The 72,089-nt window shown below is 45.4% G+C and overlaps 1 protein-coding gene across 1 annotated transcript; it reads right to left on the bottom strand.

Annotated features, from left to right (window-relative positions):
* Window positions 1–23,579: 23,579 nt before the first annotated feature.
* APOB (apolipoprotein B) lies at window positions 23,580–60,319 on the bottom strand (the record flags this gene model as incomplete). Its single annotated transcript, XM_081100512.1, has 29 exons — window positions 23,580–25,232; window positions 26,094–26,274; window positions 26,376–26,490; window positions 26,870–34,390; window positions 34,899–35,272; window positions 36,769–36,905; window positions 37,395–37,582; window positions 37,706–37,881; window positions 38,458–38,668; window positions 40,937–41,058; window positions 42,175–42,342; window positions 43,174–43,388; window positions 43,852–44,019; window positions 44,886–45,077; window positions 46,466–46,642; window positions 47,161–47,398; window positions 47,662–47,873; window positions 48,596–48,742; window positions 48,847–48,964; window positions 49,183–49,410; window positions 50,157–50,376; window positions 51,569–51,654; window positions 52,319–52,443; window positions 53,953–54,108; window positions 54,928–55,081; window positions 57,139–57,284; window positions 58,661–58,776; window positions 59,836–59,874; window positions 60,253–60,319. 29 exons carry the CDS (start codon window positions 60,317–60,319, stop codon window positions 23,580–23,582), a joined length of 13,650 nt encoding a protein of 4,549 aa, XP_080956638.1.
* Window positions 60,320–72,089: the final 11,770 nt, after the last annotated feature.

Here is a 72,089-nt window from a genome sequence, read left to right as displayed (position 1 = left end):
TTTGTCTCTCATCGATATTTCTACCTCTCTATCCGCCCCCCTTCAAATTAATAAAAACACACAAAAAACTAAAATGGTAAAAATTGTGATCAGGAGCCTCAACAATGAAGTCTGGGAACAGACCTGAAGGGAGCATGAATTTGCTGTCCTCACAGAGGCCATGTTCAGAGCACCTTGTATTCTGAGTACCATTGAGAACACATATTCAGCACCTACCACCTCCTTGGGGCAAGGCTCAGGGTCTGTGGCTGTGTTGGAGGAAGACTCAAGGGCATGGCTGCTCTCTTCCGTTGTGAGGACCATAGTGACTCCAGGCTCTTTCTAGTCAAGTCCCTGTGAGTCCACCATGAAGACCCCGAGCAGGCGGTGAGTGTACAGGAGAGTGAACCTTCTCTCAGATCGAGGCTCGTCCTCAGAGGGAAGCCATAGCTCCAAAGCCTTCCCCTCCACCCACCTGTCAGGGACGTCATTGCCTAGCCCTGGGAGAACCTTCCACCAGGGCCACCGCACCTCACAGTGGCTCTGAGCAGACACCTAACAGGTGTCTTCACGGACTCAGGCTCCCCCACCCCCGGAGAAGCAGGCTAGCCTGTGAGTCCCCACTGTGTCTCCTTCAGGATGAAGCCAGGGGAGTGGGCTCAGCCTTGACTCACTTTCCTGAGTCTTGGCGATGAAGGAGCGTCCTGGGAGCACACGTAAGGGGACAGCTTAACTGTCGAGGCCGTTTTTGTGCGCAACTTCATCTCGACTAGAGAACCCACTCCTGGACCTGGCCTTGCTCGGGGCTCTGGCTCTCAGAGTAGGAACTCGGAAAGTGCCCAGAGCTGGTGCTGGGGATGCCATTTGGTGGTCTGGGACTTGCTGATTGCTTTCTCTGTCACAAAGCCTTTGATTTCCACCGGCTCATGTGTACACATGTGGGTATTCCTGGTGGCCTGACCATTGAGCATAATTAAAAGAAATGATTGGCTTTCTCTTGATGCAAACATCTGGTTTTACTTGAAACAAGATGACTTAGCTGTTTCAGAAACATTCTTGTAACCCTGGATTCACATTTTCTTCTTAAAATATATATTTTCTCTGTTCGGGCAGCATGTTAATGTAAACACTCCGGGTAACTGACAACCGACAGTTTCAGAAGTATGTGGGGCTCCAAGCACCGGAGGAACCGCAAGAATGATTGCGTTTTTGATTTGATCACTGGAAATCTGTTTCAACAGTCACTCTGATTTAAACAATTACTCTGATTTATACTCCAAACGCTGTAATTTGCAGAAAATGTAACCATGTGAGGACATTTTTGTAGAGTATGTCTTGGCAACTTTGTTTTGTTGTGATGTCATTCCCTTTGGCCTCAGGGAGCATTGAGGGACCCGGAGAAGAAAAACAGGGTTCTCTCCGATGGGCTTCCCTGACCGCCAGGGGAAATGTTGTCAAATCTTACCAGCCCCCAGGGCCAGCTCTGCAGGGCTAAGAATGACATCCAGGAGAGAAACAAGACCCAAAGTTTCCTGGAGATCAAAGAATTAAGGACCAGGAGAGGGGTGGCTGGTTGAATCATCACCTCGCTGTCTATAGTTAAGAAGGGCAGTGGGCATCCTGCTCTGGTACCATGGTCATTCTTTAAAGCCCAAGTTGGCGAAGTTGGAAGACTGATAGAGAGCATCCGGTTTAATCCCTTCATAGCCTGGAAAGGAAGATCCAGAGAGGTAAGAACGCTGCCCAGGTTCTAGAGCAAGGGCCAAAGCCAAGGCCAGGGCCAGGGGCCTGGGTTTCTGATTTACTGCGAGATTAAAAGGTAGGCATGGACTTCAAGTTGTTCCCATTTTATGTACAGAGAATATGTCTCAATAAAATGAGAATACGAAGTCATAAATCAAAAGTAGGCAATCCATGTTTTGCAGGGTGCAGCTGAAGGGCACTAGTGTTCAATATTAGCTATTTATACCTCCCACTCCCCTACCCGCAGCTCCCCATCCAATGAACCCAGTTGGGTCAGTGCTGCTGGACATAATGTTGGAGGGCAGGTCTGTGTGCCCTGGCTGTGTCTTCTGCCTTGGTGATAGCTCAACTGCCACAGGCATTGAAGGGTGCTTCTTACACAAGCTAGCACTATGCCCGTGGTTTCTCAATTAAGTTTACTTTGGTGTGGTTGCTGCCATGTTGGTCCAAAAGTGGACTCTGAAGAGAAATGAACCCAGAGTCCCAGTTGGGAAATAGGATAAAAGACCCATCCTTCTGTTTTTCCCCTCCAGTTGTCCAGTATATAGGGTATCCCCCAAAACTATTCACACACTTTGGATAATTATAAAGGCAGTGTTTATTAAAATATATTTCATTTTCAAAATTGAGCTATCAGCTGTTAACGTGTGTATACGTTTTTGGGGGACACCCTGTATTGGAGCCTCCCTTCTCACCTTTGTGTGTTCCCCTTCCTCCTAATCCCTCAGAATGGGAAAGGTTAGACTTCTATCTTTTCCTTCATCGACATGGTACCTGCCTCAGCCAATCTCTTGGCCAGTCTTCACTACAGAAAAAATTCTATATTCTGTCTTCAATCGATGGGTGGCTTCCTCTCAAATTTATACTCACCTCTGCCCTGGATCTCTACCCAGAACTCCAGATTTGCATATCTGATTGCCTTCTTCACACTTGGATATCTAAAAAAAAATCTTAACATTAACATAGTCAATCCCAGAAATATTTGTCTGTGCTGCACCCCCTCCCCAACATCTATCTTGGTGAACAGCACTGCTGTCAACTCAGTTGCCCAGGCCAAACTTTTAAGTCATCTTGACTCTTCTTTCTCTCACACCCAACAGCCAATCCATCAACAAATTCCATTGGCTGTATCTTCAAAGTAGATCTTGGACCCCAAACATTTCACACCATCTCCACTGTTACTATAGGCATCTGAGCTGCCATCTCTGTCCCTTGGACCATAGCTACAGCCTCCTAACTGGGAATCCTGCTTCAATAGTGTCTCCATGGAACAGAAGTTCTCCTCTGGGGGTGATTTTGTCCCTCAGTGGACATGTGGCAATCTTGGAAAACATTATTGGGTTGTTTCTACTGGGAGAGGTGTGCTTTGGCATATAGTGGATAGAAGCTAAGAATGCTGCTAAAAATTCTAGCAGACACAGGACAATCCAGAACAAAGAATGGCCTGTCCCAAAATGTTCATAGACCAAGGTTGAGAAACACTGCCATAGACTGATTCTCCTAACACAGTAGTCAGAATGATCTTTCTAAAGTATAAATTAGATCATATCACTCCCGTAATAAAAACCAGATTGCTTTCTGGTGCAATAAGGATAGAATTTGAATTATTCTAGTCTTCACCCACCCAACCCAAATCCATTGAACCGACTCTCTGTAAACCTCTCCTATTTCCTAGTTCTCCATTCTGCTAATTCACAACAATCAGGCAGCAGTTATCCTTTGTCTTTCTCTCCAGTTTTCTAAACTTGTTTCTGTCTCAGAACTTTGGCCTTGCTGTTACTTGTGCTTGGAAAAGTGTTCTCTAGACCTCTGCTCGGCTGTTAACTACTGACTCGGGTCTCAGATGAAATGTCACCACGTCAGTGAGTCTTTCCTGACCTCCATAAGTAACACAGGACCTTCTGAACACCCAGGTAACTAACACACACACACACACACACACACACACACACACACACACACACACCACATTACCCAACTTTATCTTCTTCATAGCACTGCCAATCCCTAATATTGTCCTTTGTTTATTTGACCTCTCCCGCTTTCCTCTAAGTTTCTGGAGGATAACACAATTCTTCTGGAATAGGGCAGAGAAGGGGCTCAGTAAATACTGCCCCCCCCCCTCCCACTGTCTGCTTGATGGTCAATGCGGTGAATAGAAGCTGGAGTGATTTAGATCATCCTTTCTTCTCTTGTCAGTGCTCACTTTTAGACCTATTGTCTTACTGTGAAATCGTATTTCAATAATATGAGCTGAATATTAACTCTTTCTCTATGCATTCCTGTTATAAGAATATTAGCCACCCCACCCCAATCCACCCCACCCCACCCACCCAACCCAAATCCAACCCATATACACATTCGCAGGTCATCTACAGGGAAAATCAAAAGAAAAAAATTAATGATTATTTTTCACAATATTCCTGTTACAAATATACACAAAGCGTTCAACTTACTATAAAAAAAAAACACCCTCTTCTTTAAAAATCCCCCACTTCTTTCAGGAGGCAGACTCCATCCTCCCTTTACTTCTCCTGGTGGGAAACAGGACATGCCCTAGCTGGTTGGCCTGTTTACGCTGGCCCCAGTAACTGAGCACTGGTCAGCTAGCCTTTCCCTGTAGCACAATCATTGCCTAAGGCTGTTTCTACATTGGTGAGAAGAATTTGTCTCCTTGCAAATTAGCAGAGAAGGATAATTGCAAAACTTCTGGATTTTCAGGAGCCATTTCAAAAAACAGGCTCCCCTTCGCCAGGAGAGAGCCAGAGATTTCACCAACATAGTAGGTGAGTTTGTAGGAGTGTGCCTCTTGGGCATGAGTGTGCATTGTGGTCAGTGGGTATGCACAGGTCTCTGTGTGTACATCAGATGTGTATCTATGCCTGTGCCACCCCAGAGGTCAAAGGTCAAGAGTGGGAGAGGATATGTTGTGTATTAACCCAGGAAGGGTGATGAGATGAGCACAGTCTCATTTCAATGAACTAATAGCAAATTTGGGTAGGTGGCAGCTCTTTGTAGCTTTAAAAAAATCCTAATTTGCAAACGATCTGGGTTTACTAGTACATCCATTTATTGGTTTGTTTTGGTAAAGTTATTTAATTCTTCTGGGCCTCAGCTTTCTTATCTGTTCATTGTAGCTGATAATTCATTTCTGATGGTCCAAAAAGTACCAGAGGCTCAGTCTCTGCCATGATAAGACACTCCTCCTTGCCCTCACCTTGCTTGCTAAGAAGCGTCTGCTGTCCTTGCCTGATAGCTCAGGGGTCTTTATGACTCACATTGGGGTGTGGGTAAAGGGAAAGCATTGGAGCTTACAGCATTTCCATTGTAAGTGGCAGGTGCTGAGAGCAAGGATGGAGCCAGAGGTGGAAAGGGAGCAGGAGATGGAGCCTCTGCAGCTTGGGTGGGAGAAGTTTTCTTTCTTTTTTAAAAATAATTTTTTTTTTATTGATTTGAGAGAGGAAGAGAAGGGGGGGAGGGAGGGAGGGAGGGAGGGAGGGAGAGAGAGAGAGAGAGAGAGAGAGAGAGAGAGAGAGACATCAACATCAATGATGAGAGAGAATCATTGATTGGCTGCCTCCTGCAAGCCCCCCACTGGGGATTAAGCCTGCAACCCGGGCATGTGCCCAGACTGGGAATTGAACCAGAATCTCCTGGTTCATAGGTCGATGCTCAACCATTGGGCCACCCCGGCTAGGCCAGTTTTCTTGCCAATTAGGGATGAGGGTGAGAGAGGACTTGGGGCACCTGTCAAGCAGGTCACCCAAACACACACACCAGTTCTCATCATTTTTTCTCTCATCTTTCTGTTTGTCTTGTCCCACCCCTTGTTCTGTGCCAGGGACTACTCTGTGCCAGGGCACAGCCACCTTCTCAGTTGGGAAAACCTTGACTTTAAGGGGCAGTGTCTTCTGTTGTGCGTGCATTTCTGCTTCACATTTGGGTTTTGGCAGAGGGCTTAATGTGCTGGGAACCTGTAACTCTAGCACAGGACACTCTCATAAGGGTCCAAGGACTAGTCACTGTGTGGTCAGCGCCTTCTCACACATGCAGAGAGAAGGGGCACAAGAGACACAGAAAGGAGTGGGAACGGAGAGCTGGAGAGATCCAGGTTTGGGTTTCTAGGGCTTTCTTGTGCCTCGCTGGATTTCCGGAAGGCCTACCTATGTTTCTGCCCTTTGATGTCACAAGAGCCCTCGTTACTTTCCAGTGTGCCCTCTTTTGACTTACGTGTTTCAGTGGTGTTTTCATTATAGCAATCTTGGGTGCTGGCGGCGTCAATGTTTAGGCTATGCCTCCGTTCTCAACATAAAGTCTGGCGCAGGGGAGCTATGCATACATAGAAAAAGCCTGTTTGCTTTGGGAGCCCCACAAGGGCTCTACTCATGCAAAGGTCATTGAAGTCAGGCTAGAAGCTGAGTTCATAGTTGGGAAAGCCCTAGTTTCAAGGCCAATTCAGAGGCAAGAGGGTAACCACAGGGAAGTAGTCCGAGAAGCATCTTGGAGGAAACAGGAGGGCAAGTCTACAACTATAAAGAAGAACATGAGAGTGACAGGGGAAGATGTGACTTTGGGTGGTGGGAACATGGTGCAATGTACAGATCTTGTAACATAGAAACCCACGTCTGAAACCTATATGTTCATACTGACCAGTTACCCTAATACATTTAATAAAAAAAATAAAAGTAAATAAAAACAAAGAGGAGCATGTGAGCCCCAGGCCCAAGGAAGGGGAGGCGGGGAGAGCTTTAGGAGCTTAAAATCCCAGCAACTTTCCAGGATAGAAACCTCAGGCCAAAAGTCACCAGGATGGTTCTCTAGAGCCTGGCTAGTCCCCAAGACCAAGGACACTTGGCGAAAAGACAAGCCTACAACCTCCCACAGATGGTCCTGGGGAACTTTGTCCTGTACCTGAAGAATCCAGTTTAACTCAGAAAACATGTTCAGGGCTGCAGGGATACCCTAGAAGACAAAAGATACCCTTCTTCTCCCACAGAGACTCCACAATGGCACAACGAGAAGCTGCTTGTCCCATGGAAAAGCTGTTGTATTCAGGCAACAATAGTGAGGACAGAACAGATGTCAGCCCTCCTACCAGCCTGGCAGTTCTTGGGCGGCCAGCTCAGAAGTGCCTGCGCACACACAAGCCCATCTCCTCCCTGGCTTGGGCCCTGGAGGTATAGAGGAAGCAGGGAAAGAAACCACGGCTGGAAATGCCCGCCAGTGGTAATGGTTATACCTGGAGGGTGAAAACGAGTCATTAACTGAGGTCCATGGCACATTCCGTGTGTTACTATTTTATATTTGTGTTTGAAAGTCATTACTCTGGGCTGTGACAGAGAGGTCTGTTCAAGATAGAATTTCTGCTCTGCCTGAATAACTAGCTTTTTGGCTGTGGAAGTGGCACATTGTCAATGGTCTGTATTTTGGCCTTCACATTGCATTTCCTTCCCCAGTGTGAGGCAGTAACCAGCCACATACTTCCTCTCAGCCTGCTCCACGGCTCATCAGAAACATTCCTGTCCTTACACCAGAGCCATGACAATCCTGTTGGGGCAGAGACCTGAGACTCGAGCCCCTGCACTTTCCTGGCCCGTCAGAAGCCCCACCTGTAGAACATGGCCCCCAAACTTTCTGGAAGAAGAACGGAAAGGAATTCGGATTTGTTGAGAATCTTTGAATCACTGTGACCCAAATAAATGCTTGTTGTTATGGTGACAAGTTTCAACCAGGATCCTCTGGGCATGTGATGGCCAGCAGGGGATGGACACAGAGTCCATAGGCATAACCTCTAGCAATTAAGACCACGGCCTTTGGAGTTAGTCTTGGGTTCAGATCCCTGCTGCATCGCCTGCTAACTGTGTGTCTTTGGGTAATTTGCTTCACCTCACTGAGCCTCAGTTCTCTCTCTTGAAAAATGGGGATAATATCACCGTCAGAGGGTTGCAGTGAGGATTAGATGAGAAAACACAGGCAAATGCTTCTCTCAATGACTGCTACCTGAAAAGCATTAGCTTCGTTAGTGTCAGTGTTACTGGTGCTGCGTTTGCACTCTGCCTGAGTTTTATAGGCTGCTGCAGGCAGCACAACGAGGCGGGGGAAGCTCACTACACGCTTTAAATAGCATCCAGGAAGGATCTTCCCCTTTTTGGAGATGCCAGCCAAGGAACGTCTTATTTCCAGCCAACCAGCTTGTTTGTCCAGCTACAGAGCGCGGCCTCGTTATCTGAGACAGAGGCCCCCAGCCCCATTTTTCATATTTACTTCTCAAGAAGTCCAGCCAGAGGAGGAAATTAAGTTGTGGCTTGGTTGCAGCCCAAGATGCAGACGTGTTTCCTCTCCGATAGGCGCATCTGCCCTTCCAGTGGCCCCGTGAAACAGGCAGGAACTGAGACTCACTTACGGTCACCGGAGGAACTGATACCCTTTGAAAGAGGGTTGAGAGTAATGCAGATGTCACGTGATATCGGCTGTGCACAGCAGAGAAGGAACACACCAATTAACGGATGGAATGTGGAGCATCCAGAGAACTGCGGGGGCCCTGAGAGGCCAGGGAAAGCAGCAGAGGGCGTCCCCGCGTGGCCAGGACTCCGCTGCGGGTGCCGAGTCTAGTCTAGCGGCTTCGACGGGCTCTGGCTCATCCTCCCAAGTTCTCTGGATCCTTATTTTCTTTCTAGGTGGGTACATCGCTCTTTGAACTAGTAAGTGTCTACATCAGACCCCAAACACCAAGCCCGGTAACCCCCTCCCCCTTTGGGAATCTGGAGTCCCTACTCAGGTGTGGCTTTGTCTCATGCTGCCTCAGTGGCAGGTGTGCCTGGATCTGCCTTGCTTGTTGAATTACCAGCTCAGGTGAGGACACTAAGTCTTACCCAGCTTTGAATCCCGAGGGACACCCTTCTCTTTGGCACATGAGGCAGGAGTAGCTTTTCAGTGGGCGTCTACTGCGCCACGTGAAGGATCTTTGCGAAAGTGTGCAGTCATCGGCTAGCAATGTCTACCTTAAACAAGGGCACACTCAGCGTAGGCTCATCAGGGACAAGTGCCCAGGAAGTGATTTAGAAATATCTTCAACGCGAATTGCCAAGTGAAGAGTGAAGAGAACAGGTGGGGGATGTGCCTCCCTGGAGGTCGCACAGGCAGCGTGTTGTAGGGGCTAGAGAGCTATCGTTTGATCTGAAACTCTGAAGTCTTCCTCCGAGTACCATTTGCTCTTGCCCTGGACTTCGAGCCTGGGGGCTGTGAGAAATCGCTAGCAACAGTGGGAGAGAGACTCTGATAAAGGCCAAAGCTCCTTCTCCAGCTCCTGTTTGATCTGCTCTCAAACAGGAGCATCTGGAGCCAGCCTGCAGAAGAGACTCAGCTGAAAAGAGGCAGACTAGCCCAGGGGGACCAGAACTTGACGCACGTTTCAGCTGGGGATTGCTAGTCACATGTCTTCTCCATCCAGAAACCATTTGTTGATCAATGAGGGTGCTTTTTTTTTTTTTTTTTTTTTTTTTTTTTTTTGGTATGTGCACTCACATCTGGAAATGATCTGTCCCCCAAAACTGATGCTCAGGAAGGTGATTAAAAAATTCTGATTGTGCCCAAATGAGTATGGAAATGTTTAATAAGGAGCCAGGGGCTAGGGGTGCCTGTGAGGCTCATTTCTGAGTCCTCCTGGCCTGGGCTTCACTTGAGGCAAAGGGACCAGGGGATTAGGGAGGTGCCGGTGTCGTCTGTTTCACAGTCTGCGTGGGCAAGCACTCGCCTGCTCCCCTGCTCACTCTTCACCTGGCTTGATTCGAAAACACATCACTAGCCTCCTTTCCCAGGGTGGAGGGAGGGCAGACAGGAGAGCGTGGCTGGTACAGTGTTGGCATCTCCCAGAAACATGTGGATCCTGTGGCCTGGGGGTTACCATCCATTCTCATCCTCGGAGTGTTTATGGTGACCTGAGGTCCGTTTGAGCCTGAAATCCCATATGACTTGCTCAGGGTCATAGAACTGGCCAGCTGGCTCAGGGATGGTTGGCTGGACCTCTGCCCAGGAGAGGTGGAAATGGTAACGATCACCAAGGCGAGTCGAAGCAGCATTTTGCTCTTGTCTTTTCCATCCCGCTCTGCTCCTGTTGAGGATGGGGAGGAAGCAGGGGTGCAGCCCTGTCCAGCATGCTGCCGGCAAGGCTTTCTCCCACTGGCCTTGCCTGAGGCCCGCTAGTGTCCAGCTGGTTGTCAGGGGCAGGGACCCCCCTGAATTGCAAGGTTGAGTGGTGAGGTCTGGGGAGAAGATCCTCAACCTAGAGAGGATTTGGGGTCCGAGATCAGCCCCAGGTCTGCTGCTCCACACGAGACCTCCCTCCAGTGGGGAATGCACAGTCAGCTTCATACGCAGGGTGTGGGCAGCACTCTGTAAATTCCTGTCTTGGGCTGAGCGTTTTTGGCACATTGTGAGCTTTAGCTCAGTTTTGCAGGTTGGCTTAGAGCCCGTCATGGGCCTTCCCTGCACCTCAAGGTTGTGTATAAAACAGCAGCCTCCCCGGGTTGGGGACCGCCATTGTGCAGATGTTGCCTCCTCTCCCTGGAGTGGCTGCAGGGGGCAGAGGAGGCTGGGGTGAGCATCGGGGGGGATTCAAGTCAGCTCCTTGGAAGCAGGAGCGATCTACCCAGCAAACTGGCTGCCTGCCTTGACCCCTTCAGCTGATGTGGACCTGGGGGGAGGTGGCACAAGGAGAGAGGGGATGGACAGGACACGTGGGGGTGCAGGAAAGGGTCTGAAACAAAGACCTTGCCTTGTTGAACTGATGCTGCCAAAGGCAAATGCAAATGGGGTTACTACTCTGTGCCTGGTCCTGAGCTGGGGGTGAAGATGTTGTGGGATGACCCTTGCAAGCAGGGAAAGGCGCAGGTCTCTTTCAGGCTATACGCAGGCAGGTGGCCCCAGTCGGGAGTGGCTTGGTCCTGTGGCAGCAGCCCTGGTGAGGACTCCAGAGCACGGAAATTTAGCTGGAAATGTCTTCAAGTAGTCCTGTTGGTCTTGGCAGGCAGGCCCTGTGGGTTCCATTCATCAGGGTCACCTCTGAAATTCCCCAGGCCCTCTCCCTGGAATGAAACAGAGACAGCATGTGTGTGCCTGGAAGCATGTGCCCCCAGCAGCCAGGGCCCAGGCCGGTGGGAGTTCTTTGCGAGAAGTGGGTTTTATTTTAGCTTAAATGAGATATTCCCCGGAGAAACCCAAGCCTGTGGCCTGTGCTAAGGGGATGCCTTCTCCTGCAGGGACCACGATTGCTGCTGCACCCACCAGACTCAGACTTTGCAGGCCTGGCCGGGGAGAGTAGATACCTCTGGGAGTTACCCTGGTAAAAGCCCAAGCTGGGAGGGACATAAGTGTTCTGAGACCCAAATACCTCAAAGAACAGATTTGCGTTTGTTTTGTTTTCTCCTAGAAGAGTATCTGGCATGTAGCAGATGCTCATTAAATGTTTGTTGACGGAAAGAGTAGAGCCCCCCTCCACTTCTGGGCCTGGATCAGCACCGTGGCACTGGCTGGAGTAGGAGGCAGGGAGCTGAGGGAGCCGTATTTGCGCTCAGGCCTGGGGGTGTCAGCTGATGGGCCTAGGAGTTCATCTGAGAGTAAAGTCCTGTGATGCACGCCTGTGGGGATTTCCATAACTGTTCCAGAAAGGCCGCGCGTGGTGAGTGCAGGTCTCTGTGAATCTGCGTGCGCACGCCCATGCATAGTGTCTTTATACAGGTGGTAAAAGGTGAGCTGAGGCACAGTAAACATTTTAAGAGTTTATTTGAGCCTGTGAAGAGCTTGTGGAAGTAGCTATGTACCAATTGGTCCAGATGCATTTCAGAATTTTAATAGCCTTCCTTGTGCCCGTGGAGAGAACAGAAGTTCTGCTATCACTGATAATGAACTTGGGTATGTAATTAGGAAAACATGTCTGGCTAAGGCGAGTTAGCGTTTCAGTAAAGGGAGTCCCAGGATCGGACTGGCCGGTAGAAAGGGCACTCTGTTGGCTCTAGACAAGTTGCATAACCCCCCTGTAAACCTGGGCTGGCCTGCCTCACCTTGTGCCAAGTTGGTGTAAAGACGAGACGGGATTACATCCATGCAGTGTGCCTGGCACAGGGAAGTTGTTAACATTGGTGCCATCATTTGTATTGTACAAATGGCATACTGTATGTTTCCTAGCATGGTTTTGGCGATCACATGGAGCTAGATTTAAGCCTCGTTTGCTGTTTATAAGTTGTAAAGGGAAGCGGCTCCACCTCTCTGAGCCTCAGTTTCCCGATTTGTAAAATACAGAAGGGTTTGCTCTAATACTATTAACACTGCCTTGCACCCAGGAAGTAATCTATGCATGAGTCCCTCCCATTATTATTATTCCTGATGATGATGGTAACAGGAGGGACCCCTCCGCAGTCTAACAGAACGTGAAGGCCTTTAGAAATCACGTGGTTAGATTGTTTCACTGTACAGATGGGACTGCAGGGGTCTGAAGATGTGCGACATGGGACTGACTTCAGGTCGCCGCCCTGGCCTTGTGGCCTGAGGGACCCGCTGGCTCCCGAGGGAGCTGGAATTCTATCCAGGAGTCTGGGCCCTGGAGTCTGTTGTTTCTGTGTCCCCTGTTGAAGGATGGGGCTGAGGGACAGAGCTGTCTTTTCCCTTTGGGGAGATCTGGGCTGAACACTGGAAACAGTAAGCACGGACATCTTCTCCCGGAAAGAGGGAAGCCTGGGCCGCAGCGGGCTGGGCAGCTAGGAGCGGGAGCTCACCCTGCATTCCACGGCGGCCACGCGCAGTCGCTTAGGAGCCTCTGGGGAGCATCATTAATCATGGTGTGGCCCCTCCTGGGGACCAGCCCCACCTCGCCCTGCTTCTCCTCTCTCACTTGCTGGATTCTCACCCAGAAAGGGAGCCTGACTTTCCCTTGGAGGGTGGGCTTCTGGAACCCCCCGAAGTTGTGTAGTTGGGACCAATTATGCCCCTGCCAGGGACCTGGGCCAGGTGAGCTCAGGGGGGATGAGATGTGTGAGGCCCAGGCCTGCCAGGGGAGTGCACAGGCCACAGGGCCAGGAGGAGAGGGCTGATGGCTCAGAGGAACGGGGGTCCCTGGGGAAAGGGAAACTGGGTCAGAGAAGGCTTCCCAGAGATGGAGGACTCTGGGAGGGGGCATGTCACTGGGGAAGGGGAAGAGTGGGGTTGGGGGCTGCTGGCAAAGCCATTTTATGAACCCCTTCCTCATGTGTGCGCATCTCAAGGTGCTGGCCACAGAGACCCTGTGCAGGCTCCTTTATTCACCCCGTGTGCTCGCACCACCCTGGCCCTCTGTGACCCCATGGGGCAGGCCCCAAAGCACATGGGAGGCACTTGAAGGAACCAAAGAACTAAGGACGAGTAAACAGGAGGTCCCCTGCCTGCTCTTGGTGCCCCAGCAGAGCACCTGCAGCAGAAGGTCTGGCCAAGCCCCAGGACAGGTGTGGCCTTGACCTTACCCAGGTGTGTTCCTCCGCAGCCCTCACAGTCTCAGGTTCCTTTCTGGGGCCTGGTCTGCGGCCATGGGAGCCCTCAGCACCCCCCCCCACCAGGCAGGACTAGGGGAGATACAGGGCAGTGGTATGGGGGTGCCTGCCCAACAGGTGCCCCTCACTCTTCAACTACCCCGTCCTCACTTTGGCTTAAAGTGACCTCAAAGCAGACACTGGTATTCCCTGGGAGCCAGACTGTGGAATGAAGGAGTCTTCTCCCCCTTCCCCAAGGGGCCCCTCTCCCCTTCCTCTCTAGGATGGGTGCATGTCTCAGGGGTTTGCATATCCTGAAGAATTTTAAGTTTGATTTTCTATCTGTGGGCAGCTGGGAAAGCCGGTGGCAAGTTTATGTCCCAGGGCCGTGGGCTCCTTCCTCCCTGGCCCCTGAGCTGGGCCCAGCCTGGTGGGGGCACAGGAGGAAGGTGGCAAGATCCTGCGGGGTCCATGGGCTTGAAACCTAATCTCTCTTGGGGCTGTTTTATATCCTCACCCCCAGCTTTGTATTTTGTTCAGATCACATTATACGTTAGCACTGAATTCAACAGCCATAGAAAATGTGCTCTTTTTTTTTTCTTGTTTTGACCTAAGATCATGTTGGTGCCAATTTCCTTTAAAATAATTCATTACCTGTAGGCCACTGGCGTGAAATCCCAGCGGAGCCCCGCGGGACCCTCTGTCTGTAATCCCGTGGCCTCCCCTCGCGCGCCCTCCCCTCGGGGAACCTTGGCCCCTGTGTTTAGACACTAATGTTTTTTCTCACACATTCATTGTGTGGCTTTCCTTAATTTGGTGTCCTGCCGGGCGCCCGCGGGAGGCCACTCAAACATTATGTCAGGGATCTCAAAACCGAACCCCAGCGCTTTCTTCTGCCAGCGGCCGGAGCAGATGTGTGGCACACTTTATTAACTCAAGGACCCACGAGTTGAAAATTTCATTAGTTTGAGGGGAGGGCTAAGTCCCATCCAGAGACCTGGTCTGGGCAGATTCTTTGTGTCAACCTGACCCCTAGCAAAACGGATTATTGTTCTAAGTGAGACAAGTGACCTAATGTTCTGCCTGTTACGCACACATGGTCTGTAACCTTTTAAAATATGAGTGTGGGAAAACAGCGCATTCTGCCACATCCCTGACCGCAAATTCCTGACAGGTGGCAGCCGGGCGCTTAGCAACAGCAGAAGGAGCCCGGAATTACCCAGGGGCCACGGTGGTTTCCCTTGGCCAGATACAGGCCGGGTCAGGGAAGGCCTGTTGTGGGGAAGGAGCCCACAGAAGCAGCGCCTGGGCCCCAGTGCTGCCCCGGGGCAGGCCGGGGTATGTCCTCAGCCAGGTGGTGAGCTAGGAAGGGTGCAGGAGCAACCACCTCCGCACCCTGTCGGGTGGGTCCTGGCTTTCCAGCAGCTTTGGGGGGGGGGGCGGGGGGCGGGCGTGACAGAACCCTGGAGGGATACAGGGGAGCACTGGCTTGGTTGTTGTGTAGAGTTCACCAAGGCTCCATGCCAGGGACTGGGTGCAACCAGATCTCTACTGGGAACACTTGGCACAAGCCACCTGCTCACCTGCTTACCTGGGCACCTGCCCTCCCCACTGTGGCCTCCTGCTTTGCCTGTCAGGTACACATGGGCTGTAACCTTTGGAAACAGCACGCTCTGCCTCCTCCCTGACCACTGATTCCTGTCCCGTGGCAGTGGCTCCATGGGCAGAGGAAGGCCATGCTCTGCTGAGTTTGGCACCTCCCAAGGCTGCCTCAGCGAGGCCCTGAGCTGGGCCTGTGCAGGAGACAGAGGTGCCCCAGCTGTGGCCTGAGGTGTGCCCTGGTTGGGGATGAGAGGGTGGGTAAAGGACCAGGTCAGGCAGGACAGTCACCGTGTGGGTGTGGGTGTGGGTGGAGGAGGAAAGTGGCTCTGACTTGGGGAGGCCCTCAGGGGAAAGGGATTGAGCAAAGCTCAAAGAGGCCAGGGAATGGGCTAAGGAGGAGCCCTGGGAATGAAGGGGACATGGTGTGGGCTGGAGTTTTGGGGGTGCTAAGAGGTGGCTATCATCACCCATTATTCGCTCTGGACTGTCTGTGTTTGTGGCTCAGACACAGGGTAGCGCCTGGGCTGAGAGACCTTTCCACCTAAGAGGGCTCAGGCAGCCGTATGGTGGCACCGAGGTCTCCAGTGGGGCCTGCAGTGGTCCACCCTTTGATATCCCAGACCTGTGTTTGCATAGAATGCCCGAGACCCAGGGGCGCTGTCCCCGCCTGGGCTCGCCTCTCCCCAGAGTCCCCGTGACCTGGCCTCCCGGAGAGCTGTGGAGAGGGCTGCCCGGGCCCCTACCTTCTGACAGACACAAAGCAGAGCTGGCTGTAAAAACTTAATTAAGTGAAATATTTTAACAAGAAATTCCAAGAACAGAATGCCCTGCTTGCAGGCAAGCCCTCTGAAATCAAAGCTGACGGGAAGTGTGTTCTTTTTTTAAAATATATTTTATTGATTATTTACAGAGAGGAAGGGAGAGGGATAGAGAGTTAGAAACATCGATGAGAGAGAAACATCGATCAGCTGCCTCTTGCACACCTCCTACTGGGGATGTGCCTGCAACCAAGGCACAGGCCCTTGGCCAGAATCGAACCTGGGACCCTTCAGTCCGTAGGCTGACGCTCTATCCACTGAGCCAAACCGGCCAGGGCGGGAAGTGTGTTCTGTCCAATCAGAGAATCAAGGTCGTGCAGAGAGCTAGCCTGTGCTGGGCAGGTGGGTAGGCCAGGCTGGGCAGAGCCGGGTGGGGTGGGGTCAGGGCTCCAGGAAAGGACTCCGGACCTTCCTTCACCCACGCAACATACCTTTCTGAGCATGGCTGTGTGCGGGCAGTATGCGAGGCTGCGTGTGCAATGCCTCCCGCAGCCACCAGGAGCTCCTGTGCACCTGTGAGAGGGAGAGATGACCCAATGAAGAAACAGGCTCAGGGACACGTGACTTCCCTAGACTAAGGTTACAGGCCTGACTGAGGCAGAGCTGAGATCAGAACCCAGTCCCTCTGGCCCCCAAGTCCAGCCTCGCCTTAACCTAACCTGCCCTTTCCACCACAAAGAAATTATTGGCTGGCCTGAGGCAGGGCTACCTCCAGGGCTAGGCGGGGCATACCTTCTTTGGGGGAGCACAACCAAATCCTGTTTTCATGGGGGCTGAGTGGGGAAGGGAAACTCATACCCTCTCTGAGAGGGCCTGCAGACTAGATGGTCCAGGCTGATGGTGCTGAGGTGACCAGCCCGAGTCAGGCATCGCGGGAGCAGCAGACCTGATGGAGAACAGTGGGGCTCCACTGTGCTCAGACAGATGGCCAAGGCTGACAGAGCTCAGGAGAGGGCTGGCAAGTCTTAGAAGGCTTCCTAGAGGAGGTGGGACTTGAGAAGACACCAAATATTCCGTAGAGAGTCTGGGGAGGGAGTCCCAGGCATGGGGAGGGGGTTCAGCAAAACCTGGAGGTGGGTGAGAAAGCATGGTGTAGAGCCAAGGAGGCAGGAGGAACCCAATGTCAGGTGTGAGTGGAAACTTTACTGACTTACTACCCAAGGAAACCCCATGCTCAAGTATGTGTCAGCTATAATGAGGTGACAGGAAACATCTCCTGTCCCCATGTCAGTCTAGGGCTTCTGTGAGGAAAATGTATCGCATATTCTATCAAAGAGAAAACCACGGGCCCCAAATGGTGTCCATGATACCAAACCTAGACAATACCTGACCTCATTGCAATTTCAACCTCTCCCAGAAATATAATCTTAATCAACTAAATAGTCTGAAATTTTCTGGTCAAGGGCCAGTAAGGTAACCCGTCAGTGGGTGGGGGTGGGCCCTCTCCATCCCCCCCTCACCATCCCCTCCATAGGAAGAGGGGGCGATCTGCGTGATAGAAACCTTGCATTCTCCTCTCCAAAAGATGTCCTGGCCTAAACATAATCCTTTGCTTTCTTTTGCTAATATCTTGCCCACCTTTCTTTCAATAAAAACTCCATTTTGTACAGCCTCTGGGAGGGCCCTTCTAGTGGCTGGATGGGATGTTGCTCAGTGATTCATGGCTCTGTGGGGGAGCTCTCTTGAGTAGTGGCCCCAGCTAAGAAATGGCCGGCTGCCCACTGGACCAGATGAAGGACTCCTGGAAGGCCAGGTTTCCACTGGGGTCTCCCAGCATTCAATGGGTGTTTCCAGAAGAGAGCAGTATTTGACTCAGTAGACTGAGTCAAGCAGATGGTCCTCACCAATATAAGTAGGCATCGCCCAATCTGTTGAGGCCTACATAGAACAAAAGGTGGAGGAAGGGAGAACTGGCCTCTCCTTGAGCTGCACATCCATCTCCTGCCCTTGGACTTTGGTACTCTTGGTTCTCGGGCCTTTGGGCTAGACTTACACCATTGGCTTTCAGATTCTTAGGTTTTCAAGGGCAAAATACCACCCTGTTTTCCTGGTTCTCCCGGTTGCAGATAGCAGATAGTAAAATTCCTCAGCCTCCATTTCCTAGACAATTCCTATAATAAATCTCTTATCACTGTCTCTATCTTTTCAGTTCCATTTTTCTGAAGAACTCTAATACATCCATCTTTCCCCTGCCTCTCTCCACCAGATGTAATTTATCCTGAATTTTAAGTTTATTATTCCCCTTCTTTAAAACTATCATCCTAGAAAGCAAATTATTTGGTTTTAAGTTTAGTCTAATTTTTTAAAAAGTGTATCGTGTTGTGTTTTATTTTCTGGGACTTATCTTTTTACTCCATATCACACTGAAGTAATGTGTGTATTTCACAGTTGTGTGTAATTGTAATTATCCTTCATTCATTTTAACTTCTGTCAACATGATACAATCAATTTATCCACTCTGTGTGCAGGCACTTGACAGACCTGATTTCATTTAATCTTCATTACAGTCCTGTAACACAAGAGGGAACCACCTCCTACTCCTGTTCAGAGTGCCTCAACCTATCCTTCTTTCATGATCCCCATTTTAAAGATGAAACTAAGGATTAGAAAGATTAGGTACCTTCATGAGCTTACAGAGTTCACCAATAGTGACACTTAAATTTGGCCTCAGAGTTTAGGCCTTCTTTTGAAAAGAGAGACATATTGGCTGCCCCAGGCTTCTCGATCTCAGTTCAGTAGAGCTGCACGCAGTACTCCAATCTCTCCCTACTGTTTTCCCTCATAATTTCCCAATGCATCATGGGGCCAGCTAGCCCAGCCCCAGGACAAGGGCCTTAAGACTTCTGGAGTTATCTTGGGCCCACTGCTCTACAGGGACCTACATGCCAACCTAGTTGGGTCTCACAGATGGATGAGAAGGAATGGGGAGTCTACTTGGGCAACATGAGAAATGGTGGTGGAGCTGAGCTGTTGCTGAGCTGCCCTTTCCTCAGGTCAGACTCTAGTATAGAGGCTAAACTCTGGGGGCCTCTGCTCAGTGTGGCTTTTGGTACAGTTGTAGCCCTAGATATAGCTTTAAAACCAGGATGGGACACAGGTCACCAGCTTATAAACCAGACCAACTCCAAGGCTTGAGTTATTCTTCTCACCCAAAACCAGGTGTCCATGGTGCCAGTCAAGGGATACAATTGATACCATGGTCAGAGCTTAGCACCTAGTACCCAGTATCACTGACCTGAAGCACTGCTCAGACCTGAGGTAGGTGTGAGTCCGTTTGTACAGGAGAAGAAGGGCAGGGCTCCTCGTAAAACATGTGTACCTACTCCACCAACTTTTATGAGGCCCTGGAATGTTATTTGTGGTTGACCACTCAACCATCCCACCAACAAATGGATTTCTCTGAAGGGAGCTGTAGCTGACCTCTTACTGTGAAACAATAAGACAAGGAGATGAGCTAAGAGGTAGGGTCTGTTTCTGCACATTTATCTCTGGTTATTAGACACTTTTAGAGGGAACATCTGTTTTCCACTCTGGCTCCCATATTTCAGGCCCCATTTGAGGTCCAGCTTGGTCCCTTCTCTGACTGAATGGGGACTAAGTCATAAATTAGAGCCACAAGAGGGACCTGGAATATGAAGCCAGATAGGGCTTTGCTCATCTCACCAAAAAGGGCAATTGGGCTCCTCAGCTGACCAGCCTTCAAGTGAAAAGCAAAGAAAATGGAGGTAGTTTTGAATGCACCTGGTGGTGCCCACTCCCAACTGACCCCTTTATTACAAGGCATGTTCTGGGGACAGCGCAACTAGTCTGGGCAGGATGTGGGAGTCAAATCAAAGCACACAGCTCGAAAGTTCTTCCAACATTCTATGAAGCTGGGCTAGGTTCCATTATTTCATTTGTCCTTTGGTTTTAAACTTTGGATATTTGTTTTACAGGAGGAATATCTGTGTTTATAGCAGGACTTTCCATGTTATCGCACAGTATGTTCTTAGGAGATGTACACGTTGGCTGACTCTCAGGACAATTGGCCAATTAATAACTGTACAAGAGGAAAAAGTTGTTTTCTTGTTTAGTTTGTAAAGGTACTCATAAGAACATCAAATCAATACAGTAATTGGTTAAATATTTCTTTGCGTGTTTTTTTAGTATTTTTTAGAAAACAGATATTTTATTTTTAAAAATTTGAATAATGTATTTTATTGAATCCATCATATCCAAAATATCATTTTTTCTTTATTAATTAAGGTATTACATATGTGTCCTTATCCCCCCATTACCTTCTTCACCCCCCACTCATACCCTCACTCCCCTGGTGTCTATGTCCATTGGTTAGGCTTATATGCATGCATACAAGTCCTTTGGTTGATCTCTCCCCCTTACCCCCACCCTCCCCTACCTTCCCTTTGAGGTTTGATGGTTTGATTGATGCTTCTCTGTGTCTGGATCTGTTTTTGTTCATCAGTTTATATTGTTCATTATATTCCATATATGAGTGAGATCATGTGATATTTATCTTTCTCTGACCGGCTTATTTCACTTAGCATAATGCTCTCCAGTTCCATTCATGGTGTTGCAAATGGTAAAAATTCCTTCTTTTTTACTGCAGCATAGTATTCCATTGTGTAGATGTACCACAGTTTTCTAATCCACTCATCTGCTGATGGGCACTTAGGCTGTTTCCAAATCTTAGCTATGGTGAATTGTGCTGCTATGAACATAGAGATGCATATGTCCTTTCTGATTGGTGTTTCTGGTTTCTTGGGATATATTCCTAGAAGTGGGATCACTGGGTCAAATGGGAGTTCCAATTTTAGTTTTTTTTTTTTAGGAAACTCCACACTGTTCTCTACAGTGGCTGCACCAGTCTGCATTCCCAGTGAAAATATGCCTTTGGATATTGTTTCTTTAGCCCACATTTCCAATTTAGTAGTCTGCTAGATATTTCTGCTTGGATATACCACTGAAACTTGAAACTCACCATGTGACATCACAGTCCCGTTTTTGGTCTGAGAGTCTCTGAGTCCCTGCCTTACACTAAAAATATCCCTCTCCCCAACATACCCCTCCTGTTTCTATTGGTGCCCACAGCTCTTCAAGTTATGCAGCTTCAAAATTTCATAACTCTGAAGTCTGCTCTATTCAATGTTCACCCTTGCTCTTCTTATCTCTCCCATTCTAGGCTCCAAAGACTTACCAAGGCAGCTCTACTTCTGGCAGCTTTTGAACTTGTCCCTTCTATTCTGAACAATCAGCCCTTGTGCCTTCATGATGCTTCTTATATCCAAACCCTCCTCACCATTCCCAGCATCTATGACTTGGTCAAAATGCTCAGCATCTTCTCCTTGGGCCCTGGCATAGTCTCATATCAAGATTCATTCATTTATAGTTCACTCTGCATGAGTTGCCATTTCAGTTTTTTATAAATCACAACTCATATCACCCTCCCACTCAAAAACTTTCATTGGATTCTCTCTCTCTCTCTCTCTCTCTCTCTCTCTCTCTCTCTCTCTCTCTCTTAGTAAAGAGAGTAAGATCTGATAAAAATGGCACTTTGCTTCTCTACATTAAAAGTTACAAACCTTTTCACATCTGATGTTCATGAACGGCCCTTAAAGGCAGGCAGGATAGATATTATTCTCATTTTATAGATACAAAAACTGAGTCTCACAGAGGGGAACTAGGTTGCCCAAAGCTATAAGCATGTAAAGAATGTAGCCATTAATTGGACTCAGAGGAGTATCCTGATGCATGGGTCAAAGACCAGGGAAGAGATCAAGTGAAGCCCCAGTCATCCCAAGGACCCCTTTGTCTTCCCACGTTATTGAGTGTGATGAAGATATTCTAAGCCAGCCGGGAGCACCTCATAACGGGTTATCAGTCAGGGACTTGGGAAGGTGGTGCTGTGTAATTACATGATCATTTTAAATTTGTGTCATTCTTTTTTCCTTTCAGCCCCAGATACACATAGCATCATATGAGCACCAGGAACCTTGGACTCCTCCTTGCCCTTCAAATTAAGTCATAACTCCAGGCCTCCTTTCAATTTGAACATTCAGTAGATTCTGGCTGCTCATAGCTCATCAAGAAACTCTGGCGCCCTGACCGGTTTGGCTCAGCGGATAGAGCGTCGGCCTGCAGACTAAAGGGTCCCAGGTTCGATTCTGGTCAAGGGCATGTACCTTGGTTTGTGCACATCCCCAGTGGGGAGTGTGCAGGAGGCAGCTGATCGATGTTTCTCTCTCATCGATGTTTCTAGCTCTCTATCCCTCTCCCTTCCTCTCTGTAAAAAACCAATAAAATATATTTTAAAAAAAAAAGAAACTCTGGGATCTGGACCTAATTTCCCCCCTTTTCTCACACTTGGAACTGACTCCTTATATATTCATTCATTCATTCATTCATTCACTTATACATCTATCCATTGATTCATTATCCAATAGACTTTTCTTGAGCACCAGATCCATGCACTGCCATGGATCCCACTTCCTAGGATGCTTTCTGGTTCTTCAGTTCCAGGCCGAAGTTCCCAATGGGCTAACGTGTTTTCTTTCCTAGGTAACAGGTGTGCATTTTTTAAAAATATATTTTGTTGATTTTTTACAGAGAGGAAGGGAGAGGGATAGAGAGTTAGAAATATCGATGAGAGAGAAACATCGATCAGCTGCCTCCTGGACACCACCCACTGGGGGCGTGCCCGCAACCAAGGCACATGCCCCTGACCAGAATCGAACCTGGGACCCTTCAGTCCGCAGACCGACGCTCTATCCACTGAGCCAAACCAGTTAGGGCACATGTGTGCATTTTAACAATGGGCTTCACCAAGAGAATATGAAGGCTTTATGAAAGAATGGTGGAGGTGGAAGGCATTTTTGGATACGAAGGGCCTTCTCCAAACAGACCTCATGTAAGACTTGGGGGTGATCTCTAACTTCCTAAGCTACACAGCCTTCCTTTGTTCTTCAGCGCCACGGAAAGGAAAGCCATGTTTAGTTTTCCCAGTGATATTAGTGAAAGTTGTGTTGCATAGGCTCTTTGCCTCTTTCCCTTACTAAAGCTCAGCTCGGATGTTCTGAAGGGACCTCTCCAATGTTTACAATCAGAGATTGAAGTAAGTGGATGTGGCAAGAGAAATCCCCAGGCCTTAATTACACTTGGGATTGTTAGATATCACACTTGGAAAAATAAGAACATTCAAGAGAATAAATATGTGCAGATCCCAGGAATGTGAGGAATTCATATCCCCCTGCCTTCTCTTCTACCCTTACTTTGCATTCAATGGATCCTGGCTGAGAGAGACTTCTGGGAGACCTCTGGGGTTGGTTTATCTCAGAGCCTAGCAGAGAGCCTGGCCTGGCCTGGCAGAGGCAGAGGGTTGGTGAGCAAGGGTGTGGGTACATGAGGACAAATGACCTGCTCCTCCGGATCAAATTATGTGACAAACTTTGCAAATTGCTTTTCCTTCCTACTTGGCAAATACAATCCCTGAGATCAGTTAAAGTGGCAAAATATTTCCTTTCACAGATTCTCCCTTTTCCCTTTGTTGCTCTAAATACAGTGTGTTCTTCTGGGGGTTTTGAAATATCAGACAAGTGAATCAAAACCCTCATTTTGCTTTCAAGAGGAATGAACCATATGAGAGAGATGATACATAATAAAGAATTCATTTATTTGTTCTCCCTCCCCTCCCCCAAGTTTAACAAAATAATTCGGATACTGATTTCCTTTAACTTGCAAAAAAAAAAAAAAATGTTTCCCAGAGTTCAGAGACCTTCAGAGACCTGCCACCAGCGTCAGTGCAGGTCCAGTTCCCACGTGCTTCTGCTCACAGTCAGCTCCAGGACCAGCTCAGCATATAATTACATCAATGCATACAGCTTGATTTTTTTCTACTATAGGAAACTTAATTGGAATAGAAGAATAAATGAGAATTGCTTTACACAAATTAGAAGGTGATAGTTAATTCTCCTGGAGCAATCTTTACATAACGGCTCAAGTCATAGACTGTGGTCGATTGCAGCTGTTTTAGTAAGTTAGTGATATACATCAGAAACATGTGGTATGCTTGAATGGACAGGTCAATCAATCTTGGGGACTCAGCAATGAGGTTTTCATAGTAATGAAAGAGTCGGCCTGAAAAATTCTGTAGGATATATTTGAACTGCTGGTGGTAATCAGAAATGATTTCCTTCATTGCAGCGGTCCAGCTTTTAATTATTTCCTGAGCGCGGGTATAAAGCTCCACAATCTTCTCTTTCCCTTTTCCGTCGGCATCGACAAGAATGCTAAGGTATTTCTGGATTGCTTGCTGCACTAATTGCTCAGCCTCACTTGAGAGCTGGGAAGCAATGCCAGCAGCATTGACAATGTATTTGGAATGGAAGTCCTTCAGGGCATGTACTAACTTCTTGACCAGGTTGATTACCTTTTCTTCAAATTCATAATATTTCAGTGTCCAGCTGACCACACTTGAATCAAGATATTCTTTGCGAAGAGCCTTTATGTACTGATGGAGCTGCTCTAACTCTTCAGACGCTTCTTGAAATTTGTTTTGAACAAGTTCGTGTAACTTATCGAAGTCAAGGTCTAGGTTCTTTTTCAGGAATTGAGAAACATATTGAATACAACTGTCGAAGATGAGCTTGATCTCGTGTTTGATGTTCTTAATGATAACAGTAAGTCTCTTCATCTTTAAGTGGTTAACTTCTTCTCTTATGTATTCGAAAACACCTTCTAAATATCTCTGGAGATCACCTAGTATTACTGTAGTTTTGTTTGATTTGAGGGCATTCAATGCCCTTTGGACCATTTGTGAGAAAGAGTTCAACCGTTTCCCATACTCCAAGGTTACATTTGTTAGTTGAAGACTTCTTGAATCAAAAGGAAATTTAATCTTTAGGTCCTTGATTAATTCGGATTTCTCCATCAGGTCTTGGACATAGGAAAACAGTATTTCTAACCCATTATGGATATTTGAATGTACCTGCAGCAGTATCTTCCCTACTCCCCTCATGACCAAAGTAGAGAGTTCATCTGCAGTGTTCGTGCTGGCTCTTCCTGGGAGCTGGAATCTTGTGAGCTGCAGGTAATCAATGAACCAGGCAATCACGTGCCTGACTATTGTTTCACATTCCCTAGTAATATTTATTAGGATGTTAAGCACCTTATTTTGGAGTCTCTGGAGATCGATGTGGCCTTTCTGGTCCAACAGATCCTTGTACAGAATCGGGACCTTGTCATTCCACAGCTGGTAGGTTCTAGCAGCGCCTCTGGCCACCCTCTTGAATTCGAGTGCCTTGTCCACTTTGTCAATCAGAATCAGCGCTCCTTGGTAGGTCTCCTCAGCCTTGTTCTGCAGACCTCTTCTCAGTTTTAAAGAGGCCTCTCTCAGATTAAGTCCTGTGTACTCCTGGTGGCACTTGTTGACATAGTTATAAAGGGCCCCTGTTGCCTTGGGCACGTTGTCTTTTAGAGAACTGAGCAATTGAGACACTGCTTCCTTTTCCCAGTTAACTTTGATCTGAAATTTCTCATTAGATTGAGAGTACGGGTGCCTATACTCAATTTTGAATATGCTGAGGTTTTTATCTGGAGATGACTAAAACGAGAAAAAAAAAAAAGGATAAAAAGAACATGTTTTCAATTATCCTGATTACATAATATACTACACTAAAACTTCATTAGCAGTTGAAAGTAAAGATCAGAGAGTCTTTCACATTCTCAAGGGAATTTATCTTTCTTATGTCGGTTCATGTGTTTGTCTTATGGTTAAACAAGTCTACTGTTGTTAATTCCTCTTTATCACGCGCCTCAGAAAGGATAAAATTATGCATGGCATTTATACACAGTAACACTTAACATTAAGGCCTTCCCAGGACTGAAGATCAGAGGAGGAGCAGGGGGAGGAGAGAAAGGGGAGAAAGAGACTCCTCTATACCAACATGAAAAGACTAATTCAGAGAAAAAAAAGTAGTAGCAAAAAAGGTTAATGTCCAGAGCCCATCCAGCAGAGATCTAGCATCGGGAGCCATTCATTTTTCCAAGCCTATGACAAACTTTAGTCTTAGAATCTCATAGCTTCTTCTTATCTACGAAATTGAATGGCATCTTTGACTTGACCCCAGAGAGCTTGCAAAGTACAATGAGACCAATCTGGGATATCTCATCTGAAAATTCTCCAGAAGCCACTGTCTGGAAATGTATGCAGCATATTTGCTCATGCCTCAGGTGGTGAGCCATAACCCTCCTCTTTCTATATTTGCCCAATAGTAGTAAAATAACTGGTGAAATGATGTCATAGGTCTGTCTAATAATTAGAATCAATAAAAGACTCATTGTAATATTTCCAGACCTGCTCATTGCTGTGTTTCACCTAATCTGGGAAAGCCCTGAGAAAACACTTTGTACTGAAGTATATTTATCTGCCCCAAATCTCTACTCCCCATTAGGTGGGACTCACCTGAGGGCGGTAGTAGAAATTGTATGTTATGGTAGTATTATCAGATCCCAAGTCCAAGACCACTGTGCCTATGGCTGGAGAGGCTGCTGAGTAGAAGACGTTTTCATGTGCATGGCAGTGTATATGGACATCAGTGAATACGGGGCTGGTGATGTCCAGGCGGACCTCTACTTTCCAGTGCCTGCAAGCAGAAAAGCAGATGAGCCATCATGAAAGGGGTACAAAGGTGGCAAAAATCACAATGATCTGAAAAGGAATTAAGTTTCAATAAAAGTTCTATACGGATATTCTTGTAATTTGGCATCTTCTTTATATTCCACGCTGATGTCACGGTGTGTAAATGTTCCTTTAGCCTCATAGACAAACATGCCATCTTGAATCTTGTATGTTCCAATACCTGTAAAGGAGAGATTTTTCATTTGATTAATAACTGTAGGACACAGACATTTTCACTGTGAAAAACAGGATAAATCTATCTTAACTCAAATGGTAAATACACCCCCCCCACACACATATTTGAAACATGCAGCCACATTTTAAAAATATAGGAGACATTATCAGTCTTAAGTCATTACAGAAAATTCTATTTTCTTTGAACATGTTCTTCTTAAATGTCAGCAGGTTTCTACAGGATGCTACATGTCGGTATAGACGAATCTCTTCTTTTAAATTTGCCTCTAGTCATATATAAATACATCATTATTGATTCACAACTCCCCCTGAAAACATATAACTTATAGAATCCTTATATAGGAGGAGTCGGGACATTTCCTTACCTTTAAGGTCATATTCCAGGAACTGTATAATTGAGCTACAGGTGGAATCCAGGTATGCTTCAACATGATCTTCTTTGTTTTTCAAGCCAGCATTCCAAGTAGCATTATACAAGGGAGAGGCCACTCCAAAACGTGCCGTCAGTGCTCCAAAGGAAGGGATGTAAATCCCAGAAGGTATAAAGAACTTAATGGAAGGAATCGCAATAGTCTGATCAGGCACAGTGATGTTTGGCAACCTGAAGTCTGCAATCTTGCTGGCCATCTCATTTAGATCCAAAACAGTAGCACCAACAGAAATACTGTTTGGGTACGTAAACTGGGGCATGGTTAACTGAAATCCAGGCACAGTTATCTCAAAAAAGGGAACTGAGGAGTCTTCTGGTCCAGAATACTTGGTTAACACATCAACTTCGGGGAATTTCACTTTGGGTAGAGCTGGTACATTGAGGGAAAATGGTGAAGTACTTAGCTTCTTGTAGATCTTAATTTCACTGAAGTCAAGTGTGTAGGATGGAACCTGGAGATCTGTAAATGGGACTTGGAATGCAGGTGTGAGAAGAACCGAGTTCAGATTATTTAGCCTCAGTCCAGGAATAACAAATTTATCAGCCAATTCTTGCACAGGGACAGAGAAAGTATAGCCCTTGGGGTTTTTGGTGTATACAAGGGCTGTTGAAGCATGGAAATACTGTTTCCTATCCTTACTGGTGGTTACATCCAGCTTAAAGAATTCCCATAAAGTCTTGTCATAAACAGGTAGGGCAATGCTGTCGAGGAACTTCAGGTACCCTTCTAAGGAACCTGCAATGTCAAGGCGTGTCTCGTCTTGGTCATTGGAGAGTTGTACGTCATTCTGGAGAGAGAAGGAGTGAACCTGGACCTCACCTTTCCAGCTGGCCTTCTGGTTCTCAGGGTTGACATTCAGGGACATTTCCTGACCAAGGTGATTGAGATCAAGGAAGGAACTGAGCTGACTTGCGTGGACCTGAGCAAGGGCTGACATTTTCCATGGGGAGAGTTCCAGGGTGGCTTTGCCTGAATGCTCTCCAGATGTTAAGGGGTATAGTAGCTGAAAGTGGTTTTTGGTGTTGTGTTCCCAGGTGGCATAAATGCGTTGGAGAGAGGCTTCTCCAGCAAAGCTTTCTTTTACTTCAAGGTTCCAGAGTCTATCAACTTTGGAAGCCCCTTGTAGCTTCACTGAAGACCGAGTCCCCTTGGAATTTAAATAAGTGCTGACCTCACTGGCAATCATTCCTGAATATTCCCGTAAAAGGACTGAACCCTTGATATCTCCTTTGTTAGATAATTCAATGGAAAAGTAAGAAGTGAGGCTTTCTAAGCTGAATTTGTGGTTGACTGTCCCTGTAGCAGTAGAGTACAGTTTGGTGGAATTGAAATCATACTTTAATTCAATGGAAGAAGAGACAGTAGGTTTTGACTTGGTATTGCCATTCAGTTCCTGCTTGAAATTCATCCTCAGAATTGGAATTTGAACGTTTGCTGTTGTTGTCACTGAAGCTTCCATGGTTTTCTTGGTTAAGCTAATGGTACTATCATGATTGCCTTCCACATATTTGTTACTCAGAGACAAAGCTGTGGCTAACTTCAACCCTCTTTTCCTTGTCAAACTCGAGGAGCCCTCTAATTTGTACTGCAGTGCATCAATAACTGAAGAGGAGGAAGAAAGGAAGTGAGCAACAATATCTGATTGGTTATAAAGTCCAACATTTGTATTCAGTGTAATGACACTTGATTTAAAGGAAAAATCATAGGTAATATTGCCCATGGCTGGAATTAAAATGTTTGGGATACTTAATACCTTCAATTCTGGAAGAGAAAACTTGAGAAAATTCCTAGGGACATTAAGGGCTGGCAGCTCTAGAGATGGCAGGACTATTGCATAGGAGGGCACATAGAAGCCAGAATCTGGGGTGGTGAGGTTGGGGGTGCTGATCTCAAAGCCGAATGTCCACATCTTTGCTGTGAATGGAGATAGTTCTGTGTTGACTACTGGAATAGTATATCCAGGAATTTGAAGGGTCATGGGTTCCTTGTTCAGAGATTTTTCAACCATATACTTATTAAGCTTATTTTTTGCTTCATTATAGGATTTGGTAAAAAGATTTAATGCCTTGCCTCTGACTTTCTCAAAATGCCTGTTGAAGGAATTGATGTTCTGATTGATAAACACATAAAATACGTCCAAAGGAATTGGGATGGAATGTTTGTCTTTGTTTTTCTTATACTGAGCCTTTACACTTAAATCAAATGATTGCTTTGTTGTTTTCAAGAATTCCTTCAAGCCCGTTTTTTCCCATAAGGAGAAATCTTTCACCTGGGGAATTTTGAATCCTGTATAAGGTAGAGTCATTTCAGGAATTGTTAAAGGACTGTTTAGGAAATCCAGGTTGGCTTCTCCACTTATTCCTATATGGGCGTCGGTGCTGTTCTCATTGTTTCCAGCAGAGAAATTTTGATTGTACTTATACTGATTGAACCTGGCACCGGCTTGCCAACTTGCTTGCTGGGCATTGGGGCTCAGGAACAGTGCATAATTATTCAGGAAGTCTATTTTCCCTGTCAATTTTAATGGAAAAATAACTTTCAGATTTCCTTCATTGTTTGTGGATGCAGTAATCTCAAATGGAATTGCTGAAAAGAAAAGAGAATTTTTCAAATTTCCACTAACTTTTCCACTTAATTGAGCATCATGGTTGCCAGTTACCTCTACCTTCCTTTCACTAAGCTGTGCTGTGCCTTTAGCAGTAAGAATACTGTGGCCCACATGCTGGGATTCAACTTGTGACTGGACTTCCAATTGATAATGGTTGAGAAAGCCAGATTCATAAGCCAAGGTTTGGTTTACTCTCAGGTGTTTGCTATTGATCTTATTAGAAAATTCAAAGGAAGTGAGGAGTCCTCTCATAGTCAAGCTAATTTGTGATTCACGTGTTCCCTCATCTGAGAATTTGGGGCAGGCCAATTTCCATGATGCTCTCCCAGAAGAAGTCCATGCTATCTTTTCAGAGTCCCACAGGGTCTTGATTTCATCGTGTAGGTCAGCCTGACTGGAGAAGTCCAATTTGGGGATGTTCAATTTGTGAAAGTACTTTGTGTTACTGTCCAGGGTAATCTGATTGTTTATCTTGATTAGCACACCATTACTAAGCTCCATTGTATTTTTTTCTGTTTGCAAACCTGCCACTGTGTTTGATTTCCCCTCAAAAGTATTTTCAAAAAATAGCACTTCGCTCTTATGCTCTGTGTTCAGGTACTTGCTGGAGAAACTCACGGATTCCTTCAGAACAAGTGGTTTCATCTTAGGGTACGAAAGTTGTGCATTTGCTTGAAGATCAAATTTGAGAACTTCGAATTTGGAGTGTCCTTTGGCAGTGATGGAAGCCGTAACCCCTGCCTCATTCACGGATGTCGTTACATTGTGAATGTCAGCATTCGCATCTAACGTGAAAAGGGGAGATTGGATTTTCAAAACGCTATGCAGCTTGCCGAAAGTAGGTACTTCAATTGTCTGTGAGATTTGGGGAAGCTGGAATTCTGGTATGTGAAGGTCAGGAATTTGAAAAGCTTTAAGGTCAAGCTTTGGGATTACGAATTCTGGAATTGTGATTTCTGATACATGGAAGTCTGGCAGAGTGATTCTAGCAAGAATGGTGTCCGTGTCCATCAGATCCTTCAGGTATACTTCTGGAACTGGCCACTGCAGTTCACTGTTCAGCATCTGGTCAATGATTCTGATGATCTTTGCTTTTATTTCTACCAAGTCAATTGTGAAGGAAGGAATGTGGAAGGTGTTGAGGACAGTAAATTCTGGTGTGGAAAACCTGGATGGGACTTTTATGTCTTCTAACTTTTTGAAATTTATCTGAACTGATGGAACCTTCAAATCTGTCAGGGGAACTATGAACTCAGGAGTCTGATACGTAGCTTCCTGAAGGGCCCGGAGACTGACTTCAAAGGAAGGTATGGTCACAAAGATGGTTTGGATTTCAGGAACAATGAACCCTTGTTCTGCCAATGCTTTTAGATTTTCAGCCCAGTCTTGCATAGAGTACTCTTCTGCAAAGTCAGTGAGGTTTTTAACAGCAAGACTCCACAAGTCAGAAATATAAGTAACAATTGTGTTGTAAATTTGACCTACTAGGGGCAAGTATTGCTGAAGGTTCTGTTGAAGGTCCATCTGATACATTTGGTCTCGTATATCTTCTAGGGTCTCCTGGAATTTGGCTTTCATGTGATTTAAAGATGGTGACCTTAAAGCCTCCTGTAACCAACCAATGAATAAAGTTATTTTGGTGCTGTTTAGGTTTTTCAGATGGACAGAGACCGCAGTCTTGATGTCCTTCACAAATAGTTTTAGTGCTTCAGCTTTCTGTGGAAGGTCCAGAGCCTGGATTTCCTCATTGATTCTCTGAGTCACCTCACGGATTTTGTTATTGGTCTCATCTATGAACTGGTGGTAATCAAATGATCTTAATTTATTTATAAACATGTCAAGGAATCTGTTTACTTCTTCAATGAAATTTTTAAAAGACAATGCTTTAAGCTGAGTGACAGCATCATCAATAAACCCAACCAATTTCTCAAAGTGGTCTTTTATCCCAACTTGTTTTAAGACATTGCCCAACTTCTGAAGAGTCTCCTTCAACTTATATTTTTGGGCCAACTGTACTGATTTATCCATTAAAATCTGGATGTGCTGCTCTATTTTATACCTATTAATTAGCTTGTGAACCATGGTTCTAAAAGCATTGATTTTCTCGGTTACTTTAAAATCTTCAATTAGCTTTCCAACATAGTTTTTGACACGTTCAATCACTTGCTTTATTTTTTGAAATGAAATTGCAGCCCTCAACTGATCTAAAAGCACTCTGACATCAATAGCTTCAATCTGTTGTTTTAACTTTTCTGCAAGGTGCTGCATGTCAAAATTCTGAATTTGTGTCTTGAGCTGTTGCAATTTTTCATCAGTCATATTTTGAATCCAAGACACTGTATTACTTCCCACTTTGTTAAAATCAATCTTTTCAATAAATAAATGTAAAGAATGGATTACGTTTACTAAAGTTACACGGATACGATAATGTTCATCAAGAATGTTCAATTTTTCAATGATTTGATCAATAATCTTAGCAATAGCTGCTTTAACATCATAATTATCTTTAATATACTGATCAACTTGTATCACATATGTTTGTAGTTGAGATAGTGTTTCATTAAAGTTGATTTGGGCATTGTCCAGTGCCATTTTTAGATCATTTTCTGTAATTCCATAAGTTTTTATGAAAGCAGTCAGTTTCTCCTTGGCTCTTGAAACTTGTGTCTCCCAGTTGACTTCATTCAGCTGGACACTAACTTTCTCTGAGAATTTGTCCAAGGCTGCTCTGTATTTCATCACGAACTGATCAATATCGATATGTTTCAATTCTCTCTGTATGGCTTCCAATGCAGTTATAATTATTATTCGACTCTTCTCAAAATGTTCTGGCAGGAGGTTAAAGAATGGGAGGTTGATGGTGTGGACATCTTGGTTCTTGTCATATTTTACAGAAGCAACCATAGTGAATTCCTGGGGCTGGTCAATAGTATCCTTTATTTCCAAAGCATCGATTACATTGACAGGATCTCGGACTAAAAATGGCACTTCAATCGGGGAGTCTAGCATGGTGAGGTCAGCCAGGGCGCGCCCAGTAAGGTCCATACCGACTTTGTCTTTGGTATTGTAAGCATCAAACTCCTGGGTGTATTCATTTTTGTTCACCTGGGTCTTAAGTTTCCAGGTGGCTGTCTGTTCAGCTGGAGTGAGCAGGGCGCCGACTTTGTTATCAAGAGCAGTGCTGACGCTCCTTTTGGACATGAGATGGTGACTGGTGGATCCTTTGTAATCATGAGAGAAGGTTAGGGCCAGAGGTTCTGCTTTCAAGAGGAATTTGCTGTACAGTTGCCCAGTGTGTTCTCCCAAGAGAACCAGTTTCCCGTTGCTGTTTGTATGTACATCAACGGTCACTGTAAACGGGGCCATCACAGAGTGGAAAACGTTGCTGAAATGCAGTGAGTCCGAGTTGTAGCTTGTACTGATGTCAGTGGTGGAAGCTAGCCCGGCGATGTTTGTGCTGAGCCGATGGCTGAACTCTGTGTTCTGCACTTTAGCTACGGTGTCTGCTTTATAGCTTGCTGACAGGTCTGCGTAAGAAAGGGTGTAGATGTGTTTTATTTCATCATTTCGGTAGGCTCCTTTTATGTTCCCACCCACATTCAGCTTCAGGGGTTCTAGCCGTAATTTCGCATGGTTGGTCAGATCCAGATCATTGAATTCCAGGTCATTGTTTAAAGTAGTTACAAGAGAATAGGGCTGTAGTTGTAAATTAAACGTTTGCTTATATGACTTGTCGGAGCTATAAATGTTGTCCAGTTTTGAAGAGAAGTCTAGTGATAACCCTGCCATGTTCAGACTGTGTATGTGGTGGAGTTTCATTTCAGCATATGAGCCCATCATGTCATTTGAAAGCTTAAGTCCCTCCTGGTTAATTTTGAAGTTGAAAATATTTTTGCTGTCGACACCCAGAATCATGGCCTGATAGGCACTTCCCAGTGACACCTCCGTGAGGGCAGCTTTTCCATCTAGACTGAATTTTGCATTGTGCTCCCTGAAGCGACCATTTGTTGTTAATTTCACAGATGCCCCAGAGAGCCCAAGGGCTGCATTCAGCTCGTTCTCCAACATCAGGGGACTATACTTCAAGTTGGTCGTTGCGCTGGTAGACATTCCATCTCGGGCAATCCTTAGTGTTGCTTTGTGAGCACCAGTATTAATTTTGTCAGTGCCCAAGATTTCAGCATTTAGTTCAAGACCATGAGAATTCATGGATCCAGAAAGCTGGGTGAAGAACCTTAGTGACTTGTAGTCAGCCTGATACACAGAACTCAGCGATGCCTTTTGTGTAGAGAAGGCCAGTTCTACTTTGTTAGAAGTGGTAAAGTCCTCATACTGCCCGTTGGTGTCAGATTTCACAGTCAGCTCATAGTTCTCATATTTCAGGGAAGCAGTATTTTTAATGATGCCATCTTGCAGATCTGAGCTGGAGGTGAGGGAGAATGTTCCATCTTCATATCTTCCTATTATCTGATTAGTGCCCTGGAGGTAGGTGGAGTTAAACCTCAGGTTGGACTCTCCGGTTCGCTGGCCAGAGGCAGGATCCTTTTCATAAGACAGGCCATATGCACCGTTAGCATAGAATGAGGAGACTCTGAACTGCCCATCAATCTTGACTTCCTTGATGTACAAGTGCTCCTTCTGTTTGGAGTCCAAGTGCACGGAAGCGGACATCTGTGGTCCCCAGGGACTAGATGCATCGAATGTTAGCAAACCCTTGGAGGCTGGATTGTTTCCCATCTTTTCTACATGGCTGAATTTGACATTCGAATCCAGAAGTTTGTGGTGTAGGGATCCACCGCATGATAACGTGAATGTATTCCTGTGGTCGTATGTTGTTTCTCCAGAACCTAACACAAAAATTAAATCACACGGGTTAAATTAGGCTATACATTTCCAGAACAATTTCTGTGTTGTCAGACTTTCAATAATAAAACCCCATTGATCTGGGTCAATTCTGTAACAGTCTCCTCCATCTCTACTATAAGGATAGAATCTGATAGCAATAAGTATTCCCACAGGAAGACTTCCCTGACCACTAACGACATTGCTGGGTTTCGTTATTAAGTGCTTCCTCTGTACCTTATTCTTATACATGATACCCTATCATAGTACCTCTTACAGTGAATTTTAATTGCCAGTTTACCTGTTTTACTGCCTAGTAGACTACTTAGTATATTTTATATGTTTAATAAATATTTTTACTGGTTGAATAAATGAATGAATAATTGAATAGACATCCAAGTAACAAGAAAAATATTTGTAAAAAGCCTAAGTCTTTTTCTCCCTGTAGGAGGCTATCCCATCAGAACCTGCAATGAATTATCCCTGTGCACCCTCTACCCAAGTATGACCCACCTTGTACACTGTAGGACAGCAGGTCAACCGCAGAGTCAGCCTTCATGTGGTACCGAGCCTGAAGGCTAAAGTGGTCTGTGCTGGTGTTGCCACCAGTGTAGGAGGCGGACCAGTTGTACAAGTTGCTGTAGATATTTGTGGAGAGGTCAAGAACACCCAAGTGAGGCACCCGCAGTTCATACAACTTGGGAATGGTAAAACTGGGGAGTTGGAACTCTTGAGGAGGCTGGTAGAATCCCAAAAATGGCAAGCTAATGACTGGTGTCCGAATAGTCTCCAACATCTTTAGATCTTTGGAGGATTTGCCACCCAAAGGCAAAGGAATCTCAATTTTCACACTGTTCTTGTTGAAGGTGTATTTGACCCGGCCATCACTGAAATAAAGAACAAAGATAATGTCCACAATCAGACATCAAGAACTCTGCAGCTCAGCCACGCACCATGGAAAGGCCCATGTGACACAGGCCCTTTGCTTTCTTAACCCTGGAGATCATACAGAGACGAGTCGATCTAGGAGAAACTATTGCCTATACAGCTCATACTCAGATTTTTAATTTTATTTCCATGAAATAAAGCAAAGCATTACGTGCATTTCCGTAAATATAAAGGTGGCCGGAGAAATTGGGAATCTGACTCCCCTATGAGGATGAAGCCATATTGCTAAAGTGAAATACTCTCTCGGAATGCTGCCTCTCTTATGTGTTCAGTGACTGCTCCTTCCCTTCCGAGCTCAGCGGCAAACTTACAGTCAGCAAGTCTGCTAGACACTCTTGAATTCTTCACAGTCAACCAATTCTGAGTACATCCTGATCCTGAACAAAGGGGGAATTCACTTATCATGGAGGAAAACTGAATGGCTTTCAAGTTCAGGTTGTAGTGAATAAAATATATTAGGGTGAAAGTACTAGAATCCTCAACGATTGCTAAGCTTCTTTCTGACTGGATTGGCATTCACATTCTGACCTCATGTTTAATAATGCAAAAATGCCACAGTGTTGATGCTTCAGTTATTAATCTCCTTAAAGTGCTTAAATTATTTTCCTTAAAAATGTGAATTAGAGTCTAAATCATGCTAAGTAAAATCTTCCATTTACTTTGTGTGGTTCAAGAAATTTTTCTATTTACAATAAATAGCTAAGATCTGGAAACAGTCCAAGTGCCCATCAATAGATGAGTGGATTAAAAAGCTGTGATACATTTACACAATGGAATACTATGTGGCTATAAAAAAAGAAAAGAAAGAAGGATCTTTTAACCTTTGGGACAGCATGGAGGGACCTGGAGAGTATTATGCTAAGTGAAATAACCAGTCAATGACAAGTATCACATGATCTCACTTATATGTGGAATCGAATGAACAAAATAAACGGAGGAACAAAATAGGTCCAGAGGTATTGAAGCATGGAACAAACTGACAGATATCAGAGGGGGAGGAGGATGGGAAGAGATTAACCAAAGAACTTATATGCATACATGCATAACCCATAGATACAGACAATAGTGTGGTAAAGGCCTAGGGTAGGACAGGAGCTGGGGGTGGGGGGAGGCTAAGAGGGATAAAGAGAGACATCTGTAGTACTGTCAATAATAAAAAATGGCCCTAGCTGGTTTGGCTCAGTGGATAGAGCATTGGCCTGCGGACTGAAGGATCCCAGGTTTGATTCTGGTTAGGGGCACATGCCCAGGTTGCGGACTCAGTCCCTGGTAGGAGGCATGCAAGAGGTGGCAGATTAATGATTCTCTCTCATCATTGATGTTTATGTCCCTCTCTCTCCTCCCTTTCTTTCTGAAATCAATAAAAATATATTTAAAATAAAGAAAAATAATTTAAAAAATGGAAAAAAGAAAATTTTCTGGTTTTTTTAAATACCTTTTCAAGAAGAGGTTCTCTGGAATGTGGAACTCTGGCAGTGCCATCTTCTGGAGGTTCAACTGTTTTAGGTATTCTTGCAAATTCTGGGTATAAGGAAGACTTGCGAATGCTTTCTGAAACCACGTGTTTGTTGCCTACAACATAATAGACATTTTCAGAGCAGTGAGCATAGAAAGGCCTCAAAGTGCAATTAACATTAGGTGATAATCCATATTTGACAGATCAATCACTAAACAGGATGATGCACTGAGAGTTAAAAAATAAATTATAGAAAATTATAAATTTTTGTTTGTCATGGATCACTTCCTGTATTTTATTAAAGGAACACATAACATAGTAAGACTCCTAGCCAGTGTCCTGACACTTCCTTTGGTCTTGGCAAACTTTTCTGTTTACTAGTATATTCGTTTTTTGCTTATCATCTACAGCCTTGGGTAACGGGAGCAGGGCGGGGGGGCGGGGGGGGAGCGCTAACCATGTGCATGCTTCTTTTCTCCCCAGAAAATTCCCTGGGGGCAGGAAGCATGCCATATCCATCTTTGGATCCCCTCCTTCACCTAACTCAGAGTTGAGCATGTAATTAGCACTTATAACCATGCACTTATTGACTGATTTGTACTTACAACCATTAATTTGGAACCCATGTGCCGGAAAGTCATGTCTGTTTTAGGAACTCTGTGATCCAAGAGTCTGTTGGTATACATATGCAAGCTTTTAGGATAATCAGACAGATCCACGGGGAAACTGGAAGCTGCTTTTTTGGTATCCACATCGGTGCCTGTGTTCCATTCAAATTCAATCTTCTCTTCATCTGAAAACACACATGTGAAATAGTTGTCAATGGTATCAGATCAGCTTCTAACCAATGGCTCGCAACACTGCACTCAAGTCCAGAGTGTTCTCAGAAGGGCTCCCATGGGGAAGAGGTACTCACCATAACGCCATGCCAACTTCTTGGAAATTGTTGAGCCATATGCTGTAGCAGATGAGTCCATTTGGAGGAGCAGTTTTGTGGGAGACCACTGGGCGAGGGTTTCACTTCTGGCTTCTGCTTGCAAACGGGGTACAGAAAGAACACCTTTGATGTTGGCTTCTTCCTTCTTGTCATAACTATTGGAAAGAAAATCAATTGACATCAATGACTTTGTCCATTCCAAGGAGATACGCAAAATTAAACAGAAGTTCAACTTGTGGTGATAAAAATGAAATACATGGATGGCTCAGAGAAATTTCCAGAGATCAAGCTCATTAACTTCTACAGTCAACTTCAGCACAAATTCAGGACTTTCCAGGGAGATATGGGAGAAAAAGAAGGTTTTCAGAAACTGAATGCTGCTTTAACATTTGCTAGCTCTATTGTCTTGGCCGAAGTATCTAACCCCTCTGAGCTACTGTCTCCTTATATACAAAACAGGGAAACTTGTACCTACCTTGGAGTTTATTATAAGAACTGAGATGATTTCTTTAAAACACCCAGCACATTGCCTGATGAATAGTAAGTTCCCAGTAAATGGCAAAAAAGTCTAACTGGACATGTGCAGAGGGTGAGAATGTTAAGGGCTCTGCCCCTTGGACTATAGACCGGGAATGAATGATTGGTCTGGTCAGCTTTAGAGCTGCAAAGGAAGACAGGAAAGAGCCACGAGGGCCAGCAGCTCCAAGTAGATCACCACAAGCCTCCCTTACCTCATGTGGCCTGTGAAGGCGACCTCAGTGATTTTCTTGTTCTGAATGTCCAGGGTGAGTTTGTAAGATGTTTTTTCCTCAGCAGATTCATCACTAACTCTGAGGACTGTCCCAAGGTCAATGCCAAAATCTGGAATTTGCGTTTCACTGGTCAAAGTCATAGTCTGCCGGTTATATTTGATTGTCATCGTGGCCTCGGTCTGCTTTACACCTGCAAGAATGCAAAAGATGATTAAAATGTGTATTCAGAAGCTTTGTTTGGGAAGGAAAGAGAGAAAAGGGTAGAGAAACGACCAAGTACTCTATGGGTTTAAATGAGGAAACACTGTGGGATTTTACCCTAATTTTTTAACTCAGTAGTGCTCATGTACTTGTTCAATCTGCAAATATATATCATGTGCTAGGCACTGCTCTTGGCGGTGGGGGTGGGGTTCTTGCCTTCATGGAGCTCACATACTGGTGTGGGAATACAGATAACAAACAAGTAGTTATTTACGTCAGATGGTAAATAATATAAAGAAACTGCAACTGGATATGACAATAAAGTGAGAAAGGGATATAAGAGGTGCTATTTCATGTGTGGTGGTCAGGGAAGTTCTCCCTGATAAGGGAATAATTGGGCAGAGAATTGAATGAAGAGAATGGTGGAGCCATCGTACATTCTGGGGGGAGAGCATTCCAGGTAGAGGGAACCCGAAATACAGAGGACCTGCTGTGGGAAACACTCAGCATGTTCAGGGAGCGGGAAGGGCTCAAGGTCCTTCTGTGTCAGGCATATGGGACACCTCTATATGACTCTCCAATGATGACACCCTCCCTGGTTCCTTGTCCCTCCCTCACCTTCTTTCCTCCCTGACTCCTTCTTTCTTTGTAACAAGGTTTCATATTTCCTTCAATTCAGAGGTTTACCCATTTTATGTCTTTTGTAAAACTGTTACATGACATATTATTTTTTAGCAGGCACCCTGTGGATTTGTTTTTCTAGTTTAATTTTGGAACATACTATTCCTACCTAAAAAAAATCTTTGGATCTTTGGAAGTGAACATCTAAATTTGCCCCATCTCCTAAAATGCTTCTCTAGTGGCCTTTCCTAGCTCAGTAAATGGCATCTCCATTATTCAGTTGCACTGGCCAAAAATACTTACAGTTGTCGGATCCCTTTTTTCCTTACACTCAACACCCACTATATCAGCAAATCTTGTCAGTCTAGTCTTAAAAATATGGCCAGAATCCAATCACATCTCAGATCTCCTAGCCACTGCTCTAATCCAAAGCCCCACCACCTTTGGCTTGGATTACTGCCATAGCCTACATACTAATTTCTCTGCCTTTGTGCCCCTAGAGTCTTTCCTCAACATAAACATAAATCAAATCGTGAAAACTCTCCTGTGGCCTCTTATTTCACTTAGTAAAAGCCAATGTCCTTACCAAAACCTACAAGGCTATTCTTTCTCCACCTCCCCTTTCATTCTGACCTCATCTCCTACCATTTCCTCCCTAATCTCTCTGCTTCAGTCATACTGGCTTCCTTCCTTTTCCTCAACCATAGCAGCCATACACCTGCCTCAGGGCCTTTGTACTTGCTGGCTCCTCAGCTTGTAAAGCTTTCCATATGGCTTATCCCATTACTTCCTTCAAGTCTCTCTTTTATGCTCCCTCTAGTGGTGAGACTGTATCATTTGAAATGGCACTGCCTTCCCGTCTCTTCCTATTCCCAAGATTCTTTGGGCTCCTCTATGTCCTATTTTTCTCCTCAGCACCAATCTTGACATTCTCAATATTTACTTTGGTTATCCTATATAATAAAAGGGTAATATGCAAATTGACCCTAACAGCAGAATGACCAGAACGACTGGTTGCTATGGTGTGCACTGACCACCAGGGGGCAGATGCTCAATGCAGGAGCTGCCCCCTGGTGGTCAGTGCACTCCCACAGGGGGAGCTCCACTCAGCCACAAGCTGGGCTGACAGCTGCGAGCACAGCAGCAGTGGTGGGAGCCTCTCCCACCTCCATGGCAGTGCTAAGGATGTCCAACTGCAGCTTAGGCCGCTCCCTGGAGGGAGTGGGCCTAAGCCATCAGTCAAACATCCCCTGAGGGCTCATGGGCTGTCAGAGGGGATGTCTGACTGTCAGCTTAGGCCTGATCCCCCAGAGAGTGGGCTTAAGCCAGCAGATGGACATCCCCCGAGGGGTCCTGGACTTCAAGAGGGCGCAGGCTGGGCTGAGGGGACCCCTCCCCCTCACCCCACAAGTGCATGAATTTTCATGCACTGGGCCTCTAGGTTACTATAAACTCCATGAGGGTAGAAACCATCTCCACTGTTTACTGTTCTAGCCTCAGCTCTAAGAATAGGCCTGGCACATATCAGGCACTCAGTACCTATTTGTTATACACATTAACTTGAAGATGTCCTCCTTGTTAGTTCTGGACCTGAGACTGAGGGCAGAGATGGAAGAGCCCTTTTCTGGATACTTACCTTCTGCCCGAGCTACAAACTCCAGTGTGTCCACCCGGGCCTCGCCCTCTTTCTGGAGATTGTAGATTGCGCTGGCAGAATACTGCTCCACTTCTCCCGTGGGCTGCAGTTCCAGTTCATATCTGAAGATGGTACAATGCATAGAGTGAATGATGTTAGAGCTTTTTATGACAATGAGAACGTCAACAAAGCAACTTAGCCTCAATAGCAACAAAAACATGGTCCTTTTTTAACATTGACTCTTCTCCTTCATTAGTGATGAGCTTTATGGTCCCTTTCAGTCCCTCCAAGAGCCCAAGGCAAGGACAAAACCCAGGATTCCCAGGGTTTCTGGACAAGCAGAGCACCAGGAGTTGCTGGTTGTGTCAGCAAAGATGAGACCAAGCAGTGGAAGTGGGGTAGGGGGATGAGGACAAGTTGCTTTTAAGCAAGGTGAGGGCTTTGGATAACAATGGACTCCAGGAAAGGCCACCCCAATGTATCTGGAGGCTCAGAAAGAGTCAGAAGAAAATCGCAATCTGTGCTGTGATCCCCTCATCTAATGCATAAGGAGAAAGAGGGGGCACCTTCTACAAAGAGATGCTTTTACTACTTAATTATAAATTTATTTATTTAATCCTCACCCAAGGAGTAAGGATATTTTTTCCATTGATTTTTTTTTTGATTGAGTGGAGGGGGTGGGGGGTGGAGAGAGAGAGAGAGAGAAAGAGAGAGAGAGAGAGGAGAAATGGAGAAATATCAATATGATAGAGACACATCCATTGGTGGCCTTCCACTTGTGCATTGACAGGGAATCGAACCCACCATCCTCCAGTTCGCAGGTTGATGTTCCAACTACTGATCACACTGACCAGGGCCAAAGAGGTGCTTTTAAAGGAGTGATTCTCAATGGCAGTGGGTGTAGGTCCCTCGGGGTAGTATGAGAAAATCAACTTGGCTATTTATTTTTTGAGCTAAGACTTCCCTCGGTGTTCATGACTCCTCACCTTCCAGTACTGCCACTCCCTTCCCTCCTATGGAAGAACCCAGTCCTAGACTCAAAGTTTAGGCAGGAATTTGTGTAACCTTCAGGTGTGCTGGGTAGAGGACCACTGTTTTAAATAATTACTAGATGGTGCAAATCCCTGAGGCTTGTGAAACAGGGCTACAATACATGGCATTTTTTTTCCGTTGCCCTGCTCTGTGGTCATAATGTAGAAGGTAAGCAGATGCTGGGCGGGACATTGAGCATGACTGACCTGGTGTCTCCAGTCAGAGGAGAGTAGGAACTGGTGTTGGAGTAAGTGCCTGTGGTACAGTAGTTCAGGCCAGTAAAGAAAGGCTTGCAAGTTGACCAGGAATTTCTGTTCTCCTTTAGAGGTGGAATCAATTCCGTTTTGGTGGTAGAGACCAAATGAATTTTGTTACTAGTGAAGAAAGAAAAATCCCGAGTTATCTCCAAGTCATGAATCAAAATGAACATCACTGATCACAAATGTCCCCTTATCTTGTCCTCTATATCCACCCACCCCCGGTTAAACCCACCTCAAATTCTTTGATTTACTCTGAAACAAATCATAGTAAGAAGAACATCAACAATGCTAACAATCGCAGTGGCTCTATGTTTCAGACACTGCACTAGGTTATTTACATTTGTTATCTGTAACACCCACAGAAGCAGGTACCGAGGAGCCTGATTTTACACAGAAAGCAGAGGCTCAGAGATGTTAAATAACTGTCGCTGGGATCTGACTTCAGGTGTGTTCCTTCCTTCTTGTGATGCAGGGTAAGAAGTTCCCTGTCTCCCTTTCATCTGAAATCTCAGTCTCTACTGGCTTTTTTCCATCTGCATTAAACACACACACACACACACACACACACACACAAACTAACTCTCTCTTTCTCTCTCTCTCTCTCTCTCTCTCTCTCTCTCTCTCTCTCATGATTTCTCTAGAGCTAGTGTTTTTTCATTCTCAAAACAAACAGATGAATAACAAAGAATCACAACCTAATAACAACTAGTTAATCAGTAGGTCTTTAGTCTCTATTTAGTAAAATGTGGAAGGTTGGGGAAATTGTAATTATTTAGTGAGTCTAGCTAGGTTAAAATAGGTAATCCAGTACCTTCTCTCCCTCTGTCACCACATATCCACTGGGGCCAGAATTATCTCAATTAACTGTCTGGCCTGGCCAAGTCCTGCAGGTACAGACTCGATTCTCTTTCGAACTGGCTAGTTAGAATTAACTGAGAGAATTACCTGACACTGAACAGCTTGACTGGCCTCTTTGGAGCTGGAATGCTGAACTTCAGATGCCCCAAGTTTAGGCCAACTCGGGCCTCCAAGCCCGTCTCATGGAAGAAGTTGGTGTTCATTCGGACCCCATTCCTAGCAAAGTCTGGAATGACGATGCCCATATTTGTCACAAACTCCACAGACACAGAGGGCTTTGTCACCAGTTCCATCTGCATCTCCTGTAAGTCAGAAAATGACCTGTTCAGCTTTGTTAACTACTTTAGTCCCATGCAGTCAGATCAAGCCCCCTCCCCATCCCTGGGCAAACATGTCTGGATAGATCACACCTCAGCAAACATTACTGTGATTTGATTGAAGGAAGAAAAGCCAAGTTCTCCATTCTCTATTATCCAGACAACACTGATACCCAGGATGAGAAAGTGCCCAAGTTAACTTTAAGCATAAGATAAAAAGATGACAGGAATCCTCATGTATTGAGAGAATAGCTGAGTTCTTATGTGATCACCATGCCCCGTGGCAGCTAGCGATGTGGAACCCTAAAGTTTTTCATAAACATGAATGTGGTGATTGCATTGATGAGGCACTTCACCTTGAACTGGAAACACATTTGAAAGTTGCACAAGGGCACCACCCAAGAGGAAAAGAAGAACTGGAGGAATAAGAAGGTGAACAGACTCTTACATCCTTTACTTCCAGTTTCACCCCAGCCTGGATTCCAGGAGCGAGGACTCCAGAGGAGGACACTTGCAGTGGTAACCCAAGTCCAGTGGGGAGTTCAAAGGCATTGTCCATGAAGATGTAGTGAAGAAACAAGCCATTCTTTGAACCTTTCTTTAGGGCCTCTGCGACCTGTAGACCCAACAGGGGAGAACCACGAAATGTCAGCCTCCTCGAAGTGGGCTTTGTGAAATGTTCCCTCCCATTAGACAATAATTCTTCTTCGCCAGAAAGGAAGGATCTAGCATAGATTAGCTGAATAGTATAATAAGTAAACATGAATTATTGATTTCAACACATTGGAATATAAAATATTGCCCTGGATAGATATCATATCATTTTCAACTGGTGATTCAGAAGGCATTTAAGACTTTGCTGGGCCTCAGAGCTTTTGGGATTGAAGTCTCATTACCTGGCATGGCTTCATTCTGGTTTTTTGGAGTCTAAATGTAAATGAAGATTTACTTGAAGTACAATATGTTATGATAAAATGAATTTAAAAGCCACTAATTTTTTGAAACTGAGTTATTGAGATGACGTACATATTAGTATTCATTGGCTTTTGTTTTTTAAGATGTAGCTAGAAAATAACTTAAGGTGTTTTCTTAAAGCAAACTGTTTATTAAATCCTAGGGAGTAAATGTCCATATTTTCTCCCTTCTTAATAAATTAATAAAAACTAGCTCACATTTAGATAATAGATTACAATTGACCAAATATGTTCTTTCATAATCACTGCATCATTTCAATATTAAAATAAACCTGTAGTATTGTTTTCCACATGAACAAATGAATGCTCTTAAGAGATACATCTAACAGTTTAATTTCTAAATGTTACCAATTCCCTGTGATCCAACAACCTTCTTCACTGAATGTCAAGGCAAACCTTTGAAGGAAGCTCATGCACTTTTGCTGGGTTGTGTGGCTAGAATCTGCAGGGAGATCTAGAAAGAGCACAGGCTAATCTCACCACCCGTGATGGGGCCTGACCCACTTACCATGTGGGGGATCCCCTTCAGAGTACGAACACCATTCAGGAGCAGCCTTCCCAGGAGCTGGAGGTCGTCGAGCTTGACAAAGCCAAGCTCCTCTCCTAAGATGCGGAGGTAGGCTCTGGCTTCTGGGAAATCTTTGGATTTCAAGTCCTTGATCAGCTTCTCAACATTACCCATAATTCCTTTGACCATGTCCTAGGATTTTAACAACATATCTAGTGAGATGTCAGAGCTGTCAAACATCTTTAGGTTTCTGACATGGGGCCTGTCTGCTGACCACGATGGACCTAAACACAAACAGTCAGGGTAGGTACAGGGCAGACACGGGAACCAGGCTCTCGCCTCTTATTTGACGGATAAAGAGCTTCTCCAAATTGAGATGAAAGAAACTGAGGTCTTGTCAGGAACAGTGGTGCTTCCCCACTGTTCTTACCTTGAATAGCGAATGCATAGTAAGAGGGATCTCTGCTCTCCAGGATGCTAGGATCCCTATGGCTCCCCACAATGAGCAAGTCCTCTATCCCCCACCCCCTCCCCTGCTTATACCCTCTCTCCTTGTCTACGGAAGAATAGTAGGTAGGGGTTTCTTGGGAAAATGAGCTGCCAAATAAATTGGCCAAATGCTTGAAAAACACCTGATACTTGACAAGCTTTTCCTTAGCAATCAGAATTCCATAGACTGTTGCTTAGGCATTGAGAGAGAAAAGAGTGATTGACAGACTCAAAACAGATCAAGGACCCTCAGCCTCAAGTGGAGGTAAGTAGATTAGAAGATGGAGGTGGGACCATCTGTGAGCACCTAGGAGTAAATGCCTTCCCTGCTTCTCAAATGAAATGTGTGTGCAAGTTACCTGGGGATCCTGTTAAATCACAGGCTTGGATTCAGTAGATCCCAGTGGAGCTTGAGAACCTGCATTTCTAACAAACTTTGATTTGATGCCAATGACTGGACCACACTCTGGGTAGCAAAAAATTAAAGACCAAGAAGCTCCAGATTATACAATCTGTTTTCTACTCTGTTAGTGGGGGCTTTTGCTAGCTTCAATGTGAATTTTGCTTTCATTAAGCTATTGCACTGATGTGAGAGCCAAAAAGGAAGTTAATAATGAAAATATGATTTTAAAAATTATTAATAGTATCTGTTTATTGAAGAATCAGTGTCAGAGCCAGGCACTCTGCTTAATGTTTTATATGCTTTATCGCATTTAGTCTTTAAATAACCTTGTGAGGTATGGGTTATTATTAGCACTCTGGAGATGCAGAAACAGACAGACATAATAATATCAAGCACATGCCCAGGGTTGCATAGCTTGAAGACAGTGAGGTAAGAATTCAAACCTATGCTCCAGAGTTCACACTCTTAGTCAATAGGCTTTGGTGCCTCTAAAAAGTCTGGTTCCTGGGCACTCTACATCGCCAGGAGGCCCATACGGCAGAAGATACTGGTTCTTACTTTCATGGGACTGGTTAATAAAAGTCATAGTTGTCACTTCAGTTAAATAGTTGCTTCCAGGTTTAGAAAAAGAACGTTTTTGTACTGAGACCCAAAGCTTTCCTTAAGAGGATTCTTAACAAACACATACCTGCTCACGTTTATCATCTTTGATGAAGCCAAAGTGGTCCACCAGGACCTCAGAGACACGATCAGGAACTTTACCATCAACCCAGTACAGAGCCTTGTTGACACTGTCTGGGAAAAATCCTTGCTTCCCAAAGAAAGCTTCCAGGGTCGGCTCAAACCCTTTTCCTTCCAAACCAAGCTGAGAAAGAAAACCGGGGAAGAAAATGCTATCAGGTTTCCTTGTCGTATTTCCACCTCTCATTTCCCTCTTTAGGTCCATCCAATTAAACAAGTATTTGGTAAATACCGTAAGATAGAAACTGAGCTTAGCACTACTCAGGAGTTGCATTATTTAAATCTTAGTAGAACCTTGAAAGACAGAACTTACTATTCGCCTTTTTCCAGAAGAGGCAGCTAAGGTTTAGAGAGAACAAATAATTAAAGATTCAGAGTTGGTAGGTCTGTCTGACAGCACACCTTATGTACTCCCTTGGATTTTAGGTCTAAGGTCTTTTCTGGGACATCTGCATTTCCATTCACAATAAGAAGTCATGCTTCAGATGACCCCTCACAGGGAGGCAGGGAGGTGGGAAGAAAAAGGCCTCAAAGTGATCATTCTTATTCCTCGCCTGCTGGCTCATGGATCTCTTGACTTTCTATTTATGGTGTAGAACACAATAGGCTAGAAAACACATCTCTTCCCAGTCTCACACTTACCTCAAAGAGGTCAGCTGATTCAAATCCAAAGACAGTGAGGGTCGTTTTCAGCATGCTTTCTTTAGGCAGGTAATTATTTGGGTCAAATATAAGATTGCCTTCGAGTTTGGTTAAGAATGGGGTAAGGGATGGAAGAGAAACGGATTTGGAAAATTGGTAGTTCCGGGAAAATTTTCTGAAGTCCATGACAGTCGGAAGTTGAGAGTCTTTCAGAGCTTCTTTCACTAACTCTTTCAAACTAGATGAAAAGAAGGAGTATATTTTGAGCTGACACATCATGTAACTTATGCATTATCTCTCTCACCCCAAGTAAAGATGGATTTTCAATTGAGTTTGCCCCCAAGAGTTTGGCTCAGGTCTGCTGTACTTTTGAACAAGTGTTTTGTTTGTTTTTCTCCAGAAGAAAGAATGCTTTAGAAAGAACAGTCAGTGACTCAATCCCAATCTAGGTTTGGAATTTCTGCCCTTTGTAACAGGTGGGGGAAAACTACTCTTACTTACCTCTGGACATAAAATTCATCTGAGTTTAAGATGTTGGCGATGTGGGAGGCCACAAAGTTCTTCACTTGCTCATTCTGTTCCTCTGGGAGAAGTTGGGTGATTTTGCTGACATCTGACTGAGAAGGGTCCCTCATCAGCATGAGGTAGGCAGCCAGTCGCTTATCTCCTGGAGCGGCATCATCCAGGAAAGTCTGAAGGAGGACTTCCCGGACCTGGAGCCAAAGGAGGAGATTGTTACCACTGTCCTTTGGTTGACACAGAACAAGCCTGGCAAACACTTGGCATTGTTTGTAAGCAATTTATTATGTATAAGCCAAATTTCTCTCTAATAACTCTTCTAATGCTGGTACTGAATCTTCTTGCTAGTGTTTCCCAAAGCAACCAGCTCAAGGAGGGGTTCTCAGAAGACTCCTATCAAATGCATGTCAAATTCAATTTCACTAAAATATGCAAGTTATGGCCAAGTTATGACTTGTTGGAGACTTGCCACTAACTGAAAATAAAGTTGTTTTTAACATAAATTATTTCAATATGAGGGTAAAGGTTGAAAGGGATAGTGAGAGTTGGCGCTAATAAACAAGGTAGAATATCCAAAGATATGGAGCCATTGCCAACTAAGATGAGGGTAGGTTGCCTATTTTAGATTGGGGGAAATCAGTCCTATTTTCCTAAGTGAGAGTGAACATGATGTTTGATCTGGTAGGAGGGTAACATGCAGTGAGCATTTCGAACTCTGCATTCTGGAGCAGCAGCAAGGTCAAATATTTCTCTCATGTTCACATACTGCCAGGCAGTCAAGTCAATAGGATTGCTGAAAATTTACAATTAGAAAGCAGTAGAATTAAGTCCATAGAATGATGAGATTTAGGCTTGCATTCCAAATCCTTGTCAGTCTGAATAATGTTCAATTTAAGACCTCCTCTGTGGACCTTACCTCGTCTTTATTTTCCATTTTCCGCAGGGCTTGGATAGCAGCCTTCTGAATCAGCAGGGATGGCGCTGTACTTTTGACACATTTCAAGACTGAAGATGTGAGTCTTGGGGTGAGCTTCTGGAGGGTTCCGCCAATGTTTCCAATGACCTGCATTGAAAAGCAACCAGAGGGAATCAGGATGCAGGAGAAGAAAGAGGTGCCCAGGAAAAGTGCTTCTGAAATGATGCATATTATACAAAAGATAAAAGTACCCTCAGACTCAAGTAGGTGTGATCTTCGTTCCCAGTGCAGTCATCTTGAATCTGCTCCAACAGGTAATCAGCAATGTCCAGCAGCTCTTGAGTCGCTGTAGGGTGTGTCTTATGATAGCTACAGAATAAGAGTTAGGACTCAGTAACCATGACTAGGTTTATCTTAAAATCCAAATTGCATTTGCTGATTTCTTATTTCAAGTCATTACTCTCAAAAAGACCAGGAGAAAAACAAGAGCGAGCATCAGAGTCTGAATGCAGAAGAAGGGGTACACTCTTAATATAGAGACGTGGGTGTCCCTCAGCTCCTATGAGGAGAACCAGGGGAAAACTTACTTGTGGATCACATGACTCAGAGCATAGAAAGTGGCCCGGCTCTGCTGCTCCTTCGCTGTGTTAAAGATCTCCTGCAGCCTCTGGGCTGAGGGCCCTGGGATCAGGGCCACCAAATAGGTCACAACATCTATCAGAAGTGGGTTGGCTTTCTCATTTCTCAGCCACTGGAGGATGTGAGTGTAACACTGGGGCTGTCCACACTGAATCAGGGCTTGCAAAGTGATGGGGCTGAGGAGGAAAGGACAGAGAAAGTTACATACGTCACCTTCAAGGCAGCTAAAAGCTCCTTGGCCCGTGGTATTCCTTCTGCCCTTATTTCCCTTATTCACTGTTCAAATCCGACCTATTTCAAAATCCAACTCAGACCCAAGAACCATTCTCCCAAGGACCAGGAAGTCTTCCCTCTGAGCATTAGCCACAGAAGAGGCATCGTGGCACCAAGTCTGAAGAAGGACCTCTGGTCTTATAACTCAAAGAGCACCGTTACCACTGTCCTTTGGCCAGGACACAGAACAAGTCAAGAAAATATCAGCATGGTCTCATCTCAGCCCTCACTTTCTTTGACCTTCACAGCACTAAGAGCAAGTGCCTTGACGTATACAGAAACCACAGTATTATTTTGTTTGCTTGAGCTCTCTTCCCACTAAGAGGCTTCCAAAAGGCCAGACTTCTTTGTCTCTGAAATCTTCTAGGGTAACAGAACAAGGAATGAGAAGATACCCATCAAAATGTGGGAAATATTTCCTTCTTATTTAAAAAAAATATACGTATCTGTCTTAGATGCAAAGTATGCGTGTGTTCCCCATGGAACTCTAGGCAGCTTAGCTGCTATTTCTCTGTCCAGCAAACGTGAACTGATTGACTAGCTGGGTCAATATTTCAGCGGTCCCTGAGCTTTTCTGTTTGGCCAAGGTTCAGCACTGCCATAGGTGTATAACCTATGAAAGACGGAGCTGCCACCATTGAAGAAATACCTGGACACCTCGACCAGCTTTGGCAAGAGGGATGCGACTGCCTCGTTGTTGAGGCCTCGCAGCTCAGTGACCAGTCTACTGAAGAGGTTAGCTCTCTGGGTGTTCTGCTCGGAGACGTGCAGTTTTTGAAGCTCCTGGAGGGTCTTGACAATGGCCTCGGCCTGCTTTGGCGGTGATGTAGACTTGGTGGTCTCAAAGGTAAGACCAACCTCCTCGGTACCTGGAAGGAGGAAAGTGTCAAAGGAACCCTTGCTTACCTCCACAGCTCAATGCTATCTTGGTCTACTGGAGACTGGGAATCGGGGTTTCAGCAAAGGGGAGAAGAAAAGAAAACTATCCTATATCAGGGCTTACTATGTATCTGCCTCTGTGCTAGGCATGTGACTTCAAGGTTTTCACTGAGTCATCACACTCTGAGTGAGTATTACTCCTCAATTTAAAGATAAGAGAACTTAGATTCATGTTGGAGTGTCTTGCCTTGTCCAAGCCCTCTCTGGGTATAAGAGGCAGAGCTGGAATTGAATCCAGGCTTATTTGAATGTGGTATTAGATGACCTCTCTGCCCACAAGAACCCCTGAGTAGGTGCTGCTGCTAATATGGCAACAGCTAAGGCGAGAGCTGAGGCTCACCCATCATTTCTTCCAGTTGAATCTAACAGCATCTTGTTAGGACAGGAGGATCCTTTTGTGTCCCTTCTAGTATCCTCCTCTGACCTGCTAGGGAGGATGTGAGAGTGTGTGTGTGTGTGTGTGTGTGTGTGTGTGTGTGTGTGTGTGTGTGTAATTCAGCATGGAAATGTGTATTGGAAAGAGTTCTGGCTTAGGTTAAACATAGGAACTCCTTTTGTACCACCTCTAATATTCTATGACCTTGAATACATCACTAAGCCCCTCTATGTGCTATTTTCTTTTCTGCAGAAGGAGTGTAAAAGCACACATTGTTACCACCTAACATCACAGGTTGCTGAGAACAATGAAGTAATGCATAAGACAGATTTAAATACAAGACAAATGCAGGGCTAGAGTTGGGCTTGAGACTTCTGAAGTCCCTACCAAAGACTGATTCCTGATTCCGAAGGCTCTCTGCCACTTGCCCCAGGTTCAAGGTCTTATCACAGGGTGTATGAGGTTGTCAGATCTATGAAAGTTAGACTTAGGAGGCCAGTTGCCTACTTACAAAAACCTAGGTAGCTTTGGGAAACTTCTCCCATTCCTGTATGTCATTGTCACTCTGACATTCTCAAATGAACATGCTTTCTCACTAGAGTAGCCCACAGCTAGAACACCAGAGCCCACTTAACTCTTTAGTCAGAAGATGTTTCCTGGGCCCCAGCAAAGAGCTAAGCTATGACATGTGAACCATGTTGGGCAGATTCCTCAGCCCTGGAAAACATGTGGGTATAAAGTCTTACCTTCATCAAAAAAGCGGCTGTTGATCTTTGGTGTATCTTCAAGTTTCAAAGTCTGTGTAACCAGTGCCATCATTCCATACTTGTCCCTGGAAATAAAGGAAGGACAGCAGGTAACAAGGATGGCCCGCTCCCCAGAGTAACTTCATGTTGAATGTTACCCCTGTCTACTTCTACCTAAGTCCTGCCCACCTTTCAAACCGTAGTTAAATCCAAACATCCTGACCCTCCTAATAAACAGCACTCACCTCCTCCTGGTCACACTAGCTATCCTTCTATCAAAGGACATATGCACCTTATACCTTCAACCAGTTTGGAGTGTCTGGAGAGTAAAGGACTAAGTCTGTGCCTCGAAATTCCTTGGTATCTCCCCCCACAGTGCCAAGAATGTAAGTTATTCAATAAACATTAGTTGATTGATCAGTTTTCAAAATGGATTTGGATACATAGGTCTCCAGTCTAAATTCCAAATCCTCCACAAAGGCTTTCTAACCAGGGAAGCCTGCAATGATCCTGGATTTTCCTGACCTATAACCCTTAAAGTCTGGGTCTCGGGTATCCTTTGTTGGTCTCAAATTGTTTTGCATTGTCTAAGATTTTTCCTAACAAATCACCTGTTAGCTTGAAAAGGGGTCAGGGATGGGCTCTGCTTTGTACTTCTTCACAGCCTAGCCTGGACCAGGGAAGCTGAGAGGCATTCAGCTCACCCCGACCCCATTCACTGATAAACCAGGGGTGCAGCAGGTGACCTACTTGTGGGAGAAAGGTAGGAACAGGTGTTGTTCCTGGCAGATGGCTTCTGACACATGCTTCCTCTTGGGGTCCAGGGTGTACTGGCAGGACTGGCTGCTGCTGCTCTTAGTTGACAAGGGTTGGGTCTGTGAATGAGAGGAGAGAAAAGCATTTTGATCAGTCCCCGGGGCTTGAACCTGAGTCTTCTGCCATAGGCATTTACCTTTAAGGAAGAAGGGGTCAGGTGGGGAGAGAGTGGGAATTATGTACCATTAGACAAACTTGGTTGAAGAAGAGAACTTGGTACTTGACATTGAGACAAGGGGATGAATAACTTGGCATACCCAAAGCTGAGTCAAGTTACAGACTCTTCTTATTCTGCGTCATTGGACACCTCATCCTGCACAAAGGATATACAGCCTGGCATCCTACACATACCTGCCCCACCACACATTACTACTTCACACACGACTGGTCCCCGTGTTTCCTTTGCCTGGAAGCCCATCCTTGTGTCTCTCTCCCATCGATACATCCTTTGTATCTTTCAGTCTCATGCTCCACATCTTCTGTGAAACTGAGCTAGACTCGATGTTCACTCATCATTTCTTCTAACTGGTTTTACCAGCTGCTTTGCACAAAGAGCTACGTGACTAGTGCTTTCCCTTTTGTGGTCAGGCCTAGGACTGCTTGTCTGACCTGTTCGGTTCATCACTATATCATCTTTGTCCTTAGTTGACATGTGTATGAACCATATTCCCGCATTAGACTGAAAACACCTTGAGGACAAGGTCCACATTCACCTGCCACTGACCCTCCCTCCATGCTGCCCAGAGTGGGGCTGAGCACACAGTAACTGCTTAGGAAAAACAACAGACACCAGGGCACTGGCCTTTTTTGGCGATGGCCCTGTGGTCACCAGACTCCCTGTTTTCTGGGCCAAGGACAGTGACCAGAAGCACCGCCAGGCATGGCGTGATTGCTCAAGTCCTTTGTGTTTACCGAGTTAAGCTGTGATTCATGTCCAGGAGATATAATTATAAGCATTAGGTGAGCTCAGGTAATGTGGTGCTACATGACCTTTGTTAAGGACAATTAGAGGTCAGTACCGAGGGCGTGTCCCAGGCAGGAGACAGAGGGGCCAGGCATGGATCAGGGTCATACATGGAATGGAAAGACAGGACCCTGGTGTGCTCTCAGCCATGCCACTCCATGGGAGTTAGGGGGAGAGAAGGGCAGAACCCAGGTGTTGGGACTTTCTTGGAGGCTAGAGGCTTAGAGCTGCAGACATCCAGCCCTTGCACAGGAAGGAACAGGATGTGGCTTGCTCGCCTACCCTGGGTCTTGGAGCCTTCTGAGGGATGGCCAGTCATTATTCTCAAGTGATGGCAGAAGATTTGGTGCCAGTGACAGAATGACAGCAAAAAGGACAGAGTTCTGGATTGGAAGCGAGAAACCTGATTCTAGTGCTGGATCACCTCATAACAGGCCATGTGGCCTTGGGCAGCCCTTCCCTTATGTGCTTCTCAGGTTCCCACTGTAGTCTATAAGAGGAGGAGGCTGGGCAGGTCCTTCTCTGAGATTCCTGCTAGCTCTACATTCCAGAAGTTTGCTAACAAAGAGGATAGTGAGAACAGCAATGCTGATGTGAGACTTACTAGGCCTTTGATCAAAGCCAGTGGGCTCACTCCTGTGCTAACAGGCTTGAAGTGGTCACACTTCTCCAGGTTTCTTTCGATGGATATTTCTGTTGCTACATTTCCCTTCCTCGTTTTCACGGTAACATCACTGGAACAGTTTCCATACACGGTATCCTATGGGAGCAGAAGATACAACAGGCATATTCAACGTGGGAAAATATCCTTAGGTGCTTTGGAAAGGGCTGGGAAAGGAGCTGGAAGAGAAGGTAGGAGCGACATGGATTTGAAGGGACCTTCTTCCCCCAGGCAGAGCGTGGGCATTGCAGGTGCCTGGCCAGCCAGAGGTGCGGTGAGGACACGGGGAAGAGGGTTTTGATTCTGAGGCAAAGTGGCCTGGCCGCCTGGGACCCAGCCGACTCTGACTTTATGCTCTGTGCTCTCAGAACATTTTCTCTTCTGCTCATTAACAACATGGATTCCATCTGCCTTGGGTTGTACTGTTCTGATTCTCCCCCCAGGCCCCAAGAAGGCCCCCTCAGGATGTAGCTTTGTGTTCTCCAACAGTGATGAAGTCTAGAACCGAGAACCCAGCAAGGGCTCAAAAATGGTCGTGGGACTGAAGGAAATGGAATTCTCTCAGATTGAAACCTTGAATTCTTAAATGAGGCTGGCAACCTGTTCAATCATTTTCCCGTGTTTGCAACACTCATAGGTTTCACCATGTTGCACCTTGTGGGAATAGAACATAACCCAACAAAGGAGTAGGGTGGCCAGGGCTCCCTAGGAACTGCTGTAACATTAGATCTGCTCGGGACGATCTGACAGTGAGCCCAGAGGACAGGAAAGCCGTGGGCACTGGTGTTTTACACGGATGTAGGGTCTCCTGTGTAAGTAGCTAAGCCAACACTCCACTTCATGTCTACAGTGGGACCCAGCTCAGACATGGGGAGATGAGGTCAAAGGGCCATTCTTATCAGCTTTCTAAATTCTCACCAGAAACAACACTTGCTTGTCCTCTTCCGTTTCCGGGGGAACCAGGAGGGCGGAAATGATGCCTCTCTTGATGTTCAGGATGTGTTTGGGCTCCTCCTTGTCTGGGTAAAGTAAAACCTGTTTCCCTTCGGGAATGGCCAGCCTGAGCTCGAACCTGTCCGAGAGAGAGAGAGAGAGAGAGAGAGAGAGAGAGAGAGAGAGAGAGCGCGCGCGAGAGAGAGAGATATCACAGAAGTGTCCTTTCTCCAGCAGGAGCCTGTTGGACATAAGCTGGGTGGCTCTGCAGCCTTTTAAAGTTTTTTATTTTACTTGTTTTTCTTTTTACATCTTTTCTTTAGAAATATATCCCTACCTTTTAAAAAAGTTATACAAGTGTGTGTATGTGATTGGCATTCTTTTATTTCTTTTCCTTTAATGCTGGCTCACCTGTCCCCTCTCTGCTCCACCCATAGCTCTGCTGCTGTCCCTCCCCACTCAGATAGTCCTACATAGATGTGCGGGTGTAAACATCTACACAGAAAGAGTTCCTCAGTGCTTGTTTTGTACAAATGGCATCGCACTCTGCACATTTTTTTTGATCTCCCTTCAATTCTCCACGAAAATCCTTCTGAGTCATTTGGTAGAGCCGTAACAGATTCTAAAAAACTGCAAAACACTGAATTCTATGCTTATATAGAGTTGTTGTTGTTGTTATTATTATTATTCAGACATTCCCCTATTTAATGGCATTGACTTTCTCCCTTTCTGGATTTTTTTTCCTACATGAACAACACTGAAATGAACATCCCTATGTCTATATCTTCACACACTATACTGCTTTTCTTTTCATGGACTGGAGTCCTGCAATGCAAAACTGCTGTCAAAAGGCTATAGTATTTTTATTAATAATAGATATTGACTAATGGTTCTCATTCCATCAACAATGCACGAAAGTATACTTTTCCTCACAGACCCACCTGCAACAGGTGCTACAGCTGCTTCACAGTTTTGTCATCTTATGAGTATAAGGGGATACAGATCCTAGGACGTCAGTTGCATTTCCTGACCGCTAGGCCATTTGAGCGCCTTTTCACACACTTGTTGGACATTCACTCTTTGACATGGTCTCAGGCCATGTCCGAGGCCTTCACTCTCAAGGACTTCCCTTTGGGAACTTCCTCTTGGGGATTTCAAAGCACCTGCCACACCTGCTCTAGTTAAGTCAGGAGGAGATGGAGTACAGGTACATCTCCCCAGATCTGTGCTCCCTCAGAAAGTTCCAGACACTGTGATGCAGGCTTGCGAAGCCTTGAGGTGGTCAAGGGCAGGAGTCCCTTTAGTTTGGAGGAGGGTAAGGACCAACACGTAATGACTGCTCACTCCCTTCCATCACTGTACCTGCTCCCTCATATACATCTAAGTCTCAGATCACATAAGGTGCATTGATGAGAGAGATAGCAGTGTCAAGGCCTTCTCTGCCAACCGAAAGATGGGCAGGGAGTTTCCAATGCTACCGAGTCCACGGATCTGTGACTGCCTGAATTTCCACACTCGTGGGAATTTAAAAATTGTGATTGGAAGATGAGGCGGGGCGACGTTCAAAGTATTTAGCAACTGGTACCAGGTGGCCACGATCAGTCAGAAGAGGTGCCAGTGGTGGACCATAGAACTACACCGGTGGGGGTGTCCTGGCAAAGGCTCAGGCCTGCGCTCCCCCTGGACTCCCTGAGGCCAGGCCAGGACCCCCTTATGTGCTTCTCAGTTTCCCACTGTAGTCTATAAGAAGACTGAACATCCCCTGCCCTGCCATGGCTAGGCCCCAGCACCTAGTCCTGCTGGGACCCTCCCTGGAGACCACCATCCACCCACTCTTACTTAACTCCTTAAACAAGAATTTCTGTGTTTGAACAAACCATCTCAGCTTTATTATCTCAAGGAATTTAAGCATGAGATCTTTTAGACTCACATTTAAATAACAATGAGGGGACCATCGCTAGGGGAGGGTAAACAATGCTTTCCTCCCTTGGATTGTTGTGAACACTCAGCAATTCCCTGATCCATGGTGAATATCGAATACAAATACATTCATATATGTGCCTACTGTGAACACACATATTCATACCTCAGTGGACACACACACACACACACACACACCCTCCCTCACTCACAACACAGCTCGCAACACAACACCGAAAGCTCAGGAGCTGGAATGCACAGCCCGCGCTTGCTTACTTGGCCATGGCCGCAGCAAACTCCTCGGAGCTCTTGGCCTTCTTCAGCAAGGCCTGGCCCTCGGGGCTGAAGCCATACACTTCTTTCAGGGCGCACTGGCTTGTCTTCAGGATGAAGCTGCAGAGTTGGGGGACCTCCAGCTCGACCTAGAAGACAGAGAGGAGCAGCACATGGAGACCCTCCGACAAGAATGTGAGCTTCCCCACCCCCGCGGCCCAGGGCTTCCTCCCTCCCGTCAGACACGGCATCTGCCCCCCGACACCACAGGTGTCCTTAACAGGCCTCAGTAGCCCTCCTGAATCAACCTAGACATAGTCCTACTTTTAAAAATAGATTTTTATTCATTTCAGAGGGGAAGGGGGAGAGAGAGAGAGGGATTGAAACATCAGTGATGAGAGAGAATCATTGATCGGCTGCCTCCTACATGTCCGCTACAGAAGGTAGAACCTGCAGCCCGGGCATGTGCCCTGACCGTGGATTGAACTGTGACCTCCTGGTTCATAGGCTGACACTCAACCACTAAGCCATACTGGCCAGGCCCTATTTTTGATGTTTTGTTCTGTCTCTTAAGCTTGCCCTCATGCATGTCAAGGAGGATGTCTTTCACTGGTTCTAGATGTGCTCACTTCAGTTATGAAGAGTTATGACTGCTCAGAAGACATGTAGCCTGGGAGTGGGAGGAGGGCTACCATTAGTTTTAATAGCAAAGGTGTCCTTAAAGTCGCACACACCAAAAAAAAAAAAAAATCAGAAAAATCAAACCCGTTTATATCTCTTAGGAACCATTCAAGCCTTCACATGTGGCTGGCGTTTAAACAGCTCCCTACTTGTCACCCAGAACTGTTCAAAAACTTGCCATATGATGGAAGGGATCCCTATTTGCACTATCTACCATGGGAGCCACCAGCTGGGTGTGGCTCTCAGGCCATTGAAATGTGGCTGGTGGGACTAAGAAACAGAAGTCTTACTTTTATTCCATTGAAATAGCCACTTTGGCTAATGGCTACCTTATTTGACCACACAGACAAAGGGGCCTTAGAAAGACAAGGGCAGCTCCCTGGCCTGGTTTCCCCACGCGAACCCCCATTGTGGCTCTTAGCTTTGTTCCATATGAACACACAGGAGTGCGCCCAGCCTCAATAAGAAAAGTCAGACTTGAGAACAAACTGCATGCTTCCATTTTTCTTCTTTCCCATTGGTTTTTAGTAAAAGATGCTATTTGACTGAGATGATAAACATGGCCTTTCAGAATGTTCTCCTGAGATGCCCACTCCCCTTGCTCACCCACCAGACTTCCCTCATCATGTTAAATTACAATGACATCTTAGAAACTGATGGGAAAATAACTCCGGTTGGCAATTTGTGTGTGTGTGTGTGTGTGTGTGTGTGTGTGGCAGACAACTCAGCAAAGTGGCTTTCACACTGAGGGCCAGCTCCCAGCCCTTTGGGATCACAAACGTCTTGGCGTGAGCTGGGTTTGCTCAGCCGTGGCCTCCGGGTCCTCCAGTGTCCCCCCTCCTACCTTGCAGTTGATCTTGGTGACACTCCTCGAGTCTGTAGACGCGGGGGCTCCACTGGAACTCTCGGCTTCATAGTTGTATACGTATTTCCTGAGGTGCTTGAATCGAGTTGTACCTTCTAAAATGAGGAGAGATCAGTCAGCCATGTAGCAGAAATAACGCCTAAGTGTCAGTTCTGGGCAGGGAGGGGCAGGGGCATAGATAATTTTAAAAAAAGGTAATTAAACTCAAATTATTTTTATTTATATTAAAGGTTAAATGGTTGATTTCTGCTTGTTTGTTCTTTTTTTAAATTTTATTTTTCAAATTATTTTTAATTGACTTTGTATTATGCTGAATTTTCCTTTATAGATTTAATGTCTCTACGATGTTTTGCTGGGGCTAACGTTTCAATTAGCTAGATTTCCTTGAATATGTCATTTGAAATACAAGGAGGTGATTTTCAAGTGGTGGGGCTCAGAAAATCTAAAGGAGAGACTGGAAAATTAAGAGGACAACATAAAGCAGACATCGCCAAAGCCTGGTCAGCTGGGAGCTAGCACACTCCTGTGGCTCTTTCTCGGTGCTCCTCAACACCTGGGGCGAAGCTCCTTAAGCATTAGGGGTATCTGGCTGACTGGAGAAACATCAGAATGTTGCCATTGTGCTTGAGAGGAATTTTCTGAACAATTTGAGAAAAAGGACATTGAGACAGGCACCAGGCTGCAGTGATGGCAGAGTCCCACCAGATGGCAGTGCTTCCCCGTCAGAGGCCACCCTTCTGCTCTCGGAAGAACACGGGGTACCACTGCAAGGCCAGCTCCCTTGACCCTTAGGGGTCAGGTAAATACAAAGGGGTGGGTGTCTGGGTCTCCGCACAAAGGTTAAAGTCAGCATTTTTTCACAGTCATGTGCTTGGAATCAATGATTAGCCACTGACAAACAGGATGGTGATGTCTCAAAATGTCCAGGGGCCAACAGAATGACATTCCTACCCCCGCCCTACCCCCGGCCACGGATAGACAGAAGGTCAGGTAGAAGGGAGTTGAGACCCCGTGGGGGTGGGCAGAGGCCAAAGAAATGGCTCCTTGGGCTCAGTGCAGTGCACATTAGTCCCAGCATCACAGCATCGTGATGTGCAGGTGGGTGGGTGGGGGTTTGGGGGTGCCCTTCCCTGCCCAGTGGGGAAATGCCTTACTTGAACAGCTCGGGTTGACATTTTCCAGCACTTCGTCTTCTGTAAGAAATGGAGAAGGACAACTGTGGGTTTTTCCTGTCTTCCGATGGGCCCTGGGGTCTTATAGGGAGGACCTCTGCACCCACAGCGCCTTTCTCTTTTAGGAGGAAGCAGGTTCTGGAGAACCGGCTCCCCAGCCCCTCCGTCCCCTGCCCCCAGGCCTCCCCCCATCCTGAGGCTGGGAGCCACCCACCAGGCCCTGGCCCCCCAGCCCCTTGGCTCTGGACGTGACTGCCCTCCATCTGACCCAGGTCTCAGCTGCCCAGCAGGTCTGAGTCACCTCTCCTGCCACTGGCTTTTTGCCCCTCTGGCTGGTTCTTGGACACCCTGGATGCTGTACCCCAGCGGGGCGGGCGGGCTGGGGGCCGCTGCACTCACCTGCTCGGGCACCTGCTGTGATCATCAGCAGCAGCAGCGCCAGCAGCGCGGGGCCTGATGGGCCCATGGCCGACCTCGGCCTGCTACCTCCCTGCACCTCGCAGGCTGGGCCTGGCCTCAGGACGCTCGCTGGTTCCACGCACAGGGGTTCACACAGACAGAACTCTGCACAGAGGTGAGAAGGCGCTCCGGGAGGGGTACACGCAGGCAGGTCTCCGCACCCAGGTGAGAATGCACACCCCGAGTCGGCACCCTATTTATATGAGGCCGCCCGCCCAGCTTTCGGAACGCCCAGTGAACTACAAAAGGTCCAAAGGGCAGCCTCCAGGCCTGTTTGCTTTTCCAGGGCTCCTCTCAGAACCTGAGGAGGGGCCTTCGGCGAGGGGGCTCAGCTGGGACCCAGCCAGAGCCACACCGGCCTTTCCTCTGGCCTGGCTGGTCCTCTCCCCCGGGGGGGTCTCAGAGGGTGAGGCCATGGGGACAGTGGGCTGGCATCTGAGAAGCCTGCCTGGCCCAGCAGGGCCTTCAGATGACCAGGCACTGGGGCCAACCCACCCCAGCTCCCTAGTCCCACTTTGTAGCCCTTTGGGGAGCCAGCCCTTCACAGTGTCTTGGTGGAGACATTTCCCTCTCCATTCTTTCCCACTTGGGTTGATGGGGCACCCCTAATCCTGATAGGTACCCGTGGCTGTGGTTATCTGCTCAGGATTCATATCATGGGAAGGAAGCAGAGAGAAAAGGGAAGGAGGGAGGTCTGGTGAGTAACTGACCCGAAGTTACCCTGAGGGACCTGAAGTCACCCCAAGGGGCAAGGAAGTCATAGTCACAGCAGGAGCCAGGTGTCCAAATCTTCCAGAACCCCTCATGAAGTGGGGGTCTCCCCACCCCCTTCCCCCCCACCCCCCAAAGCCCACCCTTTGGGCAGAGTCTTCTGGGCAAATTGAGGGGAGGAGCCTGGGTTTCCTCCAGAGATGGGGAGGCCGGAAAGGAGAAGCAGAGTAGTGGACTGGACATGCCATGTTCCTCCCAAACATCTGGGAACCTTCTCCACAGGACATTTCCCACAGGAGACTTCCCAAGGCGCCCCTCCTCTCCCAGGCTGTGGAGAATCAGGCTCAGTGCAGATGGCTTAGGACTGGCCCTGTCCTCAAGGCACCTCCAATCTGGTTGGGGAGACAAGATGGGTAAACAGGAAACTGCTGGTGAGCCATGGAGGTAGGCCGTGAGCAGGGCAGAATGGTGCGGGTATGCCTGCTGGCAGAGTGGGCGTGGAGGGCCATGAAGAGAGAGTGTGGACTAAGGAGTACCCAAAACACCTATCACAGAATCACTACTTGCTAAAATTCGTTGTTTCTGTGCCATATCCAGATGTAACCAATAATTGTGAAGATTTAAAAATCTTCTGGTGGCGGGACCGGTGATTCCAGAAGGGTCATATTCTCCAACAGTAACAGTGTAAAAGACTGCGATGTGGGCCTTGTTCCCGGCCTCGGGGCTCCACACTTCTCTTTCATGTACAGTATTGTTGTGTTTAACACAAACCCCCGTGGGCAGCTACATTCCCTTCAATGATCAGTTGCTTTGCATCCATGGTATATTCATATTGTAAAACGGGGATATTGAAAAGGTCTCAACCCAAGGCTGGCCAAGCCTACGCCACTGAACTGTGAAGTTGCTGGAGAAACTCATCACTCAAAGATGCCATTTCTCTGAGCATTAAAACTTTTTTAAATAACATTTTACTTATTTTGTATTAGTTTCAGGTGTATTCTCTGAGCATTAAAAAAACACACACCTGTTTTAAGTGGGCTGACTTGCCACAGAAGGAGTTGCTGTATTTTAGGAAATGGTCTCTTTAAGGAGAATGGGTGAGTCACAAAGAAACCAGATAGAGATGGCTAACTCCAATTCACCAGCACAAATCCAGGCTTCCTCTCTTGATAACAGATGGAGTCACTGTCCTAGAGTCAGCGTCAGCAGACAAACGTGATTTCTATGATCTGGGACTCAAAAATGAATCTGATAACTTGGGTGCAGGGAAAACCTGTGGGATGTTTGGCTGTCCCTGAGTTGACTGTCATCATCTCTACAGGAGAAAGCCTGGGACTGGGGTGATCTCTTGCGTTCTCTGATTTCCTCTGGAAGTCACCCTGTCCTGGGCCTCCGTGCCCGTTTCTCAAGTACACCAGCACCACAGCACATGTTGAATTGTTGAGCTGAACTTGAGCAGACTCACAAAAATACGGTAAGGTTTAGTGCACAGATTTTTTCTTAAATTACAAAATCCACCTAGATCCTTTTTCAAAAGCGATTTGAAATATAGTTTTATTTGGGACCACAGATACCACCCTTCATCCTTTCCCTTTACTAGTAAGTAGAACATTTCTCAATTCCCTCTCCTAAAAATGTTTTAAGTTTCAAGACTATAGACCACTTTTCAGAGAGACCTCACATAGACCGAAGAGTCAGAAAATCTTCCAGTATAAGTTACTCATTGAACAGAGAAAATACTAGTTCGTAGAGGTCAGCTTTATGCAAAGGAAACCAGTGTCAAGAAGACCTGGAGTTGAATCCGAGCTGGGTTTCTTGTGAGGTCTGAAATCTTGGGCAAGTGACTTCACCAGCCTGGGTCTCTTTTTCATCATCCCTAAAACGGAATTAAAACGATCTCCCTTTCCCGTAGGAACTTCTGAGAATTAAATGAAACAACTAGCCCTAACCGGTTTGGCTCAGTGGCTAGAGTGTCGGTCTGCGGACTGAAAGGTCCCAGGTTCGATTCCAACCAAGGGCGTGTACCTTGGTTGCAAGCACATCCCCAGTAGGAGGTGTGCAGGAGGCAGCTGATCGATGTTCCTCTCTCATTGATGTTTCTAACTCTCTATCCCTCTCCCTTCCTCTCTGTAAAAAAAATCAATAAAATACATATTTTAAATGAAACAACTATGTAAAGAGTTGCATTGATAGCAGGATGCCTGGCAAATAAAAGATCCTCAATAAATGGTAACAGCTACCACTTATTATGTGTGTGTTAGAGAGGAAGTGCATGTTAAGGGTACCAATTGGAGCTAGCTAACCACAACTTATATGAACACAGGCTAATAGGACAAACATAGGAAATCAGTGCTGAAGAAAGGGCTCAGAAGCAAAATCAGGCATTCAGGAGGGCCACGAACACTGCGGCTGCTGGTGTGCTTGAGACACCATTTGTCTCTGCTGCTTCCTAACATTTCTGGGTATTTGAAATCACTGTTCTCTTGTGGGGAAAGGAGGCCTTGCTCCAGCAGACAGATTAGTGACTCCAGCAGAGACACACTCCGCTGTCACAAAGCTAATCTCAGTGAGTGGCTATGGCTTATCAGCTCATGAATGCAAAGTCCCATGGGGTGAACCATCAGTCTGAGTGATCACAGAGCTATGGGTACCCATTAGAAAGCAGCCTGGCCGGCAGAATTTCAAGGAATTAGATAATGCGGAGTAGACCAGTGATGGCTTCTGGGAGGGAGACTATGCATTCTGTTTATCTGAAGGTGACCAGAAGGGTCCTGGCCAAGTCTAGGAAACAGTGGATGCTATGAAAGGCCCCTCAGAAGCCCAATTTCTGAGTTCAGTGTTGTTCTCATACTGAAATAAGCGTTCAGTACATTATTTGGTGAATACAAATCAATGAATCGATGCCCTTCATATACCCCATTGCTACCAGGATACTTACGTACAATGACCATGATGCTAAATGAAACAAGGGTATCTGATTTGATACAAAGAACCTCCAGCTATGCTACTCGGAAAGCTCATTTGGCAAATAGGGACGAGTATTGACAATGATTAATTAGTCTATCTCCTTTCTGCCTATGATGGCATTATAATTGCAAATGATGCCCAGAAGCTGGAAATCTCATCAACTTCAAGAATTATAGATGGGACTATGCCCAGTGTGGTCTGTACATCTCTCTCTCTCTCTCTCTCTCTCTCTCTCTCTCTTTCACACACACACACACACACACACACACAAATGAGAACTGTCAAGAAAAAATAGGGCATTCATGTGAATGGCACAGGTGGGAGATGGTGGAATGGGCCAGTGTCAACCAAATGGAGACATCACCAATGCATAATGAACTTGCTGTGAGGAGGGGAAAAGAGACCTTCCTACTCTGTCGTTCTGCTATCCAAGAGCCAAGGTCAGAATGCTGAGCAGCAGTTCCTTCTGGGGAAAAGAGGCCCGAAGTCCACACTGTCCATGTGCACTCCTGTGCGATGCAGTATCACTTCCTTGACGATGCAGAGCTCATCCATCCAGCCCCACCTACTGCGAGGAGCCTTTCCCTAATCCAGCCCAGTTAGACCTCCTGGCTTCTGACCCTGATCTCCTATCAGTTTCTATAGAGGGCCCTCGTACAAACTGTCTATTGTTGCCCTGAACAGATATTTTTCTCTAGTAGTAAGACTTAGTTTTTCACCTGTTTACATATTACCTTTGAAACCAGAGAGAGAAGCTTAGAGGGCAAGAATGGTGTGAAGTTTTCACCTTTGTATCCCTCTCCCCTCTCCCTCACCAACAGCTCTTTCAGGCTGGGCACATAGTAGCTAGGGAGTAAACACTGTGATTATAATGTGGGATGGTCCTTGTGAGATAGGTTTGCTTTATATGTGTATAGCTTAATGTAGAATGTATGGTAACTTCGATATATATATATATTTTATTGATTTTTTACAGAGAGGAAGGGAGAGAGAGAGTTAGAAACATCGATGAGAGAGAAACATCGATCAGCTGCCTCCTGCACATCTCCCACTGGGGATGTGCCCGCAACCCAGGCACATACCCTTGACCGGAATCGAACCTGGGACCTTTCAATCCGCAGGCCAACGCTCTATCCACTGAGCCAAACCGGTTTCGGCGTATGTATGGTAACTTTGAATCAGTATGAGAAGGGGCAGCATCTATAAGCTAGGATCATGGGACAGTCTCTAAGACTCTGAGTGTTGGTTCCGTCTGTGTGATGAGTGGATAGGACTCGATGACCTCTTAGGCCCATTGTAGCTCTGATTACTTTGATTCTATGACAGTGGTCGGCAAACTGCGGCTTGTGACCTATACACGGCTCTTTGGCCCCTTGAGCGTGGCTCTTCCACAAAATACCATGCATGGGTGCGCACGTACAGTGCGAAGTTGACTTAAAACTTTAAGTAAAGTTTATTAAGTTAATTTTAGGGAGCATTATGTAGTGAAAGAAGATGTAGTGTCGAGGATTGAGAAAGGTATATTGAGATGGTTTGGACATATAGAGAGGATGAACGAAAGGAGGTAGATGAAACAGGTATACAAGACGAGGGTGGATGGGAGAGTTGGAAGGGGTTGACCTCAGTGAATGTACCTCAATCAGACTGAGGACATTTTTAGCAAAGGCCAGTTTAGGAGTACCCTAATTAAGTTAATAACAATGTACCTACCTATATAGTTTAAGTTTAAAAAATTTGGCTCTCAAAAGAAATTTCAATCGTTGTACTATTGCTATTTGGCTCTGTTGACTAATGAGTTTGCCAACCACTGTTCTATGAGGATGTGGTAATTTTTTAAAAGGCATAAATTATATGGGGTTCAAGTCTCCGGGCAGTTAGGGGCTGAGAATTCAGAACCATTAGCAGGATGGGTTTTCCAGGAGGTGACCCACCTCTACAAAGACACACTGCCTGAGAAATAGAACACTCTAACCACTGAGCACACTGGCCAGGGCGGTCAATTACTCTTTACCCATTTGTGTTTTGTTTTGTTTTGTTTTGTTTTAGTTTTCTTTATATTCTCATAGGACTAAGAACCAGAAAGAACTACCCTCAAAAGGCTGAGACCAGTGCTCATGATAAATGGCTGGCTGGCTGGATAAACAAGCCTCGCCATTCCCAGGACCACTGATTCTCTTTAAGGATCTAGGGAGCCCCTGAGCCTTCTGTCCTCTGAGAGCTTATAGAAAAGTAAAGGGGCATGAATACACATCTCAGCTAGGAATGAGTGCCCATAACGCGCCCAAGGTGGGGTCTACACAGCTAGATGGCATTGGTCTAAGGTGCTCCTAGGGGCTCTGGAGGAGGTGAAATGTGAGCAGGATCTTGGTTGATGGGCAGGATTTGCGTAATTGAGTTGGGCGGCACCACGGAAGAGCAATGGCGGGAAGCTGAGACTATGTTAGACATGTCTGACAGTCTGTAACCCAGCCAGCCAGCTGAGTCTGTGGACATGGAGAAGGTGAAGAAAAGTCGGATGAGGACTGGGAAAGATCATACTTCACTGTGCCTGGGCGGTGGACAGGACTTTCTGGCTAATTCCGTCTTTGTTTAATTATGAGTTTCTGTATAAACTGCATCTTATGTATTCATAAAATTTAGCACATATGACATGAAGACTCTAGATTGTATAGAAGGCCATGGGTATTGGGCCGACTCTCTTGGTCCAGAGCTATGAAGGGAAATGGAGGAGGAAAGTGTCAGACATGGAGAGGACCAGAGAGACTGACTCTAGATATTCTCATTTCACAGATAAATGGAGGTCTTGACAGCCTGTGGGTTTTTCCCCCCATGAAAATAAATGGAGGTAGGGCAAGAACTTGGGTCTTCTAGTTTATAATCTAGAATATTCATTCTACTTTAATTGCACTAAATCTACGTTGACGACATAAAATTCCTTGGAGATTGCTTTCTGAAGATGATGAATCTTTGATACTTTTTCTCCTTGTAATTGATTAGTCATTAAAAGTGATAAACTTAATTGATTTTTTTGTGGGTTTGTATTCAGAATAAATATTGCTATGTAACTGGTTATATAGAATCACAGATACTTAGGGCCTCAAAGGGCCATTAAGGTCATTGAATCCAACTCATCTCCCAATATAAGGGTTCCATCAATCTGAGAGTACCTGGCCACCCATTAGCAGGCTGCCTAACTGGTAGAATTTAGTAAAATTAGGTAATGCTCTAGTGAGCATAGAAATTAAGAGTCCCTAAAAGGGAAACTTCTCTTCCCTGCAAATCTATAGATGGCCAGATAGGTCTTGTATATAGATAGCAATGCTTTGAGGTCATATCTCAGGTTCCTTCTATTTCTGTCCCCGATCCAGGTCACAGGGAAAGGTATCTACTTTGGAATAGAAGTTATTAGCATGGGGAGGAGGAAGGAGTCAGGCCACCCTCAGAACCCAGTTGGCTTTGGTTACTAAATCAGAAGCGGGGGTAGAAACATGTACCAATTAGTTTCAGGGGTTCCTTCTCTCTCTCTCTCTCTTTTTTTTTTTTTATTAAATCTTTATTGTTCAGATTATTACATTTGTTCCTCTTTTTTACCCCCATAACTCCCCTCCACCCAGTTCCCACCCCACCCTCCTCCCTCACTCCCCACCCACTGTCCTCATCCATAGGTGCACGATTTTTGTCCAAGTGATGAATGCCAAGAACCTACAACCAAGATTACTTTATCCAGCAAAGCTAACATTCAGAATTGAAGGCCAGATAAAGAGCTTCGCAGATAAGAAAAAGCTAAAGGAGTTCATCACCACCAAACCAGTATTATATGAAATGCTGAAAGGTATCCTTTAAGAAGAGGAAGAAGAAGAAAAAGGTAAAGATACAAATTTTGAACAACAAATACACATCTATCAACAAGTGAATCTGAAAGTCAAGTGAATAATCTGATGAACAGAATGAACTGGTGATTATAATAGAATCAGGGGCATAGAAAGGGAGTGAACTGACTTCTTGGGGGGGAAAGGGGTGTGGGGGATGCGGGAAGAGACTGGACAAAAATCATGCACCTCTTTCTTTTTTTAATATATATTTTTCTATTGATTAAGATATTACATGTGTCCTTATCCCCACGTTACCCCTATCCCCCCGCTCATGCCCTCACCCCCTGTTGTCCGTGTCCATTGGATAGGCCTATATGCTTGCATATAAGTCCTTTTGTTGATCTCTCCCCTTTACCCCCACCCTTCCCTACCTTCCCTCCAAGGCCCGACAGTCCAATCAATGCCTCTCTGTCTCTGGATCTGTCCTTGTTGATCAGTTTATGTTGTTCATTGTATTCCACAAATGAGTGAGACCATGTGGTATTTATCCTTCTCTGACTGGCTTATTTCACTTAGCATAATGCTCTCCAGTTCCATCCATGCTGTGGCAAATGGTAAGAATTCCTTCTTTTTTACAGCAGCCTAGTATTCCATTGTGTAGATGTACCACAGTCTTTTAATCCACTCATCTGCTAATGAGCATTTAGACTGTTTCCAAATCTTAGCTATGATAAATTATGAACATAGGGATGCATATATCCTTTCTGATTGGTGTTTCTGGTTTCTTGGGATATATTCCTAGAAGTGGGATCACTGGGTCAAATGGGAGTTCCATTTTTAACTTTTTGAGGAAACTCCATACTGTCTTCCATAGTGGCTGCACCAGTCTGCATTCCCACTAGCAGTGCAGGAGGGTTCCTTTTTCTTCACATCCTCTCCAGCACTTGTCGTTTGTTGATTTGTTGATAATAGCCATTCTGACAGATGTGAGGTGGTACTTCATTGTTGTTTTGATTTGCATCTCTCGGATGATTAGTGACTTTGAGCATGTTTTCATATGTCTCTTGGCTTTCTGAATGTCCTCTTTTGAAAAGTATCTATTTAGGTCCTCTGCCCATTTTTTGATTGGATTGTTTATCTTCATTTTGTTAAGTTGTAAGAGTTCCCTATAAATGTTGGAGATTAAACCCTTATCAGTGATAACACTGGCAAATATGTTCTCCCATGCAGTGAGGGTTCTTGTTGTTTTGTTGATGGTTTCTTTTGCTGTACAAAAGCTTTTTATTTTGATGTAGTCCCATTTGTTTATTTTCTCTTTAGTTTCCAATGCCCTAGGAGCTGTATCGGTGAAGAAATTGCTTTGGCATATGTCTGAGATTTTGTTGCCTTTGCATTTCTCTAGTATTTTTATGGTTTCCTGTCTAACATTTAAGTCCTTTATTCATTTTGAGTTTATTTTTGTGTGTGGTGTAAGTTGGTGGTCTAGTTTCATTATTTTGCATGTATCTGTCCAATTTTCCCAACACCATTTATTAAAGAGACTGTCTTGACTCCATTGTATGTTCTTGCCTCCTTTGTCAAATATCAATTGAGCATATTGGTTCGGGTCAATTTCAGGGTTCTCTATTCTATTCCATTGATCTATATGTCTGTCCTTGTGCCAGTACCAGGCAGTTTTGAGAACAGTGGCTCTGTAATACAGCTTGATATCTGGTATTGAGATCCCTCCTACTTCGTTCTTCTTTCTCAGGATCGCTGCAAGTATTCAGGGTCTTTTTTATTCCAGATGAATTTTTGGAGAGTTCGTTCTAGGTCTGTGAAATATGCCATTGGTATTTTAATGGGGAGTGCATTGAATTTATAGATTGCTTTGGGTATTATGGACATTTTAATGATGTTGATTCTACCAATCCATAAACATGGTATGTTCTTCCATCTGTTTATGTCTTCCTCTATCTCTTTTTTCAATGTCCTGTAGTTTTCAGCATATAGGTCTTTTACCTCCTTAGTTAAGTTTATTCCTAGGTATCTTAATTTTTTTTTTGTGCAATGGTAAATGGGATTGTTTTTTTAGTCTCTCTGTAAGTTCATTTTTGGTGTATAAAAAGGCCATTGATTTCTTGGCATTAATTTTGTATACTGCTACATTGCCAAATTCATTTATTAATCCTAATAATTGTTTGATGGAGTCTTTAGGGTTTTCTATGTACAGTATCATGTCATCTGCGAATAGGGACAATTTTACTTCTCTTTCTTTTTTTAATGGCAACATTTAGCTTTTAATAAAGTCATTAAAAAAATAATGCCACCTTCAGTTGTTCTGTGGTCAACCCTGGAAAGGGACTTCTTTTAAAAACAGTTTTATTGAGATAAAATTAGAATCATAAAATACACCCCTTTAAAGTGTAAAATTTAATGGTTTTTAGTATATTCACAGGATTCTACAACAATTACCATAATTAATTTTGTAACATTTTTATCACCTCAAAAAGAAATCTTGTACCAATTAGACATAACTTCCCAAACGCCCTCATTCCCCCAAATCAAAGCACGGATCTACACTCTGTCTCTATAGAGTTGCCTATGCTAGACCTTCTCGCAAATGGGATCACACAGTGTGTGGCCTTTTGTGATTTTTTTTTGCACTTAGCATGATGTTTTCCTGGGTCATCCATGTTGTAGCATTTCATTCCTCTTTAATGCCGACCAATATTCCATGAAATAGATATACCACAGTTTAATCTATTCATAAATGATGGTATTTGTGTTGTTTCCATTTAATGGCTATTTTGAATGGTGCTGTTGTGAACATTTGCGTACAGTTTTTTTTTGCATAGGCATGTGTTTTCATTTCTCTTAGTGATATGCCTAAGAGTGAAATTGTTGGGTAATATGGTAGTTCTATGTATAATTATTTGAGCAACTTCCAGACTGTTTTCCAAAGTGACCATTTTACATTCTCACCACCAGTGTTTAAAGGTTCCAATCTCTCCAGATCCTTGCCAACACTTGTTATTATCTGTCTTTTTCATTATAGTCATCCTAGTGGGTGTGAAGTGATATCTCATTGTGGTTTGGTTGGCGTTCCTATGATGGCTAATGATGTTGGGCATCTTTTTGTGTTCTTATTGGCAATTTGTATATCTCTTTTGGAGAAATGTCTATTCAAATCCTTTGAGTTTGAACTTTTTAATTGAGTTGTTTTCACTTTTTATTAAGTTGTAAGTGTTCCTTATATATTCTACATATGTCTCTTATCCGACATATAATTTTCAATTTTTTCTTTCATTCTGTGTGTTTCTTTTCACTTAAAATATTTTTTATTGATTTCAGAGAGAAGGGAGAGGGAGAGATAGAAACATCAATGACGAGAGAGAATCATTGATCAGCTGCCTCCTGTACATGCCCCCTCGAACTGTGACCTCCTGGTTCATGGGTTGACACTCAACCACTGAGCCACACTAGCCCGGCTCTTTTCAGTTTCTTGATGGTGTTCTTTGAAGTACAGAAGTTTTTAATCTTGATGAAGTTGACTTTACCTATTTTTTCTTTCGTTACTTGTTCTTTTGGTGTCATATCTAAGCAGCATTGCCTAAAACAAGGTCAAGAACATTTATTCCTATATTTTCTTCTAGGAGGTTTATAGTTTTAGGACTTATGTTTATGTCTACACTCTATTAATTTTTGTGACTGGAAGATTCCTTTTTGAGCCTTGTTATTAGACATTTCCAGGTTCCATGAGCCTGCAAATAGCCCCGAGTAACCTCTTCCGCCTCCCTGCTAACAGGGCGTGACCTCTTCCCATGTGAGGATGACATCAGTCTTCTTGCTCAATGAGCAGCGTCAGTCCCTTATCAGGGTATTGTGCCTCCCGGGTGCTTTCCAACCAGTGACCAGCCTCATGGGGCCAAGAGTAGTCTGGAAGATTCTGAAAGGAGTCTTCCATTCACAGTCACTGAGGGGCCAGGCCCCGAGCCCTTGTCCTTTCAGGGGAGAAAAAGGGAGGTTCTCGGTCTCTGGGTCTGCTTTTGGAGTGCATCATCCTCTGATGACCATTCTTTTTTCCTTTGGAGAGTATGCAGTGGTTGAGACACGAAGCTCTCCTGCACCCCAAACAGCTCAATAGGGTTTACAAGAAAATATATACAAAACTAGGAATCATTAAACAAATAAAGCGACATCAAACACCTTAGAATGGTTGGTTGCTTTGGGGTGAAGTAGAGAACAGGAGTTGGGAGTAGTGATGGGGAGTCAGGGTGGGGAATAAAACAGTTAAACCAAAAAAAA

The sequence above is a fragment of the Myotis nattereri genome, assembly GCF_964212035.1.
Source record: "Myotis nattereri genome assembly, chromosome: 10".
Lineage (NCBI taxonomy): Eukaryota > Metazoa > Chordata > Mammalia > Chiroptera > Vespertilionidae > Myotis > Myotis nattereri.
This window is presented reverse-complemented; position numbering and strand designations above follow the sequence as displayed.